The 72089-nt window shown below is 42.2% G+C and overlaps 1 protein-coding gene across 1 annotated transcript; it reads right to left on the bottom strand.

Annotated features, from left to right (window-relative positions):
- Nucleotides 1-17497: 17497 nt before the first annotated feature.
- Nucleotides 17498-46261, bottom strand: LOC139312238 (extracellular calcium-sensing receptor-like). The gene is made up of 7 exons (XM_070936855.1): nt 46152-46261; nt 42863-43108; nt 41822-42113; nt 31441-31590; nt 30809-30825; nt 23141-23432; nt 17498-18355 (listed from the first exon to the last, which is right to left on the bottom strand). Exons 1-7 carry the CDS (start codon nt 46259-46261, stop codon nt 17498-17500), a joined length of 1965 nt encoding a protein of 654 aa, XP_070792956.1.
- Nucleotides 46262-72089: the final 25828 nt, after the last annotated feature.

Consider the following 72089-nt stretch of genomic DNA (forward strand, 5'->3'; position numbering starts at 1 on the left):
CTTGCATCTCCCCACCCCTCGTCCTATAACTAATCCCTCCCCCGTTTCTTATGGCAGCTGAAGCAGGCAAAAGCTGAGGCTGACAGGATGACTCTCATGTCCTGGATGACCTTGCTAGGAATAAATACTCCTTAAGGAAATTAGATTGTGATCCTGGGTCAAATTATTCCTATACAGAATATCCATGCATGAAGATTTTGGAGAGCAAAATGGATTACCAAGAAAGTCCAAGAGATGAAATGTCCTTCTTGTTAACATTTTTTAGAAATTTTATCACAATCTAAATATGCCTCAAAGGCAAATATAAATGAGGCCAATACTTACATTAGTTAGACATTCTTGTTCCTTACTATATTTTCTCTACAATTCAGATCCGGCCTCAGTAGAATAATGTAGCATTTGGGGAAAAAGATACAGGCCAAGAGAGCAGCTCCAGAGGCCAAAATGGAGAAGATCTCCACAGCCACCATGGACTTCCCTTTGGTGCTCAGGTAGGTGGGGAGAAAGCTGATCCAAACACTGCAAAAGACCAGCATGCTAAAAGTAATGAACTTGGCTTCATTAAAGCTATCTGGCAATTTCCTAGCTAGAAATGCCACTGTGAAACTGATAAGGGCCAAAACAGCTAGATAGATGAGGACCATGTAAAACATTAAAGCTGAACCTTCCTTACATTCCAAGATGATCTCTCCAAACAAGGAGTGGAAATCCAAGTTAGGAAATGGGGGAGAGGTTACCAGCCAGGTGGCGCAAAGAAGTGCTTGGACCATGGGACAGGCTAAGACAATGGAGTTGGTCAGTGGTTTTCCTAAGAGTTTTCTTGACTTGTTTCCAGGCTTGGTGGCCATGAAGGCCAGAACCACCATGACAGTTTTTGCCAAAATGGAGGAAACCGCCAGTGAAAAGAGAATGGCAAAGGCAGATTGTCGGAAGAGACAAGTGATCTTCCCTGGTTGGTCAATGAAGAGGAAGGAGCAGAGGAAGCAGAGCAAGAGGGAGACCAGCAGGATGTAGGTGAGATCTCGGTTGTTGGCCTTGACAATTGGTGTGTCATGATGTTTATGGAAGATCACCAGGATTGCAGATGTGATCACTGAGAGGAAAAGAGCAAGAGAAACTAAAGTGTATCCCAAGGTGTCTTCATAGGAAAGGAAGTGGATCTTCTTGGCAATGCATTGGTCCTTGTCCTTGTTGGGATATTGGTCCTCTGGACAGCATTCACACTGAGCGGCATCTGAAATCAAAAGTCTTTGTCTAAGGATTTCTTGAGCAACTACCATGAATATTATCCCTCCCGTATAAATGATATGAGTGCTGCCTTTCTGCTGTTGACCTACCCACAAAGGGAAGAATGAAAGAATCCACAGGACAATTTATGGGACATCAAAAAAGAGCAAATCATCCTTCATTTATGATGATCTTGGGGGTAGATGAGCCAGAGACAAGGATCTATTCAGTTCCAGCTGTCCATTAACTGTGCACTTCCATGACTATTGAGGCTTTCAGTTTGAGATTGCTGCCTGTTTTTTCTCCCATTTTATAATGGAACCCACAGAAGACAGACAGATCTGTTTTCCAGGAATTCTGGTGTTTTGTTTGTGTGTACATCATCCTTTTATCTTATAGCCTTAAAGTCTCTGCTTTGTAGGTCAAATCTGTTCATTCCTCCCTCCTGCTCTATCAAAGAGACATAAACAGATGGATCTCCTCTTTCTCTAGCAGGTCTCTTTCCTCAGAATTTCATAGAGATGCTGGAAGACACTCACTCTAAATGATCGAATAAGAGCTTGGACCGCATACCCCACTTCCTCAGGAAAAGACTGAATGTTGGTTTCCCAATTGGAGGTGAAAGTAGAAGCAGAAATGGATGTTGGGGACTCATAAAATGTGCCCTCAAACTATTGTTGCTGAGGGTCAGGAAAGGTTTTCTCAGTGCTCAGGATAGTTTAGATCTATGAACTGAAAGTACTCCTGAAAAGTGTGAGTGCATGTCAATCTTATCAAAAATGACACAATAATAAAAATATATTGATTTAATGAATTTCTTCCTTGATTATGGAAGATTTAGATTTGAAGTCTTGTCTACCTGTCTGATTAGAAATTGTCCCTTCTGGACAAGTGTCACACTGGTAGCAGCAAACCTGCTTTCCCTCTGGAACTCTTCTTCTCTCTCCTGCATGGCACCTCTTCATGCCACACCTGGCAAGGGGCACCTTCTAAAAGAGAAAAGGAAATACATGAGATGACCTAAGCAATGAATCTGCTGCATTCATTTCCCTTCCTTATTCTTACTTCTATGTTCAGAATCTCTTTTAAAGAAATAGATTGCCACCGTCTATCAGAAATCAAGAACAGCCCTGAGGTAATCAGGCCAGTGGCATTTCTGACAAACTCATGGATATGGGAGATTGGATCTGGAATCTCAGCATGCAGAGGAAGTCTTGTGATGGGACAAGAGAATTTCTAAAAGAAAGAACCAGGAGAATACAACTGAATGGAAATGGTCCATGGAAATCACTGTTCCTGGCTCTAATTGCATCCTGTCTTTCAAGCAGACATTGTTCTCAAGCCTAACTCTTTGCAGAATGACACAAACCAGACCTCAAATTTGTTACATACAAAGCAGATTTTTCACCAAATGGCTGCCGTGATTTCTGAGTCAATTGATTATTTTTCATGTCAAAAAGATGTTCTGCATCTCAGGAAGAAAGTGAATCTTTCTCTGAATTTACATTTCCTTGCAGCTCACCTTTGTGGCCCAGATGATTCCATCAGAGTTAATGGTGAAATCTTGGCCTGGGGGAGCCTCAGGATTTACTTGCCCAACTTTCACGGGGACAAAAGATCGATTGGGGAAGAGAACCCAGTTGAGAAGATCATAACGAGCAGATCCCAGTCCATCTTCTGAGAAGGAGACTTCCTCTCCAGCACTGTTGTTGAACTGCACATTCCTCAAATAGGGAAGAATCTGAAAGAAAGGAGACGTTCAGAAATTGGAGTATTTGGGCTAAAGCTACAAATGGGACATCATGGCTTCTATCATCACATAATGGCCATCTTGAGAATATGTTTTTATATTTGAGAAGCTATTTCCATCTTTTGGTGGTGATCTGAGGAATCAGGTGTATTTAACTCTGAAACTAAAAGTTTCCCCTTTATCTCTGGGCATGATTCCCAACTCCAATTTGATCAAAACAGAATTTTAGTTCCACAATCTAAATTTAATTTTAGGCTTTTCCTCTTGTGATACCTGGCTACATGCACTTTCCAATAGTTTGTTTGTCCCAAGTTCTTGTTATCTGATAAATGAATGTTTGAAATGAATAAATTATTTCTATCAGAACCATGGAAAATTCTGCTGATTTTCTGGATCATTGACAAAGGCAGCAGAATGCAGGAACCAGGTTTGATCTACTGGGCCACGTGGAAGGAAGCATCTGAACTGGTTGGTCACTTCACTATTCAGAGAGGTCCAACATTTTAGCCTTTGATGCAGAAAATTCTGATGAATTTCAGACCAGGAACCCATTAGGATCCCTTTGAAACTTGCTCTGTGCTGTGGTTGTCATAGAAAGAGAATCATAGTATTGGAAGGGACATTGGAGGTCGTTTAGTCCAATCCCCTGTTCAAGCAACAGACCCTCTACAGTTTTATACAAGTGGCTATCCTGTCTCTTCTTAAATGACTCCAGCTATGGGGCACTCACGACTTCTAAAGATAAACCATTCCTTAAGAAATTTCTCCTCAGTTCTTGGTTGCTTCTCTCCTTGGTTAGTTTCCATCCATTGTTAATCAGAAGCAGTTTTTACACAGCAAACTGAGAAGCCCAACAAAGGATAAACTGAAAAAAAGGGCAGGGTCTCAGATGAATTGGTATGGGAGTACACAGACATTTAATCAGTAACTGAAGAAATTCATACGGGGAGCTTCCAATCTAAGTGTCTGTGGACTGAGTCAAAAGACCCAGAAATTACCTGCCATGACTGGACATTTGAGATCCGCTTTCCAAGCCTCATCATGGTCAGTCCAACTCTGGATCCATGCATTGCATGTAAAGCGTGTGCCAGAGCATAAACAGCATTGTAGATATTGTAACTTTCACCTGTCATTCTTTTTTCAAAAGTGTAATTGGGCACATTCTGCAGATTCTCCTTTCCTGTACATTGTTTTTTCCCCTTTGGAGGGATCTTTCCTGATTTACGGATCTTGCAGTTAAAGACTATTTCCCACCATAGAGGGAGAAAGACATCTCCTTGGGGGTTCAAGGGGTCTAAAGACAGGAGGAAGTGGCTGAATTCAGAGACATCCCCGGAGTGGTCCCTAAAATGCAAGGCCCCATGCAAAAGATTTATATATTGCAATGTTTCTTCAAATTCTTCTATGCCAAGTTTCCAATGGGAAGTGAAGATCCAAACTTTCCTAAATGATACTTTTTCGAGTTTTTCAAAAAAACATACCACTGATATTAAACTGGCACAAACATTTGAGTCTCCAAATATAATAAACACTTCTGTTTTAGACAAGGTGCGGAAATTGAGAATTAATTTCATCACAGTGATTTGATAATTATCTGATTTCAGCATTTCAGTAAAAGCCAGGCAGATCTCCTTCTCCTGGAGCATTGGCGTCAGAGTTGAGACGAAACGTTCTCCCCTGTCATCTTCAGGGGCCAGAAGACCAACCCAGTTCCACTGGAAGTACAGGAGCAGTTGGACTAAACCCACATACTGAGGAGATTCCTTGGGATTCATCCAGAAGAAGGAAGGATAAACGCTTCTCTCTCCCTGAGAGAACTCAAAGCCAACACCGAGCTGGAGAAAAAGAGATTCTTTTTTCAAAGACAAAGTAAAAGTTTTATGTTGACTTTAGTAGTGACCATTGTGTGGATGATGGCCCCCCAGTCAGGTTGATTCACTTTGACTGGCAAACTTAACCCTCTTCCCTTCTTATTGGTTGTGGTACATCAAAAGACAAGAGAAGAAACCAACAACCTGATACAGAGAATAAATGGCACTAAAATGATGTTTACCCTTTAATAAAGAATAATCTAAGAGTCAAAACTCATTATATGCCCCCACCCCACAAAAAAACTACTTTTAGTTTCATCTTGGCTTTTGTGTGTGCTTTTGATCTTTGTCTATTCCATACTGTATCCAGGAGAGCTCTCTTACCTGTGGAATCTTAAAGATGCTGAAGATGGAGGCCATCAGCCTTGAGGACTTGGCCCTGAGACCACCAATGACGGACAGCAGAGTGTCCTGCAGGTCACATTTGTAACCTGGAACCACTTGGCCTCGTGAGGAGAGCATGGAGAGGCTGTTTAAGGAAATAAATATCTCCCTCTGGAAATGGCGGTAGATGTGGAATCCAAGGGTGATGTTGGGGAGCAGAAGAAAATCCTTATTGACCTCAGAGACAGCAAACATCAATGCAAGGAACTGCTGGTAGTTACTGGGTACGAGATTGTAGTAAGAAAAACATTGGAGAACATGACAGGAAAGCTTGTGCATGGCTGTAGAATTTGCTTCACTGTTTGGGGGAACTTTTGGGGGCAGCAATTCGCAAATTTCATTGGGTTTGTTTTTTTTTCAAAGGATTCCCCTTGACTAAACTTGGATGACTTTGTGAGAAAGGAGACAAGCCTTTCCATCAATATCATGGACTGTTTTATACTCTCTATCATCCCTGCCATATTCACTCTGCTCCAGTGGCTGTAATTCTTTCCAATTGCTCCCCTTTCACCGTAATTATTTAAGGTCTCTCTTGGAGCAGCTTCTTCAGGTGTGGTAAGGATTGCTGAGCACAGGACTACAGTGGGGTCTCCTCATAGATTTACTGAAGGCCATTATTTATTTATTTTTAATTTAGTTAGTTAGTTTGTCAAACATATATAAGATAACAGATATAACTATAAACATGATTATGAATACAGAAAATGGATGCAAATAAATGGGGACAGTAGGACAGGGATAGTTGGCACATTGGTGCTCTTATGCACGCCCCTTACAGACCTCTTAGGAATGTGGTGAGGTCCACGGTAGACAGTTCAAGATTAAAGTTTTGGGGGTTTGTAACAACAGAGTCAGGTAGTGCATTCCAGGCATTGATTACTCTGTTGCTGAAGTCATATTGTCTGCAGTCGAGTTTGGAGCAGTTTCCCTTATGTTTGTATCTATTGTTTGCCCATGTGTTATTGTGGTTGAAGCTGCAGGAGTCATTGAAAAGTAGGACGTTGTAGCAGACAATTTTGCATACTATGCTTAGGTCAGACCATAGGCGGTGTAGTTCTAGGTTGTCCAAGCCCAAAATTTCATGCCTGGTGGCATAAGGTATTCTATTGTGAGCAGAGGAGTGGAGTTCTCTTCTCGTGAAATATCTCTGGACTCACTCAATTGTATTAATGTCTGTCGCGAGAATATCCTGATAATCCTGATGGTTTCCTGATTGCTTATTTGTATCCTATGATTATCATTAAGTGTTGTACCTTAGAATTCTTGACAAACGAATCTTTTCTTTTATGTACACTGAGAGCATATGCACCAAGACAAATTCCTTGTGTGTCCAATCACACTTGGCCAATAAAAAATTCTATTCTATTCTATTCTATTCTATTCTATTCTATTCTATTCTATTCTATTCTATTCTATTCTATTCTATTCTATTCTATCCTATCCTATTCTATAAAAAACCCAAAGAGGAAACCACAAGCAATAAATCTTACTTTAAGATCAGAGGTTTATTTTCTTTTCTTTTTTTTTTAAATAATATTTATTGAATTTCCAAAAGTTAAAATACACAATAGAAAAAAAAATCACAATACACAAAAACAACAACAACAACAACAAAAATGAAAATGAAAAAATATAAAACACACAAAGACAAACACGTCAAAATTACATTACTCATAACAGCTTTTCCTACATCGGTATCTCTTATCCTATTTAACCTCTATATACAGATTCTACTTCTTTATTTATTTATTTATTTAATTTAATTTCTATACTGCCCTTCTCCTGCAGGACTCAGGGCGGTGTACAGCCAAGATAAAACATAGCATATAAAATTTAAAAAACAATTTAAAAAACAATTAAATAATTTTGGCCCAAGTTTAAAACAACCCAATTAAAACCGAATTCAATTAAAAACTAAGAGGATGGGATCAAGCCCAATACTTCTAAGTATCTCTATAAACCAACATTCTTATTTAAATTATTTTAACCTCTATTCAGAAGTCAGTCTCATGAGAAAAATCTCCCTTAAGTTTTATGCTTACTGTCCAGCCAGGAATACCATCTATTCCATGTTCGATAGTACTCAGTATCCTCCCTCTCCTTCATTTCCATCGATAATCTGTCCAATTCTGCACATTCATATATTTTTTTATTATAATTTGATCCGGTGGGATATCCGGATGTTTCCAATTCTGTGCTATCACAATTCTACATGTCATCAATATGTGCAATATGATATATTGTCTCTTTTTTTCCATTTTCCCTTCCAGAATGCCCAATAGGAATAGTTCCAGGTTTTTTTCTATTTTCTGCCCTATTATTTCATCCAGCCAGATTTTTATCTTCCCCCCCCAAATTTCTTAATCTTAGGGCAGGTCCACCACATGTGGTAGAATGTCCCTTGTTCGTGACCACATCTCCAACAATTCGGGGACCTATTTGGAAACATCCTGGCCAATCTCGCTGGTGTCAAATGCCATCTATAAAACATTTTGTTTTCTTTATAAACAGCTGACATCGTTAGTTTGTAGTTTCTCTCCCATAATCCCATAATCATACTGACCAGCAGTTTAACGCATACTCACATGTACACATGAAATCTTTTGTCATCTGTTATTCTTACTTCCTTTACTACCGAACGTTTCTTAATTTCCTTGGTTCAAAATAGCTTCTGAGACTATCTACTTAAATTTAAGATTAATTTATGCCAAACCAGCTGATTACAAATATTGCTTTCCCCTTGCAAAATCTCTCTATCTTGCACTTTTAATATATGGCTATTAAATTTGAGGCCTACCTAATTTTAATCTTGATTCTTTCCTTTCACAAGTCCAAATACAGTGCGGATTCCAGACAGATGAGCTGTATTCGAGAATTGGTCTAGCAAAGGTTTTGTGTGCCCTAAAGTTATTTATTTATTTATTTATTTATTTATTTATTTATTTATTTATTTATTTATTTATTTATTTATTTATTTTTTTATTTATTTATTCATTCATTTATTTATTTATTTATTTATTGGTTTGATTTATATGCCGCCCTACTCCAGAGACTCAGGGCAGCTTACAATGCATTAAGCAATAGCCTTCATACTTTTGTATATACCTGCTTAGTAGGGCTTCCCCCGCCCCCCAAGTGATGTTCTTTTTTATACAAAGTCAGTTTATTGCCCCCACAATCTGGGTCCTCATTTTACCTACCTCGGAAGGATGGAAGGCTGAGTCAACCTTGAGCGTGGTGAGAATTGAACTCGCAGTAATTGCAGGCAGCTGGCAGCTAAGTGCTACTTAACAGCACTTTAGTCTGCTGCACCACCAAGGCTCTTTTACAATATTACCAGAGAAGAAACTTTGCAAGATTAGGTTAACAACTCTTAATGCCTTTTTGGCAATTCTGTTACAGAGGGCTCTGGTGCTTAGATCATTTGAGATGAGTACTCCAAGGTCCTTGACAGAGTGAGGGTTGTCTACGAGGTCATATCCGCCCAGCTTATATTTAGTGTTCAGATTTTTTTTGCCAATGTGTAAGACAGAGCATTTGTTGGTTGAGATTTGGAGTTGCCAATTGTTTAATCATTCTGACGCATAGTCAAGGTCTCTTTGTAGGGCAGCAGCATTGTTGGAAGTGTTGAATAGTTTTACGTCGTTAGCGAAGAGTACGCAGTTGCTTATAATATGATTGCAAAGGTCATTTATGTAAAGTATAAAGAGTGTTGGATCTAAAATGCTGCCTTGGGAGACACCACTGTTAACAGGTGCAGGGTTTGATAGGGCGCTCTCTATTTTGACTACTTGTTGCCTGTTTGACAGGAACGCAGTTATCCATTTATGCAGGGATCTGGAAATGCCATAAGATTTTAGTTTTAACAGTTGTTTGTCGTGTACTACTGAATCCAAGGTTTTGCAGAAGTCTATGTAAATTGCGTCTATTGCTTTACCTTGGTTGAGTTGTGTAGTTCATATGTTTTTGCAGTGCAAAACAGGATGAAATTTACCTGAAATCAAACTGCTTGTTAGAGAGTAGGTTGTTTGTCTCTAAGTGGCAGGTAATTGGTTTATGATTGATTCCATGACTTTGCAGGTGATACAACACAATGAGATTGGTCTGTATTTTTCACTAGACTGGGGTTACCCTTTTTGAAAATAGGGATGACCGTGGCTAGTGACCGTAGGTTGGGCAAGGAGCTGGTTCTGAAAGATATTTCCTAGATTATGCTTAGAGGTTCTGCTATGACAGTGGAAAGCTTTTTAAAGAAGTAGGCACATAATCCATCAGGGCCAATAGATAGAGATGGTTTTAGGCTGCATGGTGCTTTTTCAATGTTATCTTCTGTAAAATCGATATGTAGTAGATAGTTGAAATTAGTTGTGTTACGACTAAGAAATGTGGGGCATGGGTCATTGCTGTTTTCAGAGATTGAACTGAAGAATGTGTTGAAGAGGTTGGCCACAGCTTCATCATTACAGTCTTTCCCGTTAGGCCCTTATAGTGGTGGGATGGATCTCGAGTCTTTAAGTTTGTTATTTACAAAACTATAGAAGGCATGGGTGGATTTTGTGCATAGAAGATTTTCCTCTTGTTTGCTGCAGTAATTGGTGCATTCTGCCTTTATCTGGTAGCATAAGGTTTTGTAGCAGCTTTTAAAGTTAGCTACTTAGCCAGGGTTTTTTTTTTCACCAAACATAATTTTTTTTTTTGGATTGAAGCTTCCTTATTGTTATGGGTAATTTGTCTAGTATAGTTTGTTACTAGTTGATCCAGTCCCAGATTAGTAATGGCATTGTACAGGTTTGTATGTATGGGTTCAGTTGTACATTCGTTTAGGGTCCAATTAATAAGAGATAGATTGAGGTCACCAAGAAAGATAAGAGGGTGTGGGCAGGAGGCTGCCCACTTTAGTAGTGAAGGTAGCTTGTTCGCATGTACAAGCTCATTATTTATGAGCAATGCTGATTCCAATGCCAAGAGGGAATTTTGTAACTCCTGAACACTTGAAGAGTATTGAGCTTTTATCTGAATTTTCTACCAGAAGTTACTGGTCAGATTAATATTATAATTTCAGTTCTTAACTAGGTCAGTATAGTTTACCTCTTCATTTTTGTTGTTGATCATATTCCTGTTGAAGAGATTGAGAATTCCAGCCTATATTAAGAGTTTGCTAATTTATTGAGAAAAGTACAAAATGTGCACTATACCAGGACAGTACAAATACTAAAAGAAGTAATTCTGAAAAAAGTCACCGAATTTAAAGCAAAGAGAATAATTATCTACATATTTCCCCTCTAGCTGAAACGTACCCATTCTGTAGACGATGATTCAGTGTATTAAATTCTGGAACAACAGACTTTAAAATGATTCCCAAGGGCAAATTCCCACCAATAATGAGATCACCAAGCCTGTAGTAGCTTTCCTTTAATGGGATATAATCCTTGAGCACACAGATGGTTTGCAGCCTCTTTGCTGTAGTTGGAGCCAGGAGCCAAAAGAGCACCAGTATCAGCAGTAGCATAACTCCTGCCCAGTCATTCTTATCACCTTCCCTCCTAGAACAGAAATCAAGGTTTATGCAGAAACTGATTTGAAGGTTGCTCCTGAAATCTCACTGGAATTTTAGCAGATCAGACACCACCTGTCCTACCTGGATAGCACCAGGACAAATTTATATCAACAATGGTTCCTCTTACCTTTGTTTGGGCTGTGACGATAGAGGAAGCAAAGGCATATGAGTCTCTTCCAAGCCAGGAGTGATCTCTTTGCAAGACATTTCTGCCCCCCAGCTGGTGAACTCAGAGATAATTTTTAAAGCCACTTTTATCCTGGAAGACCTTTGTGTCTAGAAATCCACAAGGGATACATGAAGAATGACTGTTCTTCTGATAATTGCAGGGAAAGGCCATTGTCCTCCCCACTTAGCAACAGCTTCTCTTCATGCAGCAGAATGGAAAATATGTTTGTGTCTCTTGTAATTCTCAGAGCAGATGGAGTCATGGGGAAGTTGTGTAGTTGACCTACATGAAAGTAACCCCTGCACACAAGATGGATTTTGGCTTATGCCCTAGTTTGCTCAGATAATAGGAGTGCTAGTTGGCAATAGTGGCACAAGGCAGAAATGGAATCTGAGGAAGAATCTCAGGATATTAACTGCAATTTTTTGGGGGATACTTGCAAATTTCTGTTGCTGTAACCGAAGGGTAGCAATTGTTATCTGGGTGTCTCTTTTGGTCTTTTGGGGTGCTGCTCCCCAAATTGCCAGGTCTGAAATTCTCTTCTTAAAGATTCATTCACAGGACCAGTTGGGATTGTTACTACTATACCAGTCTTCCTGCTGCACAGCAACCACCGTATCTGACTCTCTGGAGGGCATTTCACAGTTGACTGTGGAATTCCCCAGACATCTTAAGAGATGTCCATTTGCCATCCCCATGGCTGGCCTTAGAGGCATCTCACCATGGCCACCATCATTCTTGGCTCATTCTCTTCAGGGAGCCCGGATCTCTTTGACCAGTCCACTCTTAGTGATTGATAGGGTTCCAAAAGGAACTGAGGATTATACTCCAGGCTCTGCTGCATGGTCCTTCTGAGACCTTGACCACTAACTAGCCTTCCCTGGACCCGGCAGTATTGGCTAATTATCATCCAGCGAAGGTTGTTGAGAGTGTGGTTGCGCGACAGCTTCCCCAGTACCTGGATGAAACGTCGTATCTAGATCCGTTCCAGTCGGGTTTCAGGCCTGGGTACAGCACGGAAACGGCATTGGTCACGTTGGTTGAAGATCTCTGGAGGGCTCGGGACAGGGGTTGCTCCTCTGTCTTGGTCCTGTTAGATCTCTCAGCGGCTTTTGATACCATCGACCATGGTATCATGCTGCACCGGTTGGAAGAGTTGGGGGTGGGAGGCACCGTATTATGGTGGTTCTCCTCCTTTCTCTCTGACCAGTCGCAGTCTGTGTTGACAGGGGGGCAGAGGTCGACCCCGAGGCCCCTCATATGTGGGGTGCCGCAGGGATCGGTCCTCTCGCCCCTTTTGTTCAACATTTATGTAAAGCCGCTGGGCGAGATCATCCGTGGTTTCGGGGTGAAGTACCATCAGTACGCTGATGACACCCAGCTGTACATCTCCACCCCGGACCACCCCAACGATGCCCTTGAAGTGATGTCCCGGTGCCTGGAGGCCGTACGGATCTGGATGGGGAGGAACAGGCTCAGGCTCAACCCATCCAAGACTGAGTGGCTGTGGTTTCCGACGTCCCGATATAGTCAGCTGGTGCCATCGCTGACTATTGGGGGTAAATCATTGGCCCCCACGGAAAGGGCTCGCAACTTGGGCGTCCTCCTGGATTCATGGCTGTCTTTAGAAGAGCACTTGATGGCCGTGACCGGGAGGATTTTTCATCAGGTTCGCCTGATCCGCCAGTTGCGTCCCTTTCTAGATCGGGACTCCCTACATACGGTCACTCATGCCCTCGTCACCTCTCATCTGGACTATTGTAATGCTCTCTACATGGGGCTCCCCTTGAGGTGCACTCGGAGGCTCCAACTGGCGCAGAGTGCGGCCGCGCGGGTGGTTATGGGAGCAACGTGGAGCTCCCATGTAACACCTCTCCTGCGCGAGCTGCACTGGCTCCCGGTGGTCTTCCGAGTGCGCTTCAAGGTTTTGGTTACCACCTTTAAAGCACTCCATGGCTTAGGACCTGGTTATCTATGGGACCGCCTGCTACCACCAATAGCCTCCCACTGGCCAGTACGCTCCCATAGAGAGGGGCTCCTCCGGGTGCCGTCGGCCAAACAATGTCGACTGGCGGCCCCCAGGGGGAGAGCCTTCTCTGTGGGGGCACCTACGATCTGGAACGAGCTCCCCCCGGAGATACAGAGGATCCCGGATCTTCGCACCTTCCGTCGTGCGCTTAAAACGTTTTTATTTCATCAAGCTGGCCTGGCCTAAATCATCTCCTCTTTTAAATTTAAATTTTAAACATAAATTTTAATCTGTTTAATTATGGGGTATTTTAAAATTCAGCCTAAATTATTTAATTTGTTTTAATTATTTTAGATTTTGTATTTCCTGTGTTTTATCTTCTGGCTGTTCACCGCCCTGAGTCCTTCGGGAGAAGGGCGGTAAAGAAATTTAATAAAATAAAATAAATAAATAAATAACTGGAATAGGACAGCTACTGAGGCCTTCGATGGGATCACTCGCATGCAACCTCTCTTAGTCCATTGTTCCCAACATGCCCCAGGATTCAATTGAGGGAGCTGAAAAGGATCAAGAGACATCCAGGGTGGGCATGGCTGGATTGTTGCATCTGTCTGGATGGGTGTGGCCAGGGGGGATGTGGCCACAGTGGGCATTGCCAGCTCGATGTCCCTCACGTAAGGGGGTGGGACCAGAGTGGGTGCCAGGCCCTTATCCATTGGAGGAGCCTCTCTGACTCTCTCGGGCCACGTGGCAAGCCCTGGGCAACAGGCACCAAACCTTTGAGCTCCCAGAAGTGCACGGCCAAGCCCCACTTCCCTGAGGGGATGGCTGGGCTCACTTGCCTCCTGATCCAGGGCTGCTGCTGCTGTGCTCACTCTAATTGCCCAGGCCGGACTTCCTGGGCTGTGGGGAGATGGGGCGCTGGGGACTCATGCTGGAGGGGGCTTCTGCTTTTGGTGCCAGTGTTTGAAGTCAAGGCAGAGGGCGAGGTGGGTGTGATCTGCCTGCGGGGCCCTGATACACACAGGTGCAGAGCATGTGGGTCAGCACTGGGGCTGGCCGTGGGTTGGGCAGAATGGGGAAGGGAGTCCCAGCTGCCTCTTGGGAATGGGTCTCCCTGCCCTTCCCATAAACTGGGGCCATTGTGGGTGGGATGGTGGGGGGAGGCTCATCCCACATGTCTGGCGAAGCTGGAGTAGGAGATTTGGATGGCACGTGCTGAGCCCCATGGCGACAGCACCAGCAGCAGGTGGAAGCAGATGCATGGAGGGAGGCATGAGATTTGGCCTGCAAGGGGGCCACCTAGCCACCTGCTCCGTCCCAGCTGGGATGTCCGCGGGGAAGCAAAAACAAATGATGGGACAGAATGGGTGGGTGAGTGGGTGGCTGCCAGTCCATTCTGCATGCCAGATCACGTGCCTCCGCCCCATACCTCTGCCTCCACCTGCTCCTTGGAGGGCCGGCCTGGTGGTCCCAGTGCTCCGACCCACCTGCACAGCATGGATTGCAGAGTCCCACTGTGTGCCAGTTGGATGCGGTTACTGCCAGACACTATTGGCCCCCATGCTCTCACCATTTCCTGTGGGTGCACCAGGGTGGGATTGGCCTTGTGTTTGAAATATCTGAACTAGAGCTTCTATTAAGTCCTATCTCATGGCAGTACAAGGTGCAAAATGTCAATATTTCTCCATTCTTATTGCACTTCTTAGAGCACTGAGTGAACCCTATGGACTTTTAAAAGATTATCCGGAACCTTCTGGGTAACGGTCACATTTAGGATTTCCTTCAGGCCTCACAGAGGAATTCTCCATGCAGCTGGTTGACAAAATTCCTTGGATCTGTTCCTTGTTGGAGGCCAAGCATGGTGTAGATCCTATAGAGATGGATTGGGAAAGGATTTACCCAGTTATCTAAGAACAGTTTGGTCCTCTTGATCCCAAGGAAGTCAACAGAGTCCTTGGGATGTAGATGTGACCACCTTTGAACTAGATCCATGACCCTCTTGGCTGGCCAAGGCCACCTAGGAGGTGACATGTGGGTGGATCCTAATGATGGTTAATTCATCCTTGAAGAAGAGGGTCTTCCCAGCATCATTTAAAGAGCTGCTGTTATGGCCTCTCCTCAAGAAACCTTTGGTAGACCCCACCATCTTTTAAGAGAAGGTGATTGAGAAAGTGGTAGGGCTGCACCTTGAGAGGATCTTGGATTAAATGGATTATCTAAACTCCATCCAGTCAGGTTTCAAGCCCGATAAGGGACAGCAACACCATTAGTCACACTTTTGTATGATCTCTGGTGGAAGCAGGACAGAGTTCATTCATCCATTCTTGTCCTTGCAGTCTCTTCTATGGCTTTTGAATTTTTCGCTGGTTGATCTCCTGTGCCAGTCCCAATGGACCTCAAGGGAGAATGAGAGGTCCACCAGGCAGCCCCTGCCTTGTGAGATGCCAGAGGACTTGGTGCTCTCTTTGTTCCCATTTAACATCTACATGTTACCATAGAATGAGATATATCTGTATGCAGATAATACCCTGTTGTACATCTGTGTCCCAGGTGAACTAACAGATACTATGGATGTTCCTTCATGGTGCCTGGATGCTGTGGGGATCTGGATGGGGAACGAAGGCTTCAACTGAACCTTGGTAGGATGGAGTGGTTGTGGGTAGGTGGGAGTTCCTCTAGCTGAGTGTTTATCATCTTTGGACATTAAGGGGTTGCAATGCTTCAGATTGAGCTGGTGAGAGCCCTCCTGGTCTCAGAACTCTTCCTTGAGGAACAGGTGACAGTTGTGACTAGGCAGTCCTTTGCGTAAATTCTTTTTTAAAAAATGTTTTTTATTTTAATACAAACATTCCATCTTTCATTAAACAGTGTGTCGTCTGGGTACAAATATTTTGTGCAATAAACATTAAAATTACAGCCATGTTCATTATCTTATCTATTCTTAAATTCATACTAATACATTACATACTATTGTAACAATCCCCTTAACTTATTTAACTCTATTAATACAGTTTCCCTCTTTCACTCCTCTGCTTTCATTTCTAATCTTCGTATTTATTCTCTAACCATTGATAAAATAACTCCCGTTTACTATAATAATCAGATTTTTCCTTTTCTTTAATTGCAAGTGTTAATCTATTCATTTCTGCACATTCTAAGATTTTCTTAATCATTTTCTCATCCGTAGGGACCTCTTCATTTTTCCAATTTTGTGCAAATACAACTCTAGCTGCAGTTATGACATGAATAATCAAATATACATTTTCATTACTATACATTTCTAATAAAATCCCCAACAAGAATAATTCTGGTTTAAGGTCAATATGTTGTTGTATCATCTTCTCCAACCACATATGAATTTTTGTCCAATATTTTTTAGCTTTTACACATGTCCACCACCTATGATAGTATGACCCCGGTATCTGATGACATTTCCAACATTTGACTGATTTATCTTTAAACATCTTTGCTAATCTTTCCAGTGGAAAGTGCTACCTATAAAACATCTTATGCAAATTCTCCTTCTATGCAGTTGATATCTGACCCTCCCCCTCTGCCTCTCTCTGGGCAATTCACTGTGGGATAATTGCCTAAACAGATTTACCATGTGGGAAAATTAGCCATATGCATCTCAAGTGTTCCCAGATCTAAACTGGTCCCAGAAGGTCCTTCCAATCAGTAAACACTCTGCTAGCTCCATTCAATTGCCCAGACTCCACCCCACAAAGCATTATGGGATCATTAAAAGAAGAAGAAGATGATGATGAGTATATCCTGGATAAATTCTATCCAGAGAATAGTGAGAGGAAATCTTGAAGACCAAAGGATGCACTCATATTTGTACATTTGAGAAAGGAGGAGAAAATGGTTCATGCATAAGAAATAGATGATGTAATCATATATATTCCTAATTAACAGTCTATCAGTTGTTTTCCCACTTTTCTACTGCTACTATCATCAACGAAGAAGTGTTCTCTTTAATCAAAGAACATATCAGTTACATTACCTTACATTGCCATAGATGTTTTGTTAAATCTTATGGAAAACCAGAGAATTCAAGTATGTTATTTTTTTGGGTCAATTAGCAAACACTCCTTCTAATTTTCTTTCTCTCACATGACAGACCATTTGAAGGAAAGAGAGATGTTGTCAAAAATAACTTAATACTGTTAGGGAACTCCATGAAGCCTCAGACATCTAAGGAAACATCCATATATGTTTTAAAAAACTGATACTGAACCAAAACCTTTAAAACACTCTATGAAAAAACAACTAAAAGGCAAAAGATTAAAATGAGAAAATTTCCTCTTTGAAATAATAAACACATTTTTAAAAACTATCTTTCTAACCACACAGGGCACTGGATAACACAAGGTTGCTTTGAAGACATGATAAACAAAAGGCTGGGTGATTGTTGCTGAAAGCAGGTATATTGTAACCAGTAGCAGCAATTGATAAGCAGCTATTTTAGGGACAAATTCCTCTTTCATGTCATCCTTTTTTCTGAAATTTTATCACATTCTAAAAATGCAAATATAAGGACAAATATAAACGAGCCAGCTGTTAGTTAGAAATTTTTGTTCCTTACTATGTTTTCTCTGCAATTCAAATCTGGCCTCAGCAGAATAATGTAGCATTTGGGAAAAAAGATACAAGCCAAGAGAGCAGCTCCAGAGGCCAAAATGGAGAAGATCTCCACAGCCACCATGGACTTTCCTTTAGTGCTCAGGTAGGTGGGGAGGAAGGAGATCCAAACACTGCAAAAAACCAGCATGCTAAAAGTAATGAACTTGGCTTCATTAAAACTATCAGGCAATTTCCTAGCCAGAAAGGCCACTGTGAAACTGATGAGGGCCAGAAAACCTAGATAGGCAAGGACAATGTAAAACATGAAAGCTGAACCTTCCTTACATTCCAAGATGATTTCTCCAAACAAGGAGTGGAAGTCCAGGTTAAGAAATGGAGGAGAGGTTCCCAGCCAGGTGGCACAAAGAAGTGCTTGGACCAGAGGACAGGCTATGACAATGGAGTAGGTCAGTGGTTTTCCTAAGAGTTTCCTTGTCTTGTTCCCTGGCTTGGTGGCCATGAAGGCCAGAACCACCATGACAGTTTTTGCCAACACAGAGGAAACTGCAAGGGAAAAGAGAATGGCAAAGGCAGATTGTTGTAAGAGACAGGTGATCTTCCCTGGTTGACCAATGAAGAGGAAGGAGCAGAGGAAGCAGAGCAGGAGGGAGACCAGGAGAATGTCAGTGAGATCTCGGTTGTTGGCCTTGACAATTGGTGTGTCATGATGTTTATAGAAAATTATCAGGACTGCACATGTGCTCACAGAGAGAAAAAGAGTGTGAGAAACTAATGTGTATCCCAGGGTGTCCTGATAGGCAAGGAAGTGGATTTTCTTGGCAATGCATTGGTCCTTGTCCTTGTTGGGATATTGGTCTTCTTGGCAGGGTTCACAGTGAGCTGCATCTGAAATCAAGAATCTTTGTTTAAGAATTCATTCATTCAAGCAAATCAAGCTGCATTTATAATGATTCTAGGATAGATTAGCCAGTGACGAGGATTAGTTCAATTCCATCTATCCATTCACTATGCACTTCCATGAGTAATCTTGCTTTCAGTTTGAGATTGCTGCCTGTTTTCTCCCCTACTTTATAATGGAACACACAGAAGGTCGATAGACCTGTTATCCAGGAATGCTACTGTTTTCTTTGTGTGTACATGATCCCTGCCTTAACCTCTCTGCTTTGTGCTTCAGATGTGTTCATTCAGACTTATTTGATCGCTCCTACTCTATCAAAGAGACACTGATAGATGAATCTCCTCTTTCTCTGGCAGGTCTATTTCCTCGGAGGTTGATAGTATTGATGGATGAAGCATGCACTAAGTAGTAAGAATTAAAGCTTGGACTGAAAACCCCGCTTCCTCAGGAAAAGATTAGAATTTGGTTTTCACAATCAGATATTACAGGAGGAGTTGAAATGCAAGTTGGAGATTCATAAAGTCTGCCCTAAAACTATCCTGCATGGAACTGCTGAGGATTGGGAAAGGTGACTTCTGTGGCCAGGGCAATTTAGATCCATCAACTGAAAAGTTATGCTGAAAACAGAACTCAATCTTATCAAAAATGATCACAATAAAGAAAATAGATTTAATGAATGTCTTCTTTGATCTTGGAAGATCTACTTTTGAAGTTTGCTCTACCTGTCTGATTAGAAATGGTCCCTTCTGGACAAACGTCACACTGGTAGCAGCAAACCTGCTCGCCCTCTGGAACTCTTCTCCTCTCTCCTGCATGGCACCTCTTCATGCCACATCTGGCAAAGGGGATGGTCTGAAAGAGAAATATTTGAAATTACTTAAGCAATGAACTTGCTGCATTCATTCTTTCCCTCATTCCTATTTCCCTTTTTTATTCCTACTTCTATTTTCAGATTCTCTTCTTAAGAAATAGATTGCCACCATCTATCAAAAACCAGGAACAGCTGCTGGGGGATTCAGGCCATTGGCACTCCCAACCTACCATTAAATGTTGGAGACTGGAACTGGGATCTCAGCCTGTAGAGGAAGGCTTGTGACTGAACTACAGCATTTCTAAAAAAAAAAAACCACGAGGATACTACTGAGCATCAATGGTCCATGGAAATCACTGTTGCTTGCTGTAATTGCATCCTGCATTTCAAGCAGACATTGTTCCCAAGGCTAACCCTTTGTGGAATGACACAAATCAGGCATCAAACGTGTTACATGCAAAGCTGATTTTACACCAAATGACTGCCAAGATTTCTGACTCAATTGATTATTTTTCCAGTTAGAAAAATGTTGTACATCTCAAGAAGAGAATGAATCTTTCCTTGAATTTACAACATTTCCTTGCAGCTCACCTTTGTGCCCCAGACGATTCCATCAGATTTAATGGTGAAATCTTGTCCTGGGGGAGCCTCAGGATTTACTTGCCCAACCTTCTTGGGGAGAAAAGATTGATTGGGGAGGAAAACCCAATGAGAAGATCATAACGAGCAGATCCCAGTCCATCTTCTGAGAAGGAGACTTCCTCTCCAGCACTGTTGTTGAACTGCACATTCCTCAAATAGGGAAGAATCTGAAAGAAAGGAGACCTTCAGAAATAGGAGTGTTTGGGCTAGAGGTATGGTTATGGCTTCTGTCAGAACATGGTGACCATCTTGAGAAGATGAGTTCATGTCTGAAAAGCTAGAGGAGTTCTCTTGGTGAAGAACTGAGGAATCTGCAGTAACACCAAATATTTAACTCTGAAACTACAAATGGTTTTCCTTTGGTCCTTTGTATCATGGTTTCTTCAAATCAAGCTTTATCAGAATAAGTACACTGAAAGATTTTAGTGCCACATTCCAAAATTAATCATATTTTTAAAATTAATTAATTAATTAAATTTATTTATTTGTCAATCATATATAAGATAACAGGTAAAAGTATAAACAGAATTTGGATACATGAAAAGATTAAATAAAAAGGAATATTAGGACAGGGACATTAGGCTTGTTGGTATACTTATGCACGCCACTTACAGACGTCTTGGGAATGAGGTGAGGTCAACAGTAGAAAATCTAAGGTTAAAGTTTTGGGGGTTTGGGGAAATAACCACAGAGTCAGGTATTGCATTCCAGGCACTGAGCACTCTGTTGCTGAAGTCGTATTTTCTGCAATCGAGTTTGGAGCGGTTTACCTTGAGTTTGTATCATTGTGTGCTCGTGTATTATTGTGGTTGAAGATGAAGTAGTCATTGACAGGTAGGACATTGTAGCAGATAATTTTGTATACTACACTTAGGCCAGACTGAAGGCGGTGTAGTTCTAAATTGTCTAATCCCAAGATTTCGAGCCTGGTAGCATAAGGTATTCTGTTGTGAGCAGAGGAGTGGAGTACTCTTCTCGTGAAATATCTCTGGACTCGCTCAATTGTATTAATGTCTGAAATACAGTGCGGATTCCAGACAGATGAGCTGTATTGAAGAATTGGCCTAGCAAAGGTTTTGTATGTCCTAGTTTGCAGTATAATATTACCAGAAATGAAGCTTTGCAAGATTAGATTAACAACTCTTAATGCTTTTTTGGCAATGTTGTTACAGTGAGCTCTGGCACTTAGATCATTTGAGATGAGTACTCCAAGATCTTTGACAGAGTGAGGGTCGTCTATGAGGTCGTATGTGGTTTTCCTCCTGTAATACTTGATTACATGTAGTTTTAAATATTTACTTTGTCCCGGGGTCTTGTAACTGATCAATTCACTTTAGCAACAATGAAATAATTTGCATGAGAACAGAGTACAATTCCTCTGATTTTCTCTGCCTGAGAATTGAACAGAGCAAGAACAATGTCTGATGAAATGGGCATCAAGGAAAAGGAAAGTCTTGTCCTGTTTTTTCTGTTCACTGTTCAGAGAAGTTCAATGTCTATCCATTAATGCAGAAAAGTCTGATGTGTTTGAGACAAACAACCCACTAAGACTATTTTGAGTCCTGCTTTATGTGCTCAGGTGAACCAAGATTTGCTGCATTCACACTACAACCTGAGCAGTACGATAAATGTAAAACTGGACAAATTGGGTGGGGTAAAATAGGATGTTAACTGATAGAAACATAAACCAAGGGTAAAAGGAACTGAGTGTCTTTCTACAAGTTGGATTTGGGTTATATGCTGAAGGAAACGGAGGTTGTTATGCAACTGTCTCAAGTAGGACTTCTACTGACTTCTGGAAGCTTCTTTCTCAAACGCAGCCAGATTGTTCTTTTGGTCTCAGCTGACATCTACTCCCTGTCAGGGTTACCTCCTGAAACTCTAGCAACCATTGAAGCCTTTCAGGACTTTATGAAGGTCTTTCTTCTATGGATCTTATGGACAGTTCATTTCGTATACTTCTCTTCCCCCCCAAAAAAAAACTCTTCCAACAAAACATTATTCTTATTTCATCTCTTTCTAATAATTGCTTTTAATATGTTTTCCTTTCTAAGGAAGCCACAGAAATTACCTGCCATGACTGGACATTGGAGATCCTCTTTCCATGCCTCATCATGGTTGGCTGGGCTCTGGGTCCATACATTGCATGTAAAGCGTGTGCCACAGCAAAAATGGCATTGTAGATATTGTAACTTTCAGCTGTCATGCTTGTTTCAAAAATGTAATTGGGCAGATTCTGCAGATTCTCCTTTCCTGTACATTGTTTTTCCCCCTTTGGGAGGATCTTGTCTGGTTGGTGAATCTTGCAGCGAAAGACCTTTTCCCACCATAGAGGGAGAAATACATCCCCTTGTGGGTTCAAGGGGTCTAAAGACAGAACAAAATGTTTGAATTCTGAGACATCCCCGGTGTGGTCCCTGAAATGCAAGACTCCATGGAAAGACTTTAGAAATAGCAAGGTGTCTTTAGATTCAACCACAATAAGTTTCCAATGGGAGGTTAAGATCCAAACATTCTGAAATGTTTTCTTCTTGAAGTTTTTATGGATAAACAACATTGTCTGTACACTGACACTACATTTGGGGTCTCCAAACAGAATAATCACTTCAGTTTTTGACCAAGTCTGGAAATTGAGAAGTAATTGTTTCCATATAATCACAAAATCATGTGATTTCAGCCTTTTAGTGAAGGCCAGGCAGATCTCCTTCTCCTTAAGCATTGGCATCAGAGTTGAGATGAAATGTTCTCCCCTGTCATCTTCAGTGGTGAAAAGTCCAACCCAGTTCCACTGGAAATACAGGAGCAGCTGGATTAAACCTACATACTGAGGAGATTCCTTGGGATTAATCGGGAAGAAGGAAGGATAAACTCTTCTCTCTCCCTGAGAGAACTCAAAGCCAACACCGAGCTGAAAAACAGTGAGATTCATCTTTCAAAGACAAAGTAAAGTCTTAGGGCAACTTTAGAAGTCACCATTGTATGGATTTTGCTCCACCAGTCAACCTGGCAAGCTTCATCTCCTTCCCTTCTTAGGGAGAGCCACCACTTACACATCTTGACTGATTATGATATGTCAGAAGACAAGAGAAAACCCAACAACCTGATACAGGAAATAAATGTCACTAAAATGATGGCTACTCTTTAATGAAGAATAAGCGGAGAGTAAGAGGCTCATGATGTGCCTCCCCCAAACTACTTTTAATTTCCTCTTGGCTTATGTGTGTGTTTTCATCTTTGTTTTATCCATATTGTATCCAAGGGAGCTCTCTTACCTGTGGGACCTTAAAGATGCTGAATATGGAGGCCATCAGCCTTGAGAGTTTGGAGTTGAGGTCACCAATGACTGACAGCAGAGTGTCCTGCAGGTCACATTTGTACCCTGGAACCATTTGGCCTCGTGAGGAGAGTATGGAGAGGCTGTTTAAAGAAACAACTATCACAGTCTGGTAATGGCCATGGATGTGGAAGCCAAGGGAGATGTTGGGGAGCAGAAGAAAATCCTTATTGACCTCGGAGACAGCAAACATCAATGCAAGGAACTGCTGGTAGTTACTGGTGATGAATCTGTAATGAGCAAAACATTGGCAAACATTACAAGAAAGCTTGTGCATGGCTGTAGAATTTGCTTTAATGTTTGGGGGGACTTTTGAGGGCAGAAACTCCCAAATTTCAATGGGTTTGGGTTTTTTTCAGAGGATTTTCCTTGGCTAAACTTGGATGACTTTGTGAGAAAGGAAACAAGTCTTTTCGTAGATATCCGGATTGTTTTATACTCTCTATCATCCCAGCCATATTCACTTTGCTGCGGTGGCTGAAATCCTTTCCAACTGCTTCACTTTCAATGTAATTATTTAAGGTCTCTCTTGGAGCAGCTTCTTCAGGTTTGGTGAGGATTGCTGAGCACAGGAGTACAGTGGGGGTCACCTCATCGGTTGACTGAAGGCCATTATTCATGAGTAATGCTGATTCCAACACTGAGAGAGATTTTTGTTACTCCTGAACAGTTGAAGCGTGTTGAGCTTTTATTTGAATTTTCTGCCAAAAGTTACTGTTCAGATTAATATTATAATTTGACTTCTTCACTAGTCCAGCAAAGCTTCCCTCTTCATTTTTGTTGTTTATCATCTATCTGATGAAGAGATTGAGAATTCCAGCCTATTTGAAGAGCTTCCTAATTTATCGAGAAAAGCACAAAATATGCACTACACCAGAACAGTTCAAAACACTAGAAGTATTTTGTGAAAAAAGTCCCTGAATGTAAAGCAAAGAAACAATTTATCTCCATGTTTCCCCTTCAGCTGAAACTTACCCCTTTATAAAAACAAGCTTCACTGTATTAAACTCTAGGACAGGAGACTTGTTAATGCTTCCCAAGGGCAAATTCCCACCAATAATGAGATCACCAGGCCTGTAGTAGCTTCCATCTGATTCGATATAATCCCTGAACACACACATGGTTTGCAGCCTCTTTGCTGTAGTTGGAGCCAGGAGCCAGAAGAGCATCAGCATCAGAAGTAGCATAACTCCTGCCCAGTCTTTCTTCACACACATATGGATTGCAGCCTTTTCAGAGAAGTTGGAGATAGGAGCAGGAAGGGCATCAGCAGTAGCATGACTCCTGCCCCATCTTTCTTGTCTTCTTCCCTCCTAGAACAGAAAAGAAACTTTGTGCAGAAACTCATTTGAAGGTTGCTCCTGAAATCTCACTGGAACATTAGTACAGCAGACACCACCTGTGTCACCTGGATGGCACCAGGATAAATTTATAGCAACAATGCTTCCTCTTACCTGTGTTTGGGCCATGAGCATAGAGGAAACAAAGGCATTCAAGTCTCCTGAAACCCAGGAATTAGCTCTTTACAAGGCAGCCTAAGGTGACATCTTCTGCCCCCATCTGAAAAACTCAGAGATATTTTTTAAAAGCAGGGTTTATTTTGTAAGATTATTTATTGAGAAATCCACAGGGGACACGCTATGAATTACTGTACTTCTGATAATTGCAAGGAAAAGCAATTGTTCTACCTATGGAGCAATAGCTTCTCATTCACCAGAATGGAAAAACATGTTTATGTGTCTTGTAATGCACAGAGCAGATGGAGTCAAGCTGAAGTTGTGAATCTGACCTCCATGAAACTGACCCCCTGGAAAGAAGATGGAGTTTGGCCTGGGCCATAGTTGGTCAGCTAGTGTGAGAGTCATGGGGTTTGGTGGCATACAACTATCAGTTGTCCCCTTGTAACTGTGAGCAGTCATGCCAATGCTTGGATGGAATAACCATTTTTTTAATAACCACATGGCAGTGGATGAAATCAGAAACTGGGATAACAAAGAATGGGTATATAGTGTTAGGTGAGTCTCTCCTTCACCTGAAGGTGGTTCCATTCAGTGTTGGTTGCAGGAGTGAGACTGAGCCAAATCCATTGACTTTCAGGATCCATCTGGAAAGCCTTTTCAGTTTGAGGTCAGGTATCATTTGTATGCTGATGATATTCAGTTGTACAACCACTGATTGACCAAGTGGTGCTATGAAGGTTTTGCCCTTGTGCATGAAGGTTGGATGGGGAGGGAGAGTCTCAGTTTGAATCTTAGCAAAAACAGGCAGCTGTGCACGATTGGTTCTCCCAGAAGTGGAATTTTTCATCTTTGGTTCATCATGACATTGAACTGTAATGCTTAGGACTCTTCTTCACTCTAGGATCTTCCTGGACTAATAGTTTCTGCTCAAGGAGCAGAATGGTACCTATCTCAAGAAAGAAGTGTGCCTGCTCGGAGAATAAGTCTCCGCTTAGTGGGGGCCAAAAGCAGGTATACTAAGCAGGTATATACAGAAGTATGAAGGCTATTGCTTAATGCATTGTTAACTGCCCTGAGTCTCTGGAGAAGGGCAGCATATAAATCGAACCAATAAATAAATAACAAATAAATCACAGTGCAGATCATGACTAAATTCTGGAGGGAGTTCCTGCATTCCATTGGGTCATCCCAAGGTCTTAGCTTGGTCTTTCATCCAAGCACCAATGGGAGGGTAGAGAGACTGAATGCCATGGTAGAGCAATACCTGAGGTGTTACGTGAACTACCAGCAGTCCAATTAGGCATTAGACCTCTTGCCATTCGCTGAGGTCGGGTACAATAATGCTGTTCACAGTAGCACGGAACTAACCCCTTTCAAGGTAGTAAGTGGTATAGGCTTCGTCCCAATGCCAGAATATCCAAGAGATCCCCTTTCTTCAATCAGCCTGACGGATTGTCTGTCAAGGTTCCGATCACTGCCTAATAAGAACAGGAGCCTCAAGCAAAGTTTCAAGAAAAATCCAGTTGTTTATTAGGTGCATCATGTCAGCACGGACCAAGTGAAGCCAATTTCACTCAATTTATGTCTTGCCTCTGACCCTGTTTCCCCCTCCCCCCAAGGTGTGTCATCAGTCACAGTCCCCAACGAATCAATTTTGCAGGTCATAGAAGTCACTCCCTCTGGTCATTACTGGTTTCTATGGCGATGGCCTTGACTTTGGCCAGCTAGGTCTTTGTAAATGTTCTGTCAGGTGCAAAACATTTGGATCAGACATGAACTTCCAACTAGACTGATTAATTTCTCATCATACAAGCAGTAACTTTCTCAATTAATGTTTAACACTATCTTGGTATTACATAAGGGTTAATGGAATTCATGAGGGATTGGACTTAGTTTATTTGTGGCTGATTCCTCTTTTAACTCCATGCCCAGGTTCTGCCACTCCTCCAACAGGTTAAATTTGTTAAACAGAACGAAATTGAGCAGTGGAGAGTCAACTTGCATGAGAGCAACAGAGGCGATGGAGGCAAGAGGGGTGGAAGAGTGGAGGCAGAAAGTCAGGAGTTCTTGGGAACAAAGCTACACTTGAGAGATTCCCAGCATGAATTCATCCTTGAAAGATGGGTGTGTTCATCCACCTATGAATGATTACTTGGTTTGGCTAATATTCAAGAAACAATTCCTGGGTCCTACCATACTGGTCAATTTTAGTGGAACTTTGATAAATCCTGATTTCTGTGAAAGTTCAGGCCTTTAATGGGATGGAAATGGCATGAGTTGAACTTTTAGATGAACTTTGGAAGGAGCAGGATGAGGCCAGTGCATCCATTCTGGCTCAATATGACCTCTTGGTGGTCTATATTGTCATCAACCATCAAACACAGCTGCATGGCATAATTACAGAAGTGCTCACTATTTTCTAAGTGACCATAATTAAATGGGATCAGTGGTGGCTGCTTTGAAAATCATGTCGGAAGTGTTTGCCAAGTGAAACTGTTGCAAGAATTATGACTTCAGTTTTTGTATGCTTACAAACATTCCAATGTTGTCAATGTGCTAAGTTGCAAAGTTACCTTTTCATCATCATTGCTCAACAAGAACCAATTGTAATGTTTTTGTGACTATTACGACTGCTTAATCCTTCAGGCCCCCTCCATCCAAAACCCACTGTGGAATGAAATGCAGGACAGAAAACCAATAATCAAATCTCATTGGAAAACAAACCACTGCCACAATCTAAACCTGAGCTGTGAACATTCTCTACTGTTTCATGCTGCAATGTTCTTGCATTAGGGCTACCCTTGAAGACCCCTTGAAAACTGCAGCTGGTCCAAGATGAAGCCCACAATGTTGGACCCTTCTAGATTCACCCATTTCAGACTTCTGTTGCAATAAGTTGCAGTGGCCCTCAGTTTCCTCCAAGGCACCATTCAAGGTGCCGGTTATCACTTTTAAATAACTGCATGTCACAGGACTGGGTGATTGACAGATGCCTCCTGACTTAAATTACAAAGCTGGGATGACTCTCATGCCCTGGTTGACGTTGCTAGTAACATGTATTCATTAAGGAAATTAGATTGTGATCCTGGGTCAAATTATTTCTCTGCAGACTCTCTTTGCGCAAAGATCTGATAGACCATCTTCGTTCACCAAGGATGTCCAAGAGATGAAATATCATGAGAGGTTATTAATATAATGCAAACAGTTATGACATACTTTGCTCATCCATCTCAGGAAAATTCTGCCTGACATTGATGAGGAACTATAGCAGATCTGGATGTGAGAGGGATTTAAACTCTACCATTTGAAAAATCATTGAATAGTGGTAGACAATTCTATAATGCCTCAGATATTTAAGGAAACAACCATATTTGCTTAAAAACATGAATACTGAGCACATCCCTTTAAAATACTAACTTAAAAATTGAACTAAATTAAAAGGAATAAAATGAGAAAATTCCCTCCTTGTAATAATGAAAACATCTTTATGAAAAAGATTCCCATCAAATCAGGGCACTGGACATCACTGAGGACACTTTGAAAACACGATAAACAAAGACTGGAGGATCGTTGCTGACCACAGGTAAATTGTCATGTAAGGTCCTGCCTCACCAGTCTTCTCAAGAAAGCAGAACTCTTGAAACAATTATTGTTTCAAAAGTAACTTTTATTGAAAGACAGTGATAGCAAAGGAAATGTAGGAAGGAACTGAAGTTTCCCACTCAAAGCGTTAGGCTAAACTGCTACAAGCAAAGCCCCTCCCAATGTCCAGTTCAACATTGTGCCAATCCCAAGGAGCGAAGATGTTTTGAGAACCTCAGGTAGAGATAGTAATCACTGTCAACTCCCAGGCAGTTCAATTTCACTTTCTCTAGTGGTGAGATAAAGCAGATGGCTCAAAGCACATTCCTTCCCCCGCCCTAAAATGACCTAAGGCACATTCCTTCCCCACTCCCTTTTTTCCACAAGGTACAGCAAAGCAATGCAAATGAAACCCTGCACAACCCCCTCCCCAAGCGTCCCCTTCCCACCAGAATGGCAGCATCCCAATAGAAATCTATGGGACCGGACATGTAACCAATTGCAGCACATGAGAAGGAATTTTTTAATGGACATGTTCCTCCTTCTTGTCAACTTTTTTTTTTAAAAAATCAGATTCTAAACATGCCTGAAAGACAAATATAAATGAGGCATTTATATTTGCCTTTGCATTAGTTAGAAATTCTTGTTTCTTACTATATTTTCTCTACAATTCAGATCCGGCCTCAGTAGAATAATGTAGCATTTGGGGAAAAAGATACAAGCCAAGAGAGCAGCTCCAGAGGCCAAAATGGAGAAAATCTCCACAGCCATCATGAATTTCCCTTTGGTGCTCAGGTAGGTGGGGAGGAAGGTGATCCAAACACTGCAAAAGACCAGCATGCTAAAAGTAATGAATTTGGCTTCATTAAAACTATCAGGCAATTTCCTAGCTAGAAAGGCCACTGTGAAACTGATGAAGGCCAAAAAACCTAGGTAAGCAAGGACAATGTAAAACATTAAAGCTGAGCCTTCCTTGCATTCCAAGATAATCTCTCCAAACAAGGAGTGAAAGTCACAGCTGGGAAATGGAGGAGAGGTTCCCAGCCAGGTGGCACAAAGGACTACTTGGATCAGGGGACAGGCTATGACAATGGAGTTGGTCAGTGGTTTCCCTAAGAGTTTCCTTGTCTTGTTCCCTGGCTTGGTGGCCATGAAGGCCAGAACCACCATAACAGTCTTTGCCAACACAGAGGAAACTGCAAGAGAAAAGAGAATGGCAAAGGCAGATTGTCGTATAAGACAGGTGACCTTCCCAGGTTGACCAATGAAAAGGAAGGAGCAGAGGAAGCAGAGCAAGAGGGAGACCAAGAGGATGTAGGTGAGATCTCGGTTGTTGGCCTTGACAATTGGTGTGTCATGATGTTTATAGAAAATCACCAGGACTGCAGAAGTGATTACTGAGAGAAAAAGAGCAAGAGAAACTAAGGTGTATCCCAGGGTGTCTTGATAGGAAAGGAAGTGGATCATCTTGGCAATGCATTGGTCCTTGTCTGTGTTGGGAAATTGGTCTTCTGGGCAGGGTTCACAGCGACCTGCATCTGAAATCAAAAGTCTTTGTCTAAGGATTCCTTCAGCAAGTACCATGCAGATTATTCCTCCCACATAAATGATATGAGTGTTGCCATTTTGCTGTTGACCTACCTACAAAGGGAGTAATGTCCCCCTGGAGCTCTGGGTGGCCCCTGACCTGCGCTCTTTCTGCCATGACCTTAAGACATGGTTATTCCACAAGGCCGGATTGGACTGAAGGGGTTTTTAAGGGGAGTTTTAATGGTTTTTAATACTTAATATTGATTTTATCTGTTTTTATTGCTGTGAGCCGCCCTGAGTCCTTCCGGAGAGAGGGCGGCATATAAGCTAAATAAATAAATAAATAAATAAATAAATAAATAAATAAATAAATAAATAAATAAATAAATGTCCCCTATGCTATTTATGGGGAATTAAAAAGAGCAAATAATCCTTTGTTTATGATGATCCTGAGAATAGATTAGCCAGAGACAAGGATTTATCCAGTTCCAGCTGTCCTTTCACTGTGCATTTCCATTTCCACTGTGCATTTCCAGGATGAATGTCCTCTTTCCCTGGCAGGTCTATTAACTCAGAGGTTGATAGTGGTGACAGAAGAAGCATAATATAAATAATAAAAATTAAAGCTTGGACCACACACCCCACTTCCTCACGAAAGAGTGGAAGGCGCTTTTTCCAATAGGAGGTTAGAGTAGGAGTGGAAATCCAAGTTGGACATTCATAAATTCTGCCCTAAAGCTATCCTGCATGGAACTGCTGAGGATCGGGAAAGGTGCCTCTGTGGCCAGGGCAGTTTATATCTGTGAACTGAAAGCTTTTGCTGAAAAATATGGTTTCATGTCAATCTTCTTAAAATGACAAAAATGACTTAATGAATGTCTTCTTTGATCCTGGAAGATCTATATTTGAAGTCCTGTTTACCTGTTTGATTAGAAAAGGTCCCTTCTGGACAAGCCTCACAATGGTAGCAGCAAACCTGCTTTCCCTCTGGAACTCTTCTCCTCTCTCCTGCATGGCACCTCTTCATGCCACACCTGGCAAAGGGCACCTTCTGAAAGAGAAAAAAGAAATACTTGAGATGGCCTGAGCAATGAACCTGCTGCATTTATTCTTTTCCCCAATCCTATTTCCCTTCCTTATTCCTTCTTCTATGTTCAGATTCTCTTCTAAAGAAACATATTGCCACTGTCTATCAGACATCAAGAACAGTCCTGAGGGATTCAGGCCAGTGGCATTCCAGATACACCCATGAATGTGGGAGATTGAAACTGGAGACTCAGCCTGCAGAGGAAGTCTTGTGAACTCTTGTGACAAGAGAATTTCTAAAAGAAAGAACTGTCAGGATACAACTGAGAGGAAGTGATTCTGTTGCTTCTTTTTAATTGCATCCTGTGTTTCAAGCAGAAGTCAATTCCAAGTCTAATTGTTTGTGGAATGGCATAAATTAGACCTCAAAGGTGTTGTGTGCAAAGCAGATTTTTCACCAAATGCAATAATTTCTGATTCAATTGATCATTTTTCAAGTTAGAAAGATGTTCTGCATCTCAGGAAGAGAATGACTCTTTCCCTGAACTTACAACATTTCCTTGCAGCTCACCTTTGTGCCCCAGATGATTCCATCAGAGTTAATGGTGAAATCTTGGCCTGGGGGAGCTTTAGGATTTACTTGCCCAACTTTTATGGGAACAAAGGATCGATTGGGGAGGAGAATCCAATTCAAAAGATCATAACGAGCAGATTCCAGTCCATCTTCTGAAAAGGAGACCTCATCTCCAGCACTGTTGTTGAACTGCACATTCCTCAAATAGGCAAGAATCTGAAATAAAAGAGACGTTTAGAAATAGGAGTATTTAGTTAGAGCTACGGTTATGGCCCTCTTTATGGATTACTGCCGTGTTGTGGTGAAGGGGCTTGTGTAGCTCAATGAAGCTATGAGCTATGCCATGCAGGGTCACCCAAGATGGAGAGGTCATCATAGAGAGCTCTGACAAAACGTGACCCACTGGAGAAGGAAATGGCAACCCATTCTAGTATCTTTGCCATGAAAACCCCCTTTTGGTAGTACCAAAAGGCAAAAATATATGACGCTGGAAGATGAGCCTCTCAGGTCAGAAGGTGTCCAATATGTTATTGGGGAAGAGCAGAGGGCTAGTCCTAGTAGTGCCAGAAAGAATCAAGCTGTTGTGGTCCACCAGCAGCCTGCGGAACTGGCAGTGGATTCGGACAGTGATGAGGCTGAGGAAGAACATGGGCCAGTCCTGGAGGCTGGGGAAGGCCTGGATGAGGGCTCTGTGTCAGAGGCAGAGATGGAGCCAGGGCCATCGGGAGTGATGCACAGACTTCAGAGCCTCCAGAGGCTGACAGTAGAGAGGCAGAGGAACAGGAGGAGCCTGTTCCTAGTGCATGTATGAGAAGAACTGCCAGAAGGCAGGAGGAGCTAAAGCAGAGAGGACGACTTGGGAGTAGGGCCAAGAGATGATTGGCCCCTCTCATGAGGCTTAAAAGACCAGCAATGGCTCTTGGCCCCTTTGCCGGAAAACAACTGTTGAGAAATTTGCTTCGTGTTTGGATGTATTTCTTTCTTGTCAGCATCTTCGGTTCCTGAACTGTTGCCAAGAAATGCATTTGGCAGTTTGCCTAATTATCCCAAGGTCAGAGATAAACTGAAGAATGGTGTTTTGAGAACTTTACTTTCAATTTAATTGATTATACGCTGAGAATGAGTTAATTCTCAGCTATTTTAATAAAATCTGTTCGTTTTTTGGAACTGTTTTGTATTTAATATTAACTATGTGGGCCTGGGTGACAACAGAAGTGACTGGGCCAAAGCAGTGGTGAAATGTAAAATTTGTTACTACCGGTTCTGTGGGCGTGGCTTGGTGGGCAGGTAATGTGACTGGGTGGGCGTGGCCAACTTTTTTTCCCTTACTTTTAAAACAATTTTTTCTACAACCTCTTCAGCCGAAGAGGTTGCAGAAAAAATGCTTTTAAAAGTAAAAAAACCAGCCTCTGATGACCGTTCAGCTGGGTATGGGGAGGGGGGTGTGCAGGGATTTTTCCTACCGGTTCTCCGAACTACCCGCGGCCATTGCTACTGGATCAGGTGATCCGGTCCGAACTGGGAGCATTTCACCCCTGGGCCAAACCCAAAAGGATGCTCAACTGTGGATGTATCTGATAGTGAAAGCAAAGTCCAATGCTGTAAATATCTGTACTCCATAGGAACCTGGAATGTAAGATCCATCCAATCAAGACAAGCTGGACATGGTCAAACAAGAGATGACAAGACTGAATATCGACATCTTAGTAATCAGTGAACTAAAATGGACAGGAATGGGTGAATTTAATTCAGATGACCATCAGGTATACTACTGTGGGCAAGAATCCCTCAAAGAAATGGAGTAGCCTTCATAATCAATAAAAGAGTAGGAAAAGCAATACTGGGATTCAATCTCCAAAATGACAGAATGATCTCAGTTTGAATTCAAGGCAACCCATTCAACATCACAGCAGTCCAAGTCTATGCCCCAACCACTGGTGCTGAAGAGGATGAAGTTGACTGGTTCTATGAAGTCCTACAGCACCTTATAGAATTAACACCAAAAAATGATGTCATGCTAATTTTGCAGCTCAAATGCAGCAGCAGCAGCAGCCACAAGCGCACGCACAAGTGCCTTCAGCCGGTCAACAGCAAGCACAGCAAATACCACAGGTATTTTTACCGGCACAGCCAGCATACCAAATGCATGTTCCTCACCAGGCATTTTCTGTTGCTCCACTAGCTGGTGATTCAAAATTAAAGATGTCAGAACAGAATTATAAGGCCTGGGTCAGTGAGATTGAATTGTTATTTCACAGAGAAGGCACTCACTGTGCCTACTTGTAGCAGAAGGTCACCTTCTGCTCCAAGTAGCATTTTCTTCTGAATTTGCAAGCTCTAAAAAAGTCCTCCCAGAACCTTCTGAATTTGTAACGCTTGGTGCAAGGCCAAAGTTTTCACAAACTGCCGAGCATATTTCCTCCCATGCAGAGAGAGAAATAATTCATTATTCTCCTCGAAGCTCTGAGCTCACCCAGCATGAGAAAGCTATAAAAACCTATCATAACCATATAAAATTTTATGAACATGAGCTATCCCAGGCACAAATGGATTTATCTATGCTTGAGCAAGATGAGAGACAGTCTAGTGACTTTAAAATCTCTACAAGCGCCATTTTGGTTCCTTCATCTTGAAGATCGGGCTTGTAGCCATACAAAATGAAGAAAGGAGTCTGATTCATTACACTGCTCCAAGTAGCATTTTCTTCTGCTCCATTTTCTTCAGTAGAATACCTTACACTCACCTTTCCACCTTTCACTGCATTTTTTTATTTACCAGCTGAGCTCTATTTTTGAACTATAAGACTTTCCGTAGTTTGCCAAGAATCCTTATCTCTGATGCTACTACGCATGTCCATCCACCCACATTCCTTTACACACTTCTTCCTTTGTTCTCCTGCCAGATAGGTCCGGCAGGAGCGAGCTTTGCCAAGATGTAATTACTTAGCTAGTGAGATGTTTTTTATTTTCTTTATAACAAATAAATGAGTTTTCTTAGAAGATATTTCTTCGGGTTTGTTTTCTTAAAGTATGCAACAAGGAATGGCCACGATCCGCCCCCTCTTAATTAAGGTGCAATTATTCCAGAGCCAGGATGGGATTAATCATCGCCCTGACACCTGGTAGCAGAGGATGGTTAAAATTATGGCTTTTTTCCTTGCTTGTTACTTTGATAAGACCTCTAGGCTAGATTAGCTAGATGATTGATTTGCGACTGAGGAACGCTAATTAAATTGCCTACTAAGATGCCGAAGAAGAAGAAAAAAGGCAAAATGAAACTAAGACCACTCTTCGTAAATGATTTGATTGATCTTTCCAATGAAGAGGTGGCAGAAAGAACTTCCAGAAAAGAACTTTTCAGACTTCCAGCCCCTTGCTTCAGCCACACGACCAGAACAAGAAGCCGTGGGAGAAGAAACGAAGGGAGATAAGAGAAAAATTGCTTTTGAAGATAATGAGCTACAACTGAGGTCAGTAGCATTTTCTTCTGAATTTGCAAGCTCTAAAAAAGTCCTCCCAGAACCTTCTGAATTTGTAACGCTTGATGCAAGGCCAAAGTTTTCACAAACTGCCGAGCATATTTCCTCCCACGCAGAGAGAGAAATAATTCATTATTCTCCTCAAAGCTCTGAGCTCACCCAGCATGAGAAAGCTATAAAAGCCTATCGTAACCATATAAAATTTTATGAAAATGAGCTATCCCAGGCACAAATGGATTTATCTATGCTTGAGCGAGATGAGAGACAGTCTAGTGACTTTAAAATCTCTAAAAGCACCATTTTGGCTCCTTCTTCTTCAGAGCCAAAAACACTCCCTCTGGTGGATTTTGTGTCAGGCCAATCAGAACAGAGAGCAGTGCACACGTCACACAAAGTCCTCCCTTCTGAGATTACATATGCCACGAAGGCACAGAAATTATCTGAGCTGCCCGAAACTAAAGGTGCAGCACCATCTGCTGGCCAAAGTAATTTACTAGAGAAAGCTGAAAGGCAACGTAGTCTACATGGACATTTTGAAGTATTGCAACAGATTTTAGCAAACATGTCCTTAACTTATTCAGATATTCAGGCTGCAACGCCATAAGTGTCTCCACAGGCCCAAACTTCAGCACCCCCTGGTGGTGCTGGTGTCCTTTTAGATGGAACAGCAATGCAGCAAAGGCAAATGACTGCGTCTCCAGCAGGTCATGCTAATATTGCAGCTCATATGCAGCAGCAGCAGCCTCAGCCACAAGCGCACGCACAAGTGCCTTCAGCCGGTCCACAGCAAGCACAACAAATACCACAGGTATTTTTACCAGCACAGCCAGCATACCAAATGCATGTTCCTCACCAGGCATTTTCTGTTGCTCCACTAGCTGGTGAGTCCAAATTAAAGATGACAGGACAGAATTATAAGGCCTGGGTCAGTGAGATTGGATTGTTACTTCGCAGAGAAGGCACTCACTGTATGATGTTTTTATCCTCCTGCTCAGCCATGGACTCCTGCAATAAGAGACTTAGAGACTAGAGCTTGCACAACATTATTGATGTCCATGGATACTGAACTGCAGGTCACCTTTCCGCCTAATGCAACAGCCCAACAAATTTGGGCCCAATTGGAAAATTGCTACAGGCCTGTTTCACTTGAATCTTCATGTTTACTCATGTCTGAGTTCCATGGTTCGAGATTGAAACCTGGAGGACATTTAACCAAACTGAAAGGAATCAGAACAGAATTGAGAGAAAGAGGCTATAATATTGATGATATTCAAATGATCAGCATTATTATTAACTCATTGAATAATGAATGGAAAGATGCCATTACAAAGATTAACCAAGTGCCTATTGCTCAACGCACAGTGGACCATGTGTGCAGACTTTTAATTGAAGAAGAAGCACTCATGTTAGCCACGCCACATTTGAGAGGACCACCCGCATCAAGAGCTCCAGCGAGGCATCCCTTCCGAGGAAGAGCCTTCGTTCCAAGGATGCCAAGATGCTACATTTATGATCGTATGGGACATGCCACCCGGGATTGTCCCCAACGAGTTCCAGCTCCCGTCTCATACCAGCCCAGAGGAACAGATTCCAGAGGAGGCAGAGGCAGAAGACAAGGTTGTCGTGGTCCCAGGCATGATCCACAAGCTCCACTTGCCACATTGGCTTTAGCCAATGATCCACAACCTCATTCAGAGTACGACAGACGACTCCTGTGGACTTTGGACAGTGGTGCAGCATTGCATGTTACCTACAGAAAGGAACTTTTCACAGAGATGCAGGAGCCTGAACCTGAACTACGTGAACTTTTATTCTTTATTCTTCGGGTTTGTTTTCTTAAAGTACGCAACAAGGAATGGCCACGATCCGCCCCCTCTTAATTAAGGTGCGATTATCCCAGAGCCAGGATGGGATTAATCATCTCCCTGACACTTATTATCATAGGGGATTGGAATGCTAAAATAGGAAGCCAAAAGATAACTGGAATAACAGGCAAGTTTGGCCTTGGAGTACAAAATGAATCAGGGCACAGGCTGATGGAATTTTGTCAAGAAAATAGGATGGTCATAGCAAACACTCCTTTCCAACAACCCAAGAGATGACTCTACACATGGACATCACCAGACAGTCAACACAGAAATCAAATTGACTATGTGCTCTGCAGCCAAAGATAGAGAAGCTCTTTACAGTCAGTAAAAACAAGACCAGGAGCTGACTGTGGCTCAGATCATGAGCTTCTCCTTGCAAAATTTAGGCTTAAATTGAAGAAAGTAGGGGAAAGCACTAGGCTACTCAGGAATGAACTAAATCATATCCCTGATACAGTAGAGGTGACAAATAGATTTAAGGAATTAGATCTGGTAGAAAGAATGCCTGAAGGTCTATGGACAGAGGTTGGCAACATTGCAGAAGAGGTAGCAACTCAAACCATCCCTAAGAAAAAGAAATTCAAGAAAGCAAAATGGTTCTCTGAGGAAGCTTTATAAGTGGCTGAAGAAAGAAGGGAAGCGAAAGGCAATGTCAGGCCTGGAAGCCATCTTTTGTATTAGGCCTTCAGACCTGCTACATTTACTACTGTGGGAAATTGGGAGGGGGGATTGTATGGAATATGGGTGATGTATAGTAATAATAACATTCCTTTCTCAAGAAGTCAAGGACAACTTGCCCTGCACCTCGAAGGCTGGAACTGAGAGGCATCTCCGGTTGGAACAATGTTTGATTGGACCATGTGATGGACTCTTGGGGGTGCTGGGCAGGAACTTGAACTTTTCTTTGGGTGGAGAAAACTTGGAAACTTTCAGATTCGAGTTTTCCCAGATGTCCCAATATGACATCTCTAATTAAATGCAATTTTGAGGAAACTCAAGCCTTGGAGTTTTCATTCATTGGGGGTGTTACTTGGAACCCTGACAGGCAAGGGAGAAAGAGAAAGATACACCCAATTGAATGCAGAATTCCAGAGAATAGCTAGAAGAGATAAGAATGCCTTCTTAAATGAACAGTACAAAGAAATAGAATAATAAAAAAAAAGAATTGGGAAGAACAGAGATCTCTTCAAGAAAATTGGAGATATGAAGGGAAAGTTTCATGCAAAGATGGGCATGATAAAGGACCAAAATGGCAGGGACCTAACACAGGCCGAAGAGTTTAAGAAGAGGTGGCAAAATTATACAGAGGAACTATACAAGAAGAAGCTTAACGTCCCTGATAACCACAATGGGCTGGTCATTGACCTCGAGCCAGAGACCCTGGAATGTGAAGTCAAATGGGCCTTAGAAAATCTGAGCAACAACAAGATAGTGGAGGTGACAATATTCCAGCTGAGCTATTCAAAATCTTAAAAGAGGATGCAGTCAAAGTGCTACACTCAATTTGTCAGCAAATTTGGAAAACTCAACAGTGGCCACAGGATTGGAAAAAGTCAGTTTACATTCCAATGCCAAAGAAGGGCAATGCCAAAGAAGGTTCAAACTACCACACCATTGCACTCATTTCACATGCTAGTAAAGTTCTGCTCAAAATCCTACAAGCTAGACTCCAGCAGTAAGTGGATCGAGAACTACCAGAAGTACAAGCAGGATTTCAAAGAGGCAGAGGAACTAGAGATCAAATTGCCAACATACGCTGGATCGAGGAGATTCAGTTAGGGAGTTCCAGAAAAACATCTACTTCTGCTTCATTGACTATGCTAAAGCCTTTGATTGTGTGGATCACAACAAATTGTGGCAAGTTCTTTAAAATATGGGAGTGCCAGACCATCTTATTTGCCTCTTGAGAAACCTATATGCGGGTCAAGAAACAACAGTGAGAACTGGTCATGGAACCACCAATTGGTTCAAAATTGAGAAAGGAGTTAGGAAAGGCTGTCTATTTAACTTATATGCAGAGCAGATCATGAGAAAGGCAGGGCTAGATGAATCACAAGATGGAATTAAGATTGCTGGGAGAAATATCAACAAACTGAGATATATAGAAGATACCACTCTAATGGCAGAAAGTAAAGAGGAACCACAGAGCTTCTTGATGTGGGTGAAGGAAGAGAGTGCAAAAATTGGCTTGAAACTGAACATTAACAAAACTAAGATCATGGCATCCAGCCCTCTCAATTCTTGTCAAATAGATGGAGAAGAAATGGAGGTAGTGACAGATTTTATTTTCCTGTGCTCCAAGATCACCGTAGATGGGGACTGCAGCCAAGAAATTAAAAGATGCTTGCTCCTGGGGAGGAAAGCTGTGGCAAATCTAGATAGCTTACTAAAAAGCAGAAACATTACCCTGCCACCAAAAGTGCGTATAGTCAAGGCTATCTTTTTCCCAGTTGCAATGTGTGGCTGTGAAAGTTGGACCATAAGAAAGGCTGAGCACCAGAGAATGGAGGCCTTTGAACTCTGGTGCTGGGAAGACTCCTGCAAGTCCCTTGGACTGCAAGGCAATCAAACCAGGGAGTCCTAGAGGAGATCAACCCTGACTGCTCTTTAGAAGGCAAGATCCTGAAGATGAAACTGAAATACTTTGGCCACCTAATGAGAAGGAAGGAGTCACTGGATAAGAGCCTAATGCTGGGAAGGATTGAGGGCAAAAGAAGAAGGGGACGACAGAGAATGGGGTGGCTGGATGGAGTCACTGAAGCAGGAGGCATGAGCTTAAATGGACTCCAGGGGATGGTAGAGGACAGGAAGAATTAGAACAGTGGGACAAACTATGGACAAGGAACTATAAATTTACAACAGCAGTCCCCTACAAAGAAAACCTCTATAAAATGATTTATAGATGGCATTTGCCCTCTATGAGATTGGCCAAAATGTACCCAAATTTATCCCCCAAATGCTAGAGATGTAACCACAAATTTTGAACATTCCATCACATGTGGTGGACGTGCCCCATCACAAGGAAATATTGGTGCAAAATTCAAAAATGGCTGGAAGAAATTAAGACCAAAAAAAAAAAAAAAGATTTGAAACCAGAACTATTTTTATTAGGAATACTGGACTCGAAAATGAACAAAAAACTTCAATACATCACACTACACATACTCACTGCAGCAAGAATCATATTTGCACAAAACTGGAAACAAAATAATTTACCTTCAGACAAAATAGCAATTAGAAAAATTCTTGAATGCACAGAAATGGATAAAATGACTATGGAGCTAAAAGAGAGGGATGATTCGGACTATTATGAAGTATGGAATAACATGTATAGTTGGTTTGAAAATAGAAACCAAAACAGGAAATGTTTATCTTAGTACTGATGAAACCTAAATTGGAGTAATTGAAAAACATTAAACAAAGAGATGTGAATATAAATAAATATAAGTCGGTAGACAAGAATAATGAATACTACTATATGGGTTAATATATACATTGATGTAATGATATTATACTACTATCAAGAAGTAAATAGATATGATAGAATAGAGAACCACAAAAGCAAAATACATATGCCAATACAGAAAGCTGTAAAATAAATTTAGATGGCATATATTGTTTGCTTTGTTTGTTTTTATGTATTTGTGGTTGTTTTTTAAGTTGTTTTTAAAGACAAAATTGTTTAATAAAAATTATTTTAAAACAACAACAACGGGTCTTATGGACAGCTCCTTTGTTTCCATCTCTTCCCCCCCCAAACTCTTCCAACAAAACATTATTCTTAATTCACATTTTTCTAATAATTGTTTTGAATATGCATTGATATAATAACCAGAAGATATTTAATCAGTAATTGAAGGAATGCATATGGGAAGCTTCCTCTCTAAGGAAGCCACAGAAATTACCTGCCATGACTGGAGATTTGAGATCCTCTTTCCAAGCCTCATCATGGTCGGTTGGGCTCTGGATGCAAACATTGCATGTAAAGCGTGTGCCACAGCATAAATGGCATTGTAGATCTTGTAACTTTCACCTGTCATGCTTATTTCAAAAACGTAATCTGGCAGATTCTGCAAATTCTCCTTTCCTGTACATTGTTTTCCCCCCTTTGGAGTGATATTGCCTGGTTTGTGGAGTGTGCAATGAAAGACAGATTCCCACAGTTCTGGGGGAAAGACATCTCCTTGGGGGCTCAAGGGGTCTAAAGACAGGAGGAAATGGCTGAATTCTGAAACATCCCGGGTGTGGTCCCTGAAATGCAGGATTCCATGGAAAGGCTTTAGAAATGTTTTTTCAGATTCCTCCAGACTAAGTTTCCAATGGGAAGTTAAGATCCAAACATTCTGCAAGGTTCTGTTGCTCAACGTTTCATGGCAAGCTAAAAGTGTCTGTACAGTGTAAGTACAACCATAGTTTCCAAACAGAATAATCACTTCAGTTTTTATCCAAGTCTGTAACTTGAGAAGCATTTTCTCTATTCTAATCTGAAGATCATCTATTTTTAAACTTTCAGTGAACACCAGGCAGATCTCCTTCTCCTGGAGCATTGGCGTCAGAATTGAAATGAAACGTTCTCCCCTGTCATCTTGAGGGGCCATAAGACCAACCCAGTTCCACTGGAAATAAAGGAGCAGCTGCACTAAACCCACATACTGAGGAGATTCCTTGGGATTAATCCAGAAGAAGGAAGGATAAAACCTTCTCTCTTCCTGAGAGAACTCAAAGCCAACACCGAGCTGAAAAACAATGAGATTCATCTTTCAAAGACAAAGTAAAGTCTTAGGGCAACTTTAGGAGTCACCATTGTGTGGATTTTGCTCCATCAGTCAACCTGGCAAGCTTCATCTCCTTCCCTTCTTAGGGAGAGCCACCACTTACACATCTTGACTGATTGTGATATGTCAGAAGACAAGAGAAGAACCCAACAACCTGATACAGGAAATAAATGTCACTAAAATGATGGCTACCATTTTATGAAGAATAAACAGAGAGTCAGAGGCTCATGATGTGCCTCCCCCAAACTACCTTTAATTTCCTCTTGGCTTATGTGTGTGTTTTCATCTTTGAATTATCCATATTGTATCCAGTGGAGCTCTCTTACCTGTGGGACCTTGAAGATGCTGAAGATGGAGGCCATCTGCCTTGAGAATATGGCACTCAGATCACCAATGACGGAGAGCAGAGTGTCCTGCTGGTCACATTTGTAACCTGGAACCACATGGTCTTGTGAGGAGAGCATGGAGAGGCTGTTTAAGGAAATAAGTACCCCAGTCTGGAAATGTGCATAGATGTGGAAGCCAAGGGTGATGTTGGGGAGCAGAAGAAAATCCTTATTGACCTCAGAGACAGCAAACATCAGTGCAAAGAACTGCTGGTAGTAACTGGTGATGGGTCTGTAGTGAGCAAAACATTGGCAAATATTACAGGAAATCTTGTGCCTGGCTGTAGAACTTGCTTTACTGTTTGGGGGGAATTTTGGGGGCCGAAACTCCCAAATTTCATTGGGGTTGGGTTTCTTTCAAAGGATTTCCCTTGGCTAAACTTGGATGACTTTGTGAGAAAGGAGACAACCCTTTCCATAGGTATTATGGACTGTTTTATACTCTCTATCATCCCTGCCATATTCACTCTGCTGCAGTGGCTGTAATCCTTTCCAACTGCTCCTTTTATAATGTAATTATTTAAGGTCTCTCCTTGAGCAGCTTCTTCAGGTGTGGTAAAGATTGATGAGCACAGAACTACAGCGAGGTCACCTCAGAGATTTACTGAAGGCCATTATTCATGAGAAATGCTGATTCCAGCACTGAGAGGAATCTTTGTAACTCCTGAACACTTGAAGAGTGCTGAGTTTTTATTTGTATTTTCTACCAGAATTTACTGGGGAGATAAATATAATAATTTGACTAATTCATTAAGACAGCACAGCTTCCTTCTTTATTTTTGTTGTTTATCATCTTCCTGGTGAAGCGATTGAGAATTCCAACCTATTTGAAGAGCTTGCTACTTTATGGAGAAAAGCACAAAATGTGAACTACACCAGGACAGTACAAATAGTAGAAGTATTTTTTTTTTGAAAAAAAGGCCCTGAATGTCAAGCAAAGAGAATAATTATCTGCATGTTTCACATCCAGCTGAAACTTACCTAATAGCGGGATTATGATTCACTGTATTAAACTCTTGGACATCAGACGGGTACATGTCTCCGAAGGGCAAATTCCCACCAATAATGAGATCACCAGGCCTGTAGAAGATTCCATCTAAATCGATATAATCTCTGAGCTCACAGATGGTTTGCAGCCTCTTTGCTGTAGTTGGAGCCAGGAGCCAGAAGAGCATCAGGATCAACAGTTGCATGACTCCTGCCTGGTCATTCTTATCACCTTCCCTCCTAGGATAGAAATCGAGGTTTATGCAGAAACTGATATGAAGGTTGCTCTTGAAATCTCACTGGAACGTTAGCAGAGCAGACACCACCTGTGCCACCTGGATGGCATCAAGAGAAATTTATATCAAAAATGCTTCTTTTTACCTGTGTTTGGGCTGTGACCAAAGAGGAAACAAAGGCATGTGAGTCTCTTCAAACCCAGGAGTGAGCTCTCTGCAAGGCAGGCTAAGGTGACACATTCTGCCTCCTCCCCCCAGCTGGAGAACTCAGAGATATTTTTAAAGCAGGTTTTATCCTGGAAGATCTTTGTGTCTGAAATCCACAGGGGATGCATGAAGAATGACTGTTCTTCTGATAATTGCAAGGAAGAGCCAGTGTCTATCCCCTTAGCAACAGCTTCTCTTCATGCAGCAGAATGAAAAACATCTTTGTGTCTCGTAATTCCCAGAGCAGATGGAGTCATGGGGAAGTTGTGTAGTTGACATACATGAAAGTGACCCCTGCACACAAGATGGATTTTGGCTTATGCCCTAGTTGGGTCAGATCATAGGAGTGCTACTTCCCAAAAATGGCACGAGGCAGAAATGGAGTTTGAGGAAGTATCTCAGGATATTAACTGCAATTTTTTTTGGCAAGACTTGCAAACTTCTGTTGCTGTAGCCTAAGGGTAGCAATTGTCATCTGGGTGTCTCTTTGGGTCTTTTGGGGTGCTGCTCCCCAAATTGCCAGGTCTGAAATTCTTTTCCTACTGAACCAGTAGGAATCATTGCCACTGTACCAGCCTTCCTGCTGCAGGGAAACCTCCCTGTCTGAGCCTCTGGAGGGCATTTCTCAGTTGACTGTGGGGTTCCCCAGACCTTATGGTCTTGAGCGATGTCCATTTGCCATCCCTGGGGCAGGCCTTAGAGGCATCTCAACATGGCCACCATCATTCTTGGCTCAGCTCAAAACTGACCACTTCCAACCTGATCTGAGGAGGAGCTGTCCTTGTCATCTTTGTCCTGGCCAGATCATGGCCTGATGACTTTGAGATTCTTTTCTGCTGCTCCTCTCTGCAGGGAGGCTGGATCTCTTTGACCAGTCCACTCTTAGTGACTAATGGGGTTCCAAAGGGAACTGAGGATTATACCCCAGACTCTGCTGCATGGTCCTTCTGAGCCTTGGCCACTTCCAATGGGATCTGAGGGGGAGCTATCCTGTTCCCGTTTGTCCTGGTCAGATCATGGCCTGATGACTTTGAGATTCATTTATGCTTCCCATCTCTGCAAGGAGGCTGAGTGGCTACTTGGGCAGCCTCTTCATGGGTGGTGGCTTGCAGGTGAGCCCTCCCTCTCTCCATGGGCCCGTCTCAGCACCCCTCCTCCTCCTTTTCCTCCTCCCCCACAGATGTCTCCAGAGCTGCCACCATTGCTGCACCTGAGTAAGGCTGCCCTCTTGGCCTGCATCTGCTTCCTGGGCATGCTCTACATCCCCTGCATGAGTTTATAGATCATTTATCCGAGCATGTCCAGCCACTGCTGCTGCTGCCCATCGTCATGTCATAGGTGCGCCCTTCCAGGCCTGCATGGTGGACTGTGGCACTGGGTGAGCCCAGAAACGCAAAGAGTGAGACAGATAAATGGGCAGGTGGGCCTGTCGCTGACAGTTGGTTTCCAGCACTGGAGAGGGTGAGGAAGGGAAGTGGTCAGACTGCCGCTTCCTTTCAGTGGGTCACATGGAGAGAGACAAGGCTCCTCTTGCCCTTTCTTCCCCCCTCACTGGGCATGGCAGAGCTTCCTGACCCTCACTTAGCCACCAGCCACCTTTACTGATGCAATTTGGGGGTGGCAGGTGAGGAGGACTGGGGCAGGGGAGAAAGAATTTGCAACTCCCAGCCTGACTGGCTTCTTCCTGGCAACTCTTTCTCTGCTTTGCGGGGTCGGACGCCAAAGACGAGGTTTTTGTGGGCCGAAGAACTTGCCTCACCACCGCCCAGATGCCCTCACTTCCCCGAAACATTGCTTTGCCTACTTGATTTCCAGCTCCGTCACGTTTCTCACCATTGTGTGCAGGGAAACAATAGTGTGTGGGATTAAAGAAAACAAAAGTTCAATAAATCAATTCCATCTTCTCATGAAAAAAGCTCTCATGAAGTTGGAATTGATTGAGTAATTTTTTTTTAGTCCCACAAACTTGTTTCTCTGCACACAATGGTGAGAAACGCAAGAGAGAAATGCGACGGAGCTGCAAATCAGGTAGGCAAAGAAACGCTTCGGAGAAGCGAGGGCATCTGGGTGGTGGTGGGTGGGGCAAGCTCCGTGGCCCTGGGCTGCAATGGAGAAACAGGAAAGGGAACACCCAGAGTGAGGGAAGGAGGCCTCTTTCACTGCTCCTCCTCCTCCCCTTGTGCTGGCTGCTCCATTTCCCTTTCCTCCATTGCAGTGCAGTGCCCAGAACCCTTTGATAGTGGGGTGCAGGGATTTAACAACCAGTTCGCCCAGGGTCAGGTTGGCTTCTCGCAGGAGGCTCAGGATGGGCCATGCCTCCCATGGGATGGTCCATGCTTCCAACAACAGTATTGGACCCGTGTCCCTCCTGGCTCGTTTATTCGGCTCGGGAGGTTACACGAGGCTGGATCCAGGCAGTGATTAATGCATCCTTGGGTGAGGGAAGCTTCCATACCACCTTGAAAGAGGCGGTGGTGAGGCCCCTCCTCATGAAACCTGCTTTGGACCCAGCTATTTTAAACAACTTTCGTCCTGTCTCCAACCTTTGCTTTGTTGTGAAGGTTGTTGAGAGCGTGGTGGCACGTCAACTCCCATTGGCCCTGGATGAAGCGGAGTACCTGGATCCGTACCAATCGGGTTTCAGGCCCAGGTACAGTATGGAGACGGCATTGGTCGCGCTGGTGGATAATATCTGGAGGGCCCGAGACAGAGGTTAATCCTCTGTCCTGGTCCTATTAGATCTCTTGGCGGCTTTCAATACCATCGACCATGGTATCTTGCTGCGATGCCTCTAGGGGTTGGGAGTGGGAGGCACTGTTTTATGGTGGTTCTCCTCCTACCTCTCAGAACGTTCGCAGGTGGTGTTGGCTGGGGGACAGAGGTCGTCCCCGAGGCCCCTCACTTGTGGGGTGCCCCAGGGGTTGGTCTTCTCTCCTCTTTTGTTCAACATCTATATGAAGCCACTGGGTGAGATCATCCAGGGTTTTGGGGTGAGGTATCATCAGTATGCTGATGATACCCAGCTTTTTATATCCATCCCAAACCAACCCAGCGATGCCCTCGACATGATGTCTCATTGCCTGGAAGCGGTGCGGATCTGGATGGGGAGGAACAGGCTTTGGCTCAACCTTACTAAGACCGAGTGGCTGTGGGTACCAGCATCTTGGTCCGATCAAGAGATCCCATCTTTGGTCATAGGGGATGAGGTGTTGCCCCCTGTAGACAGGGCGTGCAACTTGGGTGTCCTCCTGGACTTGCGGCTAAACTTGGAAGATCATGTAATGGCCATAACCAAGGGAGCATTCGCCCAGGTTCGCCTGGTGCGCCAGTTGCGCCCCTATTTGGACCTAGATGCCCTACGCATGGTTACTCACACGCTTGTCACCTTCCATATTGACTACGGCAATGCCCTCTACATGGGACTGCCCTTGAAGACCACTCGGAGGCTTCAGCTGGTGCAGAATGCGGCCGTGCGGGTTGTGATGGGATTATCTTGACACTCCCATGTTATACCTCTCCTAGCGACTTGTACTGGTTGCCGGTTGCCCTCCGAGTGAGATTCAAGGTGCTGGTGATTACCTATAAGGCCCTATATGGCTTAGGCCCGGGTTATTTGGGGATCCATCTGCAGCCAGCAACAGCTGCCCATTGCCCGGTACGTTCCCACAGAGAGGGCCCCCTCAGGGTGATGTCGGCCAGACAGTGTCGGCTGGTGACCCCCAGGGGGAGAGCTTTCTCTGTGGGTGCACCTACCCTTTGGAGTCAACTGCCCCTGGAGCTCCGGGTGGCCCCCGACCTCCACTCTTTCCGTCGCAACCTGAAAACTTGGCTGTTTTGTTTGGCTGGCCTGGACTGATGGGGTTTTAATTTTTAACTTGTTAGTCTTAATTGCACTTTTATCTGTTAAATTATGAGATTTGGATTTAATTTTTAACTTTTTCATTAGATGTTTTTTACTGTTGTGAGCCGCCCTGAGTCTGGCTGGAGATAGGGCAGCATATAAATCTCATAAATAAATAAATAAATAAATAAATAAATAAACAAACAAACAAACAAACAAACAAACAAACAAACAAACAAACAAATAAATAGCCAACCTGACCTTGGATGAACCGGTTGTTAAATTATTTGAATCCTACCATGGATCAAGAGACACCTAGAGCTCTGCTGAAGAAACCTGAGGGATGAATCTGATTGAACAAGAGTTAGAGCAGGGATGTCAAACTCGATTTCATTGAGAATTGGATCAGAATTGTTTATTGCCTGAGGGGGGCAGGGGGGGCATGGCTGGGTGGTTGCAGTTGTCTGTGTGGGCGTGGCCAAGGCAGGCATGGCCAGCTTGACATTCCTCACATCGGGGGGTGGGAGGAGGGACCAGAGTGCGTGCCAGACATTCATCCACCAGAGGAGCCTCACTGACTGTCTTGGGCCATGGGGGACAGCCCTGGATGGCAGCATGGGCTGCCTGGGGTCCTGGGCAGCAGGAACCTGACCCTTGAGCTCCAAGGGCACTGGGAGTCTGCAGCCCAGCCCCACTTCCCCAATTGTATGCCTGGGCCTACTTGCCTCTTGCTCCAGGCTGCTGCTGGGATTATAAATGCTTCTTTGAGTGAGGGTACCTTTCCCGCCGCCTTGAAAGAGGCAGTGGTGAGGCCCCTCCTCAAGAAGCCATCCCTGGACCCAGCTATATTAGTTAACTACCGTCCGGTCTTCTCTTTGTGGCAAAGGTTGTTGAGAGTGTGGTGGCACGACAGCTTCCCCTGTACCTGGATGAAGCTATCTATCTGGACCTGTACCAGTCGGGCTTCAGGCAGGGGTACAGCATGGAAACGGCATTGGTCGCATTGGTGGATGATCTCTGGAGGGCTCGGGACAGGGTTTGCTCCTCTGTCCTAGTCCTATTAGATCTCTCAGCGGCTTTTGATACCATCGATCATGTTATCATGCTGCAGCGGTTGATGGGGTTAGGAATGGGAGGCACCGTGCTATGGTGGTTCTCCTTCTTCCGCTCCGACTGTTTGCAGTTTGTGTTGGCAGGGGGGCAGAGGTCGACCTCGAGGTGCCTTGCATGGGGGGTGCAGCAAGGGTCGGTCCTCTCCCCCTTCTGTTCAACATTTATGTGAAGCCACTGGGTGAGATCATCCTTGGTTTTGGAGTGAGAGTCCATCAGTATGCTGATGACACTCAGTTGTACATCTCCACCCCAGACCACCCCAATGATGCCCTTGATGTGATGTCCCACTGCCTGGAGGCCGTGCGGGTCTGGATGGGGAGAAATAGGCTCAGACTCAACCCTTCCAAGACCGAGTTGCTGTGGCTTCCGGCGTCCCGATATAGTCAGCTGGTGCCATCGCTGACTATTGGGGGTGAATCTTTACACACACAGAGAGGGATCACAATCTGTGTGTCCTCCTGGATGCACGGCTGTCTTTAGAAGAACATATGACAGCCGTGGCCAGGGGGGCTTTTTATCAGGTTCGCCTGATCTGCCAGTTGCGGCCCTTTTTGGACCGGGAAGCCTTACGCACAGTCACTCATGCCCTTGTCACCTCCTGGCTGGACTACTGTAATGCTCTCTACATGGGGCTCCCCTTGAAGAGCACTTGGAAGCTCCAACTGGTCCAGAATGTGGCCTCGCGGGTGGTTATGTGCGCGACTTGTTGCGCCCATGTGACACCTCTCCTGCACGAGCTGCACTGGCTCCCAGTGGTCTTCCAGGTGCGATTCAAGGTGTTGGTTACCACCTTTAAAGCACTCCATGGCTTAGGACCTGGGTACCTTCAACACCGACTTCTGCCACCAATAGCCTCCCACCGGCCAATTCGCTCCCACAGAGAAGGACTCCTCAGGGTGCCATCGGCCAACTTATGTTGGCTGGCGACACCCAGGGGAAGGGCCTGCACTGTGGGAGCTCCTGCCCTGTGGAACGAACTGCCCCCGGAAATACGCAAGATCTCCGACCTCCGTGTGTTTCGTTGTGCCCTTAAGACCTTGCTGTTCCGCCAGACAGGGCTATCTATGTAAATGATTTTAAATTGGGTGTTTCAAAATTTGGGTTTTAAATTCGGGCTGAAATTGTTTAATACTTTTAACTATTTTAAAACTGTTGTTTGTACCTTGTGTTTTTAATTGGCTGTACCCCACCCCGAGTCCTTCGGGAGAAGGGCGGTATATAAATTAAATTATAAATAAATAGATAAATAAAAAGATTTTGTCATTGTGCATGAAGGTTGGATGGGAAGGAAGAGTCTCAGTTTGAATCCTAGCAAAAACAAGCACTGTTCCTGATTGGTTCTTTCAGAAGTGGAATTTTTCATCTTTGGTTCAGCATGACATTGAACTGTAATGCTTTGGATTCTTATTCACTCTAGGATCTTCCGGGACTAATAGTTTCTGCTCAAGGAGCAGAATGGTATCTATCTCAAGAAAGAAGTGTTCCCGCTTGGAGAATAGGTCAATCACAGTGCAGATCATGGCTAAATTTTGGAGGGAGTTCCTGTGGTCCATTGGGTTATCCCAGGGCCTTAGCTTGGTCTTTCATCCGAACACCAATGGGAGGATAGAGAGACTGAATGCCATAGTAGAAGAATGCCTGAGGTGTTACGTGAACTACCAGCAGTCCGATTGGGCAGACCTCTTGCCATTCGCCGAGGTCAGGTACAATAATGCTGTTCACAGTAGCATGGGACTAACTCCTTTCAATGTAGTAAGTGGTATGGACTTCGTCCCAATGCCAGAACACCCAAGGGATCCCCTTCTTCAGTCAGTCTGACAGATTGGCTGCCAGGGTTCCAACCAAGGCCCTAGTAAAAGCAAGAGCCTCAAGCAAAGTTTCAAGGAAAATCCAGTTGTTTATTTGGAGTGTCATGTCGGCACTGACCAATTGAAGCCAACTCAATGTCAGCATTCCAGAATGTTCCAACTCCAATTAAAAACTCCAAGACAATCTTCATCTCAAAATCTTCATTTATTGGAATAGGTATACTGGCACATCTGGGAAAAGCCAAATCTGAGAGTTCCAGGTTTTCCCTCAATAAATCAAAACCCCATATCCAGCCCCTGCATCCATCAGTCCATCACATGGCCCAATCACCACCTGTCCCAACTTAAGACACCTGTGCAACCACTCCTCCTCCAGATGCAGAAGCACCATGACCTTGACCAAAAAGAAGAATGCTATTATGTTTAACAAAAATCAGTCTATCAAATCCCCCCTCCCACTTTCCCAAGCACAAGAAGGTGGCAGTGTGGAAGCTTCTGGTTAGGTTAATATGGCTTCTGGTTAGGTTAATATGGCTTCCAAAGCTGAAACTCTGACTTCACTCAATTCGCGCCTTGCCTCTGACCCTTTTTACCCCTCCCTCCAAGGTGTGTCATCAGTCACATTCCCCAACAAAGCAATTTCACGGGTCGTAGAAGTCACCCCCTCTGGCCACTACTGGTTTCAATGGCGATGGCCTTGACTTTGGCCGGCTAGGTCTTTGTAAATGTTCTGTCAGGTGCAAAACATATGGATCACACATGAATTTCCAACTAGACTGATTAATTACTAATAATCCAAACAGGAACTTTCTCAACTAATGTTTAGCACTATCTTGGTATTAGATAAGGGTTAATGGAATTCATGAGGAATTGGACTTAGTTAATTTATGGTTATGTAGACACTCTAGGCTGATTGCTCTTTTGACTCCATGCCCAGGTTCTGCCACTCCTCCAATAGGTTAAGTTTGTTAAACAGAACAAAATGGAACTGTGGAGAATCTCAGCACCTATGTGAGCAACAGAAATGATAGAGGCCAGAGTGATGGAAATGTGGAGGCAGAAAGTCTTCTATTATGGGGAACAAACCTACAGGTGAGAGATACCCAGCATGAATTCATCCTTGAAAGATGGGTGTGTTCACCCACCTATGAAGGATTACTTGGTTTGGCTAATATTCAAGAAACAATTCCTGGGTCCTACCATACTGGACAATTTTAGTGGAACTTTGATAAATCCTGATTTCTGTGAAAGTTCAGGCCTTTAATGGGATGGAAATGGCATGAGTTGAACTTTTAAATGAACTTTGTAAGGAGCAGGATGAGGCCAGGGCATCCATTCTGGCTCAACATGACCTCTTGGTGATCTTTAATGTCATCAACCATCAAGCACGGACAGTCAGGATTTCAGGAAATACAAATGAAAACAGGCTTATTGGGTGCTAATGGTCTCTACAACAATCTGATCTATTAACATCAACATTGTCATCATCAGCCCCTCTATTGTGTCTGACCCTTGGCCACTCACAACCGGTAGACCAAACTTCATTGTTGTGAGTGGAAACTCCACAGGACACAGGAGTTCCAAAGCTTTCTGCAATGCTACATAGACCACACAAGGGGCGTAGAATGGATGACTTTGTCAAATGGCTGTATGGCACAATTACAGAAGAGCCATTTTCTAAGTGACCATAATTAAATGGGATCGCTGGTGGCTACTTTCAAAATCATGCTGGAAGTGTTTGCTAAGTGAAACTGTTGCAAGAATTATGACTTCAGTTTTTGTATGCTTTACAAACCTCCAAATGTTGTCAATGTGGTAGGCTGCAAAAGTACTTTTTCATCATCATTGCTAAACAAGAACTAATTGTAATGTTTGTGTGACTATTACAACTGCTTAATCCTTCGGGCCTCCTCCATCCGAAAGCCACTGTGGAATGAAATGCAGGATCGAAAACTAGTAATCAAATCTTATTGGAGAACAAACCACTGCCACTATCTAAGATGAGCTATGAATATTCTCTACTGTTTCAGGCTGCAATGTTCTTGCATTAGGGCTATTCTTGAATACCCCTTGATCTCTGCATCTGGTCCAAAATGAAGAGGTACTCACAATATTGGACAGTTTTAGGTCCACCCATGTTAGACTTCTGTTGCCTGAACTGCAGTGGCTCCCAGGTTCCTCCAAGGTACCATTCAAGGTACTGGTTTTAAATAACTACATGTCACAGGACTGGGTGATTGACAGATGGCTCCTGACTTTAGTTAGGAAGCTGGGATTACGGTCCTGCCTTGGATGACCATGCTAAAAACATATACGCATTAAGGAAATTAGATTGTGATCCTAGGCATGAGTTGAATTATTTCTGTGCAGACTGTTTATGCACACTGATCTCGTAGAGCACCATGGTTTACCAAGGAAGCCCATGAGATGAAATGTCACAAGAGATGATAACACACTGCATTCAGTTATGACATACCTTGATCATCCATTTCAGGAAAATTCTGCCTGACATTGATGAGGAAATACTGTATTTTCTGGCGTATAAGACGACTGGGCGTATAAGACGACCCCCAACTTTTCCTGTTAAAATATAGGGTTTGGGCTATACTCGCCGTATAAGACTACCCCTCTTCCAACGCACACCAAATAAAAATTAAAAAACATCAAGTGGCTCACCCACAATGTAAAAGCAGCTGTGCTAGACCCAAAATGGCCCCTGCAACAAGCAGGAACCTCACACAGCCACAAAAAGCCCCCCCAAAAAACTTTCACACTTTACACACACAAAATTCCACATACAGCTTTGTGAGATTTTGTGTGTTTGTGTAGTTAGAGTGAAACACTACAGAAACACACTAAATCTCAGAAAGCTGCACAAATATTATTTTATTTTATTTTTATTTTTATATGAAAGCTAAATTTAAAACTTCCTAAACTTTAAATGGCTAGGTCTAAAAAAGAACAACTAAAAAAAAACCCAATTGACTATTTTTTTGAAAGTTCCCAAAGGGGAAAAAAACTTACCCAATAGAACAGGGGTCTCCAACCTTGGCAACTTTAAGACTTGTAGACTTCAACTCCCAGAATTCCTCAGCCAGCTTTGGTTTGCTGGCTGAGGAATTCTGGGAGTTGAAGTCCACAATCCCTGCTTGCTTGATTGCAGGCAGGGAGTTGCTTGCTGATGGAATGGATTCAGGCAAGCGAAGCAAGGCAAGCGTTGCGACTAGCACCTGAGGTAAGCAAGCTGGAGGGGGAAAACTTTTTTTCTTTTACATGGCTTTGGCAATCCAAGGTGAGTTGCAGGCAACTCAGCTGGGATCGTCAGAGCTGGGATCGCCAGAGCCATGGTCCTGGCAATCCCAGCTGAGTTGCAGGGGACTCAGCTAGGATCATCAGAGCTGGATCGTCAGAGCCATGTGAAAGGGAAAAAACTTTTTTCCTTTTACATGGTTCTGGCGATCCCAGCTGAGTTGCAGGGGACTCAGCTGGGATTGTCAGAGCTGGATCGTCAGAGCCATGTGAAAGGGAAAAAACTTTTTTCCTTTTACATGGTTCTGGCGATCCCAGCTGAGTTGCAGGGGACTCAGCTGGGATCGTCAGAGCTGGATCGTCAGAGCCATGTGAAAGGGAAAAAACTTTTTTCCTTTTACATGGTTCTGGCGATCCCAGCTGAGTTGCAGGGGACTCAGCTGGGATTGTCAGAGCTGGATCGTCAGAGCCATGTGAAAGGGAAAAAACTTTTTTCCTTTTACATGGTTCTGGCGATCCCAGCTGAGTTGCAGGGGACTCAGCTGGGATCGTCAGAGCTGGGATCGTCAGAGCTGGGATCGCCAGAGCCATGTGAAAGGGAAAAAACTTTTTTCCTTTTACATGGTTCTGGCGATCCCAGCTGAGTTGCAGGGGACTCAGCTGGGATCGTCAGAGCTGGATCATCAGAGCCATGTGAAAGGGAAAAAACTTTTTTCCTTTTACATGGTTCTGGCGATCCCAGCTGAGTTGCAGGGAACTCAGCCTGGATCGTCAGAGCTGGGATCGCCAGAGCCATGTGAAAGGGAAAAAACTTTTTTTCTTTTACATGGTTCTGGTGATCCCAGCTGAGTTGCAGGGAACTCAGATGGGATTGTCAGAGCTGGGATCGTCAGAGCTGGGATCGCCAGAGCCATGTGAAAGGGAAAAAACTTTTTTCATTTTACATGGTTCTGGCGAACCATGTCTGGGCTTGTCAGAGCTGGGATCGTCAGAGCTGGATCGTCAGAGCCATGTGAAAGGGAAAAAACTTTTTTCCTTTTACATGGTTCTGGCGATCCCAGCTGAGTTGCAGGGGACTCAGCTGGGATTGTCAGAGCTGGATCGTCAGAGCCATGTGAAAGGGAAAAAACTTTTTTCCTTTTACATGGTTCTGGCGATCCCAGCTGAGTTGCAGGGGACTCAGCTGGGATCGTCAGAGCTGGGATCGTCAGAGCTGGGATCGCCAGAGCCATGTGAAAGGGAAAAAACTTTTTTCCTTTTACATGGTTCTGGCGATCCCAGCTGAGTTGCAGGGGACTCAGCTGGGATCGTCAGAGCTGGATCATCAGAGCCATGTGAAAGGGAAAAAACTTTTTTCCTTTTACATGGTTCTGGCGATCCCAGCTGAGTTGCAGGGAACTCAGCCTGGATCGTCAGAGCTGGGATCGCCAGAGCCATGTGAAAGGGAAAAAACTTTTTTTCTTTTACATGGTTCTGGTGATCCCAGCTGAGTTGCAGGGAACTCAGATGGGATTGTCAGAGCTGGGATCGTCAGAGCTGGGATCGCCAGAGCCATGTGAAAGGGAAAAAACTTTTTTCATTTTACATGGTTCTGGCGAACCATGTCTGGGATCGTCAGAGCTGGGATCGCCAGAGCTGGGATCGCCAGAGCCATTTATGGCTCGTCAGAGCCTTTCGGGCTGATCTGCCTGGTTACAGGAGAACGACACCCGGCGTATAAGACAACCCCCGACTTTTGAGAAGATTTTCATGTGTTAAAAAGTCGTCTTATATGCCGGAAAATACGTTATATCAGATCAGGATGTGAGGGGGATTTAAACTTTGCCATTTCAAAAATAATTGAATATTGGTAGGCAATTCTATAAAGCCTCAGATATCTAAGGAAACAACCATATTTCCTTAAAAACATTGAACCCATCCCATTAAAATACTAACTAAATTAAGTAAATTAAAAGGAATAAAATGAGAAAAACTCCCTCCTTGTAATAATAAACACATCTTTATAAACAAGATCTCCATCCATTCAGAGCATTGGACATAACTGATGACACTTTGAAAACATGATATACAAAGACTGAATAATAGTTCCTGATCATAGCTAAATTGTAACCAGTTGCAGCACTTGATAAGGAATTCTTTAATGGACAAGTTCCTCCTTCTTGTCAACATTTTTTTAAACAATATCACATTCTAAACATGCCTTAAAGACAAATATAAATGAGTCCAATCCTTGCATTAGTTAGAAACTCTTGTTCCTTACTATATTTTCTCTACAATTCAGATCCGATCTCAGTAGAATAATGTAGCATTTGGGGAAAAAGATACAAGCCAAGAGAGCAGCTCCAGAGGCCAAAATGGAGAAGATCTCCACAGCCACCATGGACTTTCCTTTCGTGCTCAGGTAGGTGGGGAGGAAAGTGATCCAAACACTGCAAAAGACCAGCATGCTAAAAGTAATGAATTTGGCTTCATTAAAACTGTCAGGCAATTTCCTAGCTAGAAAGGCCACTGTGAAACTGATGAAGGCCAATAAAGCTAGATAGGCAAGGACAGTGTAAAACATCAAAGCTGAGCCTTCCTTACATTCCAAGATGGTCTCTCCAAACAAGGAGTGGAAGTCCATGTTGGAAAATGGGGGAGAGGTTATCAGCCAGGTGGCACAAAGAAGTATTTGGACCAGGGGACAGGTTAAAACAATGGAGTTGGTCAGTGGTTTTCCTAAGAGTTTCCTTGACCTGTTTCCAGGCTTGGTGGCCATGAAGGCCAGAATCACCATGACAGTTTTTGCCAAAACAGAGGAAACCGCAAGGGCAAAGAGAATGGCAAAGGCAGACTGTTGGAAGAGACAGGTGATCTTCCCTGGTCGACCAATGAAGAGGAAGGAGCAGAGAAAGCAGAGCAGGAGGGAGACCAGGAGGATGTAAGTGAGGTCTCAGTTGTTGGCCTTGACAATTGGTGTGTTGTGATGTTTATAAAAAATAAGCAGGACTGCAGATGTCATCACTGAGAGAAAAAGAACAAGGAAAACTAAGATGTAACCCAGGGTGTCTTGATAGGCAAGGAAGTGGATCTTCTTGGCAATGCATTGGTCCTTGTCCTTGTTGGGAAATTGGTCTTCTGGGCAGGGTTCACAGTGAGCTGCATCTGAAATGAAAAGTGTTTGTCTAAGGATTTCTTGAGCAATTATATCTTTCCCGCAAAAGTGATAGGTTTGTTGCCTTTCTGCTGGTGACCTACCCACCAAGGCAGTGATGAAATAATCCCCTGTGTTATTTATGGGGCATCAAAAAGAGCAAATCATCCTTCATTTATGATGGTCCTGGGGATAGATTAGCGAGAGACAAGGATTGAGTTTCAGCTATCCATTCACTGTGCACTTTCATGAGTCATGTGGCTTTCAGTTTGAGATTGCTGCCTGATTTTTCTCATGGAACCCACAGAAGAGAGACAGATCTGTTATCCATGAATTCTGGTGTTTTGCTGGTGTGTACATTATCCCTTATCCTGATAGTCTTAATGTCTCTGCTTTGTACATTAAATCTGTTCGTTCAGTCTTTTTTTGTCTCCCTCCTGCTCTATCAAAGAGACATGAATAGATGGATCTCCTCTTTCTCTGGCAGGTCTATTTCCTCAGAGGTTGATAGAGATGCCAGAAGAAGCTCACTCTAAATGATCAAATAAAAACTTGGACCACATGCCCCACTTCCTCAGGAAAAGACTGAAAGTTGGTTTCCCAATTAGATGTGAAAGTAGAAGCAGAAATGAATGTTGGGGGACTCATAATTTGTGCCCTTAAACTATCCTTGCTGAGGGTCGGGAAAGGTGGCCTCTGTGGCCAGGGCAGTTTAAATGTTTAAACTGAAAGGTTCTATTGAAAAGTGTGAGTGCATATCAATGTTATAAAAAATGATCACAATAACAAAAAAAATTGAATTAATGAATGTCTTCCTTGATCCTGGAAGATTTACATTTGTTGTCTGCTCTTTATCAAGATTGAACCTCTTTTGAAACATTTGAGTCTTATCACTATTCAATTTGCCAAAGAACTGGGAGGGAAGGGTGAGAAAAAATGTAGACACTCCAGAGACAGACAATGAGAGCCAAGAACCTACCAAGGCCACTGCTGAAGGTGTCTGACAAAGAAGTGAACTGTTCTTAAAAGAAAAGGACGGTTCATAATTGGACAATGTGAACAGCCAGGGGTGGGGAGAAGGACAAGATATTGTTTAACCATGTAGGCCTTGTGTGGGAAAAACCAGAGCTGGTTTTGATTCTTCAGTACCAAAATGGTGTATCCAATAAAGTTTTGCTTTGGGGATTACAAAGTTCCTGAGAGTGTCTCCTTTTTTTGGGTTTGCTAGTCGGACCGTTGACATTCTACCTGTCTGATTAGAAATGGATCCTTCTGGACAAGGGTCACATTGGTAGCAGCAAACCTGCTTGCCCTCTGGAACTCTTCTCCTCTCTCCTGCCTGGCATCTCTTCATGCCACACCTGGCAAAGGGCACCTTCTGAAAGAGGAAAGAGAAACACTTGAGATGACTTAAGCAATCAACCTGCTGCATTCATTCTTTTTTCCATTCCTATTCCCCTTCATTATTCCTACTTCTATGTTCAGATTCTCTTCCAAAGAAAAACTTTTCTACTGAAATATGGAAAAGCTCCTGTGGGATTCAGGCCAGTGGCACTTCTGAGACACCCATGGATTTTGGAGATTGGAACTGGGATCTCAGCCTGCAGAGGAAGGATTGTGACTGAACCATAGCATTGCTAAAAGAAAGAACCATGAGGATACAACTGAGTGGAAATGATCCATGGAAATCACTGTTGCTTTCTGTAATTGCATCCTGCGTTTCAAGCAGATGTTGCTCCCAAGCCTAACCCTTTGTGGAATGACACAAACCAGACCTCAAAGGTGTTACCTGCATAGCAGATTTATCACCATATGACTGCCACGATTTCCAACTCAATTGATTATTTTTCAAGTTAGAAAATTGTTCTAACATATCAGGAAGAGAATGAATCTATCTCTCAACTTATAACATTTCCATTCAGATCACCTTTGTGCCCCAGACGATTCCATCAGAGTTAATGGTGAAATCTTGGCCTGGGGGAGCCTCAGGATTTACTTGCCCAACTTTTATGGGGATAAAAGATCGATTGGGGAAGAGAACCCAGTTGAGAAGATCATAACGAGCAGATCCCAGTCCATCTTTTGAGAAGGAGACTTCATCTCCAGCACTGTTGTTGAACTGCACATTGCTCAAATAGGGAAGAATCTGAAAGAAAGGAGACCTTTAGAAATAGGAGTATGTGGGCTTGAGCTACAAATGAGACATTCTGGTTTCTATCACAACATGATTGCCACCTTGAGAAGATGGGTTTATGTTTAAGAAGCTAGTTCCATCTCTTGGTGGCGATCTGAGGAATCAAGTGTGTTGAACTCTGAAACTAAGTTTTCCCTTTATCATTGGGCATGGTTTCGAACTAGTATTTCACCGAAACACAATAATTTTAGTTCCACAGTCTAAATTTAATTTTAGGATTTTCCTCTTGTGATACTTGGCTACATGCACTTTCAAATAGTTACTTTGGCCCAAGGTCTTGTTAACTGATCAATGAATGTTTGAAATGAATAAATCATTTCTAAGAGAACCACGGAAAATTCTACTTGTTTTCTCTGGCTTGTTGTCAAAGGCAGCAGAAGGCAGGAACCAGGTTTGATCTACTGGGCCACGTGGAAGGAAGCATCTGACCTGGTTGGTCACTTCACTATTCAGAGAGGTCCAACATTTTAGGCTTTGATGCAGAAAACTCTAATGAATTTCAGACCAGGAACCCATTAGGACCATTTTGAATCTTGCTCTGTGCTGTGGTTGTCATAGAAACAGAATCACAGCATTGGAAGGGACATTGGAGGTCGTCTAGTCCAACCTCCTGCTCAAGCAACAGACCCTCTACAGTTTTAGACAAGTGGCTATCCTGTCTCTTCTTAAATGACTCCAGCAATGGGGCACCCACAACTTCTAAAGATAAACACTCCCTTAAGAAATTTCTCCTTAGTTCTAGGTTGTTTCTCTCCTTGGTTAGTTTCCATCCATTCTTAATCAGAAGCTCTTTTCACACAGCAAACTGAGTAGCACAACAAATGGTAAACTTAAGAAAAGGGGGCAGGGTCTCAGATGAACTGGTATGGGAGTACGCAGACATTGAATCAGTAACTGAAGAAATTCGTATGGGGAGCTTCCAATTAAAGTTTCTGTGGACTGATTCAAAAACCACAGAAATTACCTGCCATGACTGGACATCTGAGATCCTCTTTCCAAGCCTCATCATGGTCAGTCGAACTCTAGATCCATACATTGCATGCAAAGCGTGTGCCAGAGCATAAACAGCATTGTAGATATTATAACTTTCTCCTGTCATTCTTTTTTCAAAAGTGTAATTGGGCAGTTTCTGCAGATTCTCCTTTTCTGTACATTGTTTTTCTCCCTTTGGAGGGATTTTTCCTGATTTATGGATCTTGCAGCCAAAGACAAATTCCCACCATGGAGGGAGAAATACATCTCCTTGGGGGTTCAAGGGGTCTAATGATAGGAGGAAGTGGCTGAATTCAGAGACATCCCCGGAGTGGTCCCTAAAATGCAAAGCCCCATGAAAAAGCTTTAGCAATTGCCATGTTTTTTCAGGTTCTCCCACACCAAGTTTCCAATGGAAAGTAAAGATACAAACTTTCCTAAATGATACTTTCCTGTAGTTTTCAAAAAAATATGCCGCCCATATTATAGTGCCCGTAACAACTATGTCTCCAAACATAATAAACACTTCTGCTTTAGACCACGTGCGGAAATTAACAACAATCTTGTTCTGAATGATTTCAATATTATCCAATTCCACCATTAGAGTGAAAGCCAGGCAGATCTCCTTCTCCTGGAGCATTGGAGTCAGAGTTGAAATGAAACTTTCTCCCCTGTCATCTTGAGGGGCCAGAAGACCAACCCAGTTCCACTGGAAATGCAGGAGCAGCTGGACTAAACCCACATACTGAGGAGATTCCTTGGGATTCATCTGGAAGAAGGAAGGATAAACTCTTCTCTCTCCCTGAGAGAACTCAAAGCCAACACCGAGCTGAAAAACAATGAGATTCATCTTTCAAAGACAAAGTAAAAGTTTTATGCTGACTTTAGTCGTGACCATTGTGTGGTTGATGGCCCTCCAGACTCACTTTGACTGGCAAACTTCATCTTCTTCCCTACTTAGGCATTTTTATTGGTTGTCAGAAGAGAAGAGAAGAAACCAATAATCTGATACAGAGAATAAATGGCACTAAAATTATGGCTACCCTTTAATAAAGAATAAACTAAGAGTCAGAAGCTCATGATATGCCTCCCAACAAAAAACTACGTTTAGTTTCATCTTTGGCTTCTATGTGTGTTTTTGATCCAAGAGAGCTCTCTTACCTGCGGGACCTTAAAGATGCTGAAGATGGAGGCCATCAGCCTTGAGGACTTGGCACTGAGATCACCAATGATGGACAGCAGAGTGTCCTGCAGGTCACATTTGTACCCTGGAACCACTTGGCCTCGTGAGGAGAGCATGGAGAGGCTGTTTAAGGAAATAAATATCTCCCTCTGGAAATGGCCATAGATGTGGAAGCCAAAGGTGATGTTGGGGAGCAGAAGAAAATCCTTATTGACCTCGGAGACAGCAAACATCAATGCAAGGAACTGCTGGTAGTAACTGATGATGATTCTGTAGTGAGAAAAACATTGGTGAACGTTACAGGAAAGCTTGTGCATGGCTATAGAATTTGCTTCACTGTTTGGGGGGGACCTTTGAGGGTAGAAACTCCCAAATTTCATTGGGTTTGAGTTTTTTTCCCCAAAGGATTTCCTTTGGCTAAACTTGGATGTCTTTCTGAGAAAGGAGACAAGGCATTCCATAAATATCATGGACCGTTTTATACTCTCTATCATCCCTGCCATATTCACTTTGCTGCAGTGGCTGTTATCCATTTCAAATGCTCCCCTTTCACCGTAATTATTTAAGGTGTTTCTTGGAGCTGCTTCTTCAGGTGTGGTAAAGATTGTTGAGCACAAGACTACAGTGAGGGTCATCTCATAGATATACTAAAGGCCATTATTCATGAGCAATGTTGATTCCAAAACTGAGAGGAATTTTTGTAACTCCTGAACACTTGAAGAGTGTTGAGCTTTCATTTGAATTTTCTACTAGACGTTTCTGTTCAGATTAATATTATAATTTGACTTCTTCACTAGGTCAGCATAGCTTCCCTCTTCATTTTTGTTGTTTTATCATCTTTCTGATGAAGAGATTGAGAATTCAAGTTTATTTGAAGAGCTTGGTATTTTATCAAGAAAAGTGCAACATGTTAACTATACCAGGACAGTTCAAAGCACTAGAAGAATTATTTCTAAAAACAGTCCCCAAATTTAAAGCATAGAAAATAATTATCTGCATGTTTTCCCTCCAGTTCAGACTTACACATTCTGTAGATGACGATTCACTTTATTAAACTCCAGGACAGGAGATTTATAAATGGTTCCAAAGGGCAAATTCCCACCAATAATGAGATTACCAGGCCTATAGTAGCTTGCATCTACATTGATATAATCCCTGAACACACATACGGTTTGCAGCCTTTTTGCTGTAATTGGAGCCAGGAAACAGAAGAGCATCAGCATCAGAAGTAGCATGACTCCTGCCAGTCATTCTTCTCACCTTCCCTCCTAGAACAGAAATCAAGGTTTATGCAGAAACTGGTTTGAAGGTTGCTCCTAAAACCTCACTGGAGCTTTAGCAGATCAGACACCACCTGTGCCACCTGGATGGCACCACAACAAATTTATATCAACAATGCTTCCTCTTACCTATGTTTGGGCTGTGACCATAGAGGAAACAAAGGCATGTGAGGAATGAGCTCTTTGCAAGACAGGCTAAGGTGACACGTTCTGCCCCCCATTTCGTGAATTCAGAGATATTTTTATCCTGGAAGATCTTTGTGTCTGGTAATCCACAGGGGATACATGAAGAATGACTGTTCTTCTGATAATTGCAAAGAAAGGCCAGTGTCCTATCCCCTAAGCAACAGCTTCTCTTCATGCAGCAGAATGGAAAACATCTTTGTGTCTCTTGTAATTCACAGAGCAGATGGAGTCATGGGAAAGTTGTGTTGTTTACCTACATGAAAGTGACCCCTGCATACAAGATGGATTTTGGTTTATGCCCTACTTTGGTCAGATAATAGGAGGGCTACTTGGGAATAGTGGCACAAGGCAGAAATGGAATTTGATGAAGAATCTCAGGATATTAACTGCAATTTTTTTGCCAAGACTTGCAAATTTCTTTTCCTGTAGCCTAAGGGTAGCAATTGTCATCCGGGTGTCTCTTTTGGTCTTTTGGGGTGTTGCTCCCCAAATTGCCAAGTCTGAAATTCTTTTCTTGAAGATTCATTTATAGGACTAGTTGGGATCAATGCTAGTATACCAGCCCTCCTGCTGCACAGCATCCTTCGTGTCTGAACCTCTGGAGGGCATTTCACAGTTGACTGTGGGGTTCCCCAGGCTTATAGTCTTGAGAGACGTCCATTTGCAATCTCCAGGGCAGGCATAAAGGGATTTCACCATCTCCAACCTCCTTTTTGGCTCAACTCAAAGCAGACCACTTCCAACCTGATCTGAGGAGGAGCTATCCTGGTCCCCTTTGTCCAGGCCAGATCATGGCCTGATGACTTTGAGATTCTTTTATGCTGCCCCTCTCTGCAGGGGGGATAATAGAATCATTATAAATGCAGCATGATTTCCTTGAATGAATGAATTCTTAAACAAAGATTTTAAAGTAAGGTTTACCTTGGAAGATTTTGTATCTAGAAATCCACAGGGGATACACTATGTGTACCCTGTATTATCAGTGTACTTCTGATAATTGCAAGGAAAACACTTGTTCTACCCAAGTAGCAACAGCTTCTCATTCACCAGAATGGAAAAACATGTTTGTGTTTCTTGTAATGCACAGAGCAGATGGAGTCCTGGTGAAGTTGTGAATTTGACCTCCGTGAAACTGACCCCCTGCGTACAAGATGGAGTTTGGCCTGGGCCATAGTTGGTCAGCTAGTATGAGTGCTAATGGGGTTTGGTGGCAAATGAGAATCAGTTGTAGCCTTGTAACTGTGAACAATGCTTGGATGCAATAATATTCAGTTGTATAAACATCAACTGACCAAGCAATACTGCCAAGGTTTTGCCCTAGTATCTTTTATGGCCACGGAACCGCAAGATTTAACACAAGATTTAAATTTCTTCAAGCCTTCATGGACCCCATGTGATGATTTTGTGCCCCTCCCCCCAGGCTGAGAATCACTGCCATAGACCAAAATCGCCGATGTTGTCACCCACCTGAAACTTCACCTAGCATGAGATCTCTGGCACTTTCTGAAATGTTGCATAGACCACATGAGGGAAGTAGAATGGATCACTTCGTCAAATGGCTGCATCGTGTAATTACAGAAGTGACCATCATTTTCCAATTGATCCCAATTGAATGGGGTTGCTGGAGGCTGCTTCCAAAAATCAGCTGGTCCAAAATGAAGTGGTTCTCACAAGATTGGACAATTCTAGGTTTACCCATGCTAGACTTTTGTTCCATGAGCTGCAGTGGCTCCCACATTCCTCCAAGGCACCATTCAAGGTGCTTATTATCATTTTTAATTTACCATATATCACAGGAATAGGTGATTGGAAAATGCCTCCTGACTTTACTTAGGAAGGTGAGATGACTGTCATGCCCTGGATGACCTTGCTGGAAACATATACTCATTAAGGAAATTTGATTATGATCCTGGGCATGGGTTGAATTATTCCTGTGCAGATTTTCTATGCACACAGATCCCATAGACCAGCATGGTTTACCGAGAAATTCAAAGAGCTGAAATATCACAAGAGATGATTAACATACTGCATACATCTATGACATAACTTTCCTCATACATCCGAGGGAAATTCTGCTGGATATTGATGAGGAAGTACAGCAGATCCAGATGGGTGGGGGATTTGAATTGAAATGAATTGTGGCAAGGAACTCTATAAAGACTCACACATTTAAGGAAAGAACCATATATGTTTAAAAGCATTGAAACTGAACCCAATCCTTTAAAATACTATGTTAAAAATGATTGAAATAAAATAAGGACAAAATAAGAAAATTACATCCTTGAAATAATAAACATATCTTTAACAACAAGCTTTCATTCGTGCAAGGCACTGCAATTTACTGAGGATATTCTGAAGTCATGACAAACAAAAATCTGGTGATTGTTGCTGACCATAGGTAAATTTTAACCAGTTGCAGCTCTTGATAAGGAAATCATTAATGGAGAAATTTTTTCTTCATATCCTCATTTTTTGGAAATATCTTTTCATTTTCTAAACATGCCTCAAAGACAAATGTATATGAGGCCAATCATTGCATTTGTTAGAAATTCTTGTTTCTTACTATATTTTCTCTACAATTCAGATCGGGCCTCAGCAGAATAATGTAGCTTTTGGGGGAAAAGATACAGACCAAGAGAGCAGCTCCAGAGGCCAAAATGGAGAAGATCTCCACGGCCACCATGGACTTCCCTTTGGTGCTCAGGTAGGTAGGGAGGAAGGAGATCCAAACACTGCAAAAGACCAGCATGCTAAAAGTAATGAACTTGGCTTCATTAAAACTGTCAGGCAATTTCCTAGCTAGAAATGCCATTGTGAAACTGACGAGGGCCAAGAAACCCAAATAGGCAAGAACAATGTAAAACATTACAGCTGAGCCTTCCTTGCATTCCAAGATGATCTCTCCAAACATGGAGTGGAAGTCCAAGTTAAGAAATGGAGGAGAGGTTCCCAGCCAGGTGGCACAAAGAACTACTTGGATCAGGGGACAGGCTATGACAATGGAGTTGGTCAGTGGTTTTCCTAAGAGTTTCCTTGTCCTGTTCCCTGGCTTGGTGGCCATGAAGGCCAGAACCACCATGATAGTTTTTGCCAACACAGAGGAAACTGCAAGGGAAAAGAGAATGGCAAAGGCAGATTGTTGTAAGAGACAGGTGAGCTTCCCAGGTTGACCAATGAACAGGAAGGAACAGAGGAAACAGAGCAGGAGGGAGACCAGGAGGATGTAGGTGAGGTCTCGATTGTTGGCCTTGACGATTGGTGTGTCATGATATTTATAGAAAATCACCAGGACTGCAGATGTGCTCACAGAGAGAAAAAGAGTGAGAGAAACTAAAGTGTATCCCAGGGTGTCTTGATAGGCAAGGAAGTGGATCTTCTTGGCAATGCATTGGTCCTTGTCCTTGTTGGGAAATTGGTCTTCTGGGCAGGGTTCACAGTGAGCTGCATCTGAAATCAAAAGTTTTTTCTAAGAATTTCTTGAGCAACTACCATGCACATTGTCCCTCCCGCATAAATGATATGAGAGTTTCCTTTCTGCTATTGTTCTACCTACAAAGGGAGCAATGAAATAATCCCCTGTGCTATTTATGGGGCATCAAAAAGAGCAAATCATCTTTCATTTATGATGATCCTGGGACTAGATTAATGAGAGACAAGGATTGAGTTCCAGCTATCCATTAACTGTGCACCTCCATGAGTAATGAGGCTTTCAATTTGAGATTCCTGCCTGTTTTTTCCGCTAATTTATAATGGAACAAAAAGAAGACAGACAGATCTGTTATCCAGGAATGCTGCTGTTTGTTTTTGTGTACATTATCCATTAACCATATAGCCTTAATCTCTCTGCTTTGTAGGTCAAATCTGTTAGTTCAGACTTTTCCCCTCCCTCCTGCTCTATCAAAGAGACATAAATAGGTGGATCTCCTCTTTTTTTGGCTGGTCTATTTCCTCAGAGGTTGATAGTGCTGAAGGAAGGAGCATATTCTGAATAATAAAAATAAAACCTTGGACTGCACACCCCACTTTCAAAAGATTAGAAGTTGGTTTCCCAATTGGATGTGAAACTAGAAGGAGAAATGGATGTTGGGGGACTCATAAATTGTGCCCTCAAACTATCCTTGCTGAGAGTTGGGAAAGGTGGCCTCTGTGGCCAGGACAGTTTAGATCTATAAACTCAAAGTTCTCCTGAAAAATATGAATGCATGTCAATCTTATCGAAAATGACACAATCACAAAAATATATTGATTTAATGAATGCCTTGATTCTGGAAGATTAACATTTAAAGTCTGCTCTACCTGTCTGATTAGAAATGGTCCCTTCTGCGCAAGCATCACATTGGTAGCAGCAAACCTGCTCGCCCTCTGGAACTCTTCTCCTCTCTCCTGCATGGCACCTCCTGATGCCACACCTGGCAGAGGGGATGGTCTGAAAGAGAAGTATTTGAAGTTACTTAACCAATGAACCATGTGCATTCATCCCCCACCCCCATTCCCATTTCTCTTCCTTATTCCGACTTCTATGTTTAGATTCTCTTCTAAAGAAATAGATTGCCAATGTCTATCACAAATCAAGAACAGTCCTGAGGGATTCAGGCCAATGGAATTCCTGAAAGACCTATGGACGTGGGAGATTGGAACTGGGATCACAGCCTGCAGAGGTTTTCGCGGCTGTTTGTATGTAGGTCTTTGGTTATTCAGGTTTTCTCCCGCGTAAAATTGGAAGTGTCTTGGCGACGTTTCGCCAAAGTCTCATTCATCATCTTCAGGCTGGTGTTTTCGGCTTCGTGCTCAAACACCAGCCTGAAGATGACGAATGAGACTTCGTCGAAACGTCGCCAAGACACTTCCAATTTTATGCGGGAGAAAATCGAATAACCAAAGACCTACATGTGTGTGTGTGTGTGTGTGTGTGTGTGTGTGTGTGTGTGTGTGTGTGTTGTTTTTATTAAACATATCTCATCATTTTATATCACATTTACAATTTTTCAGCATTCCAGCATCGATAATATTCATACATACATAACATACATAACATTCCTTATTCTTCCTTTAATTATATACATTATCTTTAATATTTCTCTCTAGCTACCTTCATATTTAATCTTTACATCTGTTCTCTAGCCATTTCTACCACATTTCCCAGACTAAACAATATTCCAATTCTCCTCTTTCTTTTAATTCCAATGTTAACCTGCCTATCTCAGTGCAACCTATCACCTTTTTAATCACCATTCTCTCGGAGGGTATTTCCAGTTTTGTGATAGGCAATTCTGGCCGCTGTTGTTACATGCAATATGATATATTGAATTTTCTTACTATTATCCCTAATAGAAATAATTCTGATTTTAACTGAATTCGATGATTCGTAATTTCTTCTAACCATTTTCTTATTCTAATTTTTATTATAACTTTCATTTCATCCTCTTAAATCTATCCAGTAGTCATACATCTATATGTTATATTTCACATAGTTCTACAAATCTTATATTGTGAAAATCTCTACCATATTTTATTTCCATATTTTTTTATCTAGCCATTGATAGAATAGGTCCCATATTTTATAATATTGTTTATCTTCTTGTTCTCCAATTTCAAATGTCTATTTGCTCATTTCAGCACATTCCATTATTTTCTTAATAACTTCATCCTGCATTGGTATTTTCTCATTTTTCCAATTTTTAGCAAACACAATCCTAGCCGCTGTTAATACATTCACAATCAGATATCTCAATTCTTTATTATATATTTCATTATACTCTTTATATATAATAAAGAGTATAATGGTTTTTCTTTATTTTCCTCCATACATATAAAAGTGATTCTCTCACCTGGTGTCTCTGAAAATATGTCTGTACTTTACTTTTCCCTTCCCAGATAAATTCATGCCACCCTAATTGCAAATCATGTCCTTCCAATATCAATATCCTCTTGTTTTTTTAAATTTATCCAATCCTTTATCCACGTTAGGGCTGCTGCTTGGTAATATAGCTTTAATTTTATTCTGGGTTTCTTCCCTAGCCAGACAAATTTAGTTATTACTTTATTCAGCTCTTCAAAAAAAAAAAAAAAATGTTTGCAGACATTTATTCAGCTCTTCAAAAAAAAAAAAAATCTGTATTGTTTGAAATAGATATAAATTTTTTGGTAATATATTCATTTTGATTGTGGCAATTCTTCCAATTAATGATAGTTGTAGTTTCCGCCAGGTGTCTAAATCTTTTTTTATTTGATGAAACAATTTACTATAATTATCCTCTTTTATTGAGGAGGCATTTTGCCATCAACCAAATTCCAAAATATTTACCCTTTTTAGTTATCTATATTTTCAATTTCCTCTCCAGTTCACTTTTCTGGCTTTCAGTAAGTCTTTTAGTTATTATTTTTGTTTTATCCTTATTTATTTTAAGTCCTGCCACTTTGCCAAATTCTTCTATTTCTTGTATTAATTTTGTTCCAGTTTCCAGAGGCTCCTCTATAAAGAACACTAAGTCGTCCGCAAACGCCTGTAGTTTATATTCTTCTTTTTTAATTTTTACTCCTTTTATTCCTGGTTCTTGTCTAATATGTGTTAGTAATACCTCTAACAATAGAATAAAGAGGAGAGGTGACAATGGGCATCCCTGTCTTACACCCTTAGCTATGTTGATTTTCCCTGTTGTTTCCCCATTTAATATTACATTTGCTGTTTGAGTAGAATATATTGCGGTTATCATCCTCACAAATTTCCCCCCAAAAAATCATATTTTTTAACTGCTGGATAAGAAACTGCCAATTTAGGTTGTCAAAGGCTTTTTGCGCATCTAAAAATATCAAGCTCCTTGTTTCTTGGGGTGCGCCTCATAAAATTCCAAAACATTCATTACCATTCTTGTATTATTTCTAATTTGCCTTTTTGGTAGAAAACCGTTTTGATCTGTGTGAATCATTTCATTTAATATTCTTTTGACTCTTTCTGAAATTATGGCGGCAAATATTTTATAGTCGGCATTTAGAAGCGAAATTGGTAAAAACAGTTTTTAGTCTGTTGGTGGTCTGTGTCCTCTTTTAATATTAATGTGATGTATGCCTCGGACCATGTTCCTGGTAATTTGGCTTCTGCCAAGGCTTCATTATATAATTCCAGCAGAATTGTCTCCAATGGTTCTTGCACATTTTTGTATAGTTTCGCGGGAAGTCCATCGGGTCCCTGTGTTTTATTGTGTTTTTTTTTTTTGATTGCCTCTTTTAATTCCATCAAGGTTATTTTATCGTTCAGCATTTCTCTTTTAATTTCCGGTATTGTAGTTAGTCCTTTCTCCCTTAAATACAGTTTTATATTCTCTTCCGATATATCTTCTTGACTATACAAATCCTCAAAAAAAAAAGAAAATGTGTGTAATGTTTTTTTTTCCTTCCGTCTGATAATGTAGATTTCCATTCTCTTTCTTTAATTCATAGGCCAGCCATCTCTCTGGTTTGTTTGCATGTTCAAAAAAAAAATGTTTCACCATTTTTATATTTTGTGCCCTTTCTTCCTGTGCCAATAAGTTTATTTTGTGTTTGACTAGAGCCCTTTCTTCTTTAATTTTATCATTCTGTGGTTCTTTTTGTAATGTTAACTCCACTTTCCTACATTCTTCCTCGAGTATAGTTTGTTGTTGCCTCCTTTCCTTATTTCTTTGGGCTACGTACTCTATCGATAGTCCTCGAATGTATCCCTTAGTGGTATCCCAAAGGTTTTGCAATTATGTTTGCTCTTTCTTATTTTCTCTAAAAAATAGTTTCAACTCTTTTTCTATCATTTGGACATAGGCTTTCTCTTTCAAGATTTTTTGGTTCAACGTCCATCTTCTTCTTCTTTTCAAACCTTTCCATTTCACTTCCAGAGGGTTATGATCTGCCCAGGTATTTGTCGTAATTTCTATTTCCTCTATGTTTTTTCCCAATTCTGGGTTCATCCAAATCATGTCAATCCATGACCATGATTTAGGAGGGTTTGAATAAAAGGTGTATTGATTCTTTTTCGAATTTAGCTGTCTCCACGTATCTTGCAAGTTTAGTTCCTGTACCATCTCCAGGAATGTATTTGGTAATGTTCTTCTCTTCTTATATTATTATTATTATTATTATTATTATTATTATTATTATTATTATTATTATTATTATTATTATTTGCTTGTGTAGACTTTCTTCTTATCCACCACTGCATTAAAATGACCCTCTAAACATGTTTTCATATCTTGTCTCTATTAATTTCCCATGTAGTTTATGGTAGAATTCCTCTTGGTTATTATTTGGTGCATAGATTACCATGAGCAATGTTTGTTTCTGGTTTATTACTATTTCAACCATTAGGATTCTTCCATCTTCATCGGAATAAATTTACTTGGGTTTTACCCATTCTTTAATATATACTGCCTCTTTTCTTTTGGTGGGTGAGAGATAGATGAAGCTTCTCTATTTTGGGATATTCTAAGATGATACCATATTGTTTCTTCCTGTTTCAAATCATCATGTAGTGACTGCATAAAATTCTTTAACTCCATCGACTCCGATATTTTTTGTGTTTCTGACGTTAATGGACTTGCTGTTGGATGCAGATGTGCTGTAAATTTCTTCATGACATTGTATAAGATAAATTTGTAATCCACTTATGGTTTATTTGTAATCCAAATATTTAATCCTCCCCATTGGGTGGATTAGAAAAAATTAAAAATGAGGGGGGGGGAGAATCAATCACCTCCTCAAAACAATATACCAAAAAAATAATAATTATAGGAGCAAAGAGAAAGGTAAAAGTGAAAAAAAAGCAAACAAAATTTCTTCAGGCTCTTCTTGCCTTAATCCAAATTCTATATAGGCCACTTCTTTTCCAATCATGCAGAGAGAGAGAGAAAAAAAAAAAGCCAAGAAGAGTTCCACCAAAACCAATCCAAAACAAAGTACTTCCAAAAAAGTCAGAAAAGTAAGTAAAAAGGCAAAACAGAGAAAATAGAAATTGAGATGTGGGACCAAGTTAACAATCCAATCTCTCTCTCTTGCACATCTGTTTTCTTATCACTCCAGTCCAGACTGTCAAGGTCATCTTACAAGCTATAGTTAATTCAAACCTTCTAGTATGGATAATAATAATAATAATAATAATAATAATAATAATAATAATAATAATAACCAATGATTAAGGAAGTAAATAAAGGAGGCCTTTTAAAGACAACTAAAACAAAAGCAGAATATAAGAAAGAAGTAACTGAGCAGCGAGCTGAAAATTGGAAACACAAAGCTCTGCATGGCCAATACTTGAAAAGTATTGAAGGCAAAGCTGACCAGAAACTAACTTGGAACTGGTTAAGATCAGGAGTACTGAAAAAAGAAACTGAAAGCTTTATTTTGGCAGCTCAAGAACAAGCCCTAGCCACAAACTGTATGAAGGCAAAAATTCAACATGTTACCACCAACAGCAAATGCCGCCTCTGCAATGAGAAAGATGAGACAGTCGACCACCTGATCAGTGGGTGCAGCAAAATTTCACAAACTGACTACCTACAACGCCATGACCGTGTTGCTAAAATCATTCACTGGAAATTGTGTCAGAAGTTTGGATTTGAGTACAGCAAAAACCACTGGGAACATCAGGTTGAGAAAGTTTTAGAGAATGAGAAACTCAAGATCTTGTGGGACTTTAGGATTCAGACTGACAGGCACTTGGTCCACAACACACCTGACATAACAATAGTTGAAAAGAAAAAAGTATGGTTCATTGACATTGCAATACCTGGTGATGCACGGATTGAAGATAAGCAGCAAGAAAAAAATCACAAAGTACCGGGATTTGCAAATTGA

Source organism: Pituophis catenifer, unplaced genomic scaffold (genome assembly GCF_029215685.1).
Source record: "Pituophis catenifer annectens isolate HBS135680 unplaced genomic scaffold, rPitCat1.0.hap2 SCAF_1, whole genome shotgun sequence".
NCBI lineage: Eukaryota > Metazoa > Chordata > Lepidosauria > Squamata > Colubridae > Pituophis > Pituophis catenifer.

What these genes read in the sequence shown, in the direction of transcription:
- LOC139312238 (XM_070936855.1), bottom strand. Translation starts at nt 46,261, where the DNA reads ATGTTGAACAAAAGAGGAGAGAAGACCAACCCCTGGGGCACCCCACAA. An exon ending in AATCATAATCCCGCTATTAG is followed by an intron (nt 42,114 to 42,862) that starts GTAAGTTTCAGC and finishes TGCTCACTACAG; the next exon opens with ACCCATCACCAGTTACTACC. An exon ending in GCATCTTCAAGGTCCCACAG is followed by an intron (nt 31,591 to 41,821) that starts GTAAGAGAGCTC and finishes CTTTTATTTCAG; the next exon opens with ATTCTTGCCTATTTGAGGAA.